This window comes from Triturus cristatus, unplaced genomic scaffold, assembly GCF_964204655.1.
Source record: "Triturus cristatus unplaced genomic scaffold, aTriCri1.1 SCAFFOLD_231, whole genome shotgun sequence".
NCBI lineage: Eukaryota > Metazoa > Chordata > Amphibia > Caudata > Salamandridae > Triturus > Triturus cristatus.
The window spans coordinates 48,004-120,092 of NW_028187364.1; the positions used below are offsets into that span (position 1 = coordinate 48,004).

Genomic DNA, 72,089 nt, shown 5'->3' on the forward strand with positions numbered 1-72,089 from the left:
ATATATATATATATATATATATATATATATATATATATTATCTACTGGCGGTCGCCAGTAGATAGTTATAGTTAGGATCGTGTTTCCATAGGAAATCCGCAACATTCTATTTTGAATAACTTTGGCGCCGATTGACAAATCCACGCGAAATTTTCAAAATAGGTGGGGCGCTCCGCTCCACTCCTTCCCTGAAAGTCTCGAGGGGATTCGTCAAGCGGGGGCTGAGAAAAAGGGGGGGTCCCAAAATGCGTTTTCCCCATGCATTTTTCCATAGGACCTTTAGTTCAAGCTACAGCCCGAACGGCTGAACAGAATTACTTGAAATTGTGCAGAGAGGTAGTCCTCAGGTCAGGGATGTGCCTTTTGCAGGTCTGGTGTAAATCTGTTCAGTATTTCCTGAGAAAATAGCAGTTAAATCAATATATATATCTGTAAGCGCGCACCGTGCGCGTACGGTAAGCATACCGTACGCGCACGGTGACGTGCGCGAGCGCAATTCTGATTGCTTGTTAGATGTCAGTAAACATTCGAATCGGCCGAAATCAGGAAGTGTCGGCCGCCATTTTGTCTCTCGCAGTCTGAGGCAATGAAAAACAAAGGGGAAAACGTGAGAAGGGGGCAGGATGGACAGGTCCTGACCCCCTAGCCTTTGTCAGGGGGTCACTGAAGGTCCCCCAAGGGCGAAAAAAAGAATATTTTTTTTGCGAAAAATCGCGGGGTGCGTGCACCGTACTCGCACGGCACGAACAGCGCGAAGCGCACCGTGCGCGTACGGTGCGCGCACGGTGAAAAACCTGAAAAAAAAAATATATATTAATAAATACATAACTTAGCATTTAAAAAACCAAACCGTACAAAGTCACTTAAAAAACCATAGGTTTCACACACGTTATAGTTAGGAATTAGCATTTAAAAAACCTTGCAAATTCACTTAAAAAACCATAGGTTTCAGACATGTTATAGTTAGCTGGACATTTCACTTGTGAAAAACCATTGAAATTCCCCCGTTATAGTTAGTTCAGATAACTATAACTCGCGCGACCGCCACTCTATCACAAGGATGATGTCATCAGTGATGTCATCAGTGATGCCACTGACCATGTCATGAGTGATGTAATATGTGACGTCATGAGCAGTGGATTGCGGGCGTGCGAGTTATAGTTATCTGAACTAACTATAACGGGGGAATTTCAATGGTTTTTCACGAGTGAAATGTCCAGCTAACTATAACATGTGTGAAACCTATGGTTTTTTAAGTGAATTTGCAAGGTTTTTTAAATGCTAATTCCTAACTATAACGTGTGTGAAACCTATGGTTTTTTAAGTGAATATATATATATATATATATATATATATATATATATATATATATATATATATATATATATATATAAGAAATATATGTGCCAATACCTTCTTTGATAATATCAAATAATCTAAAAATATAGTATACACATGAATGCTTCCTTTTTCACAAAAAGAAGGTATTGGCACATATATTTCTTGTATGTGTTTATATATATATATGTGTATACATATTGAATATGCTACTTACCAGTATGCATCTGTTCTTGGCATGTAGGGCTGCTGACATTCATATCTGTGCATAGATCGCCGCCTAGTGTTGGGTCCGGATGTTTGCACGTTGTTGTCCTGGAAGAGTCTTCGAAGTATCCTGGGATAGGTGACTCCTCCCCTGGACTACAGTGCGCATGGGCATCCTCTCCATCCTCAGATTGTTTTTCGCCATTGTGGCAGTGATGGAGTAGATACAGAAAGTGATGACCATGCTTTACAGTAATTCTGAGAGCTGCAGCTGCTACAGGCGCCGGGGAGGAGGGAGGGCGATATGAATGTCAGCAGCCCTACATGCCAAGAACAGATGCATACTGGTAAGTAGCATATTCAGTTCGAGGCATGTGGGCTGCTGAATTCATATCTGTGCATAGAATACATAGCAGTGCCCTCTAGTAGCGGCGGCTACCAGTGCCAGCTGCAGCGGTCTGAAAAAGAGTTTTGAGAACAGCCTGTCCTACAGCTGCCTGCTGTTTTGATTGTACATCTACACAATAGTGTTTGGTAAATGTATGTGTAGTGGACCAGGTGGCTGCTCTACATATATCATGCAAAGGAATGTTTCCTAGGAAAGCCATGGAGGCCCCTAACTTACGTGTTGAGTGGGCTCGTGGGGGAATCGTTAAAGTGCATTTAGCCTTTTGATAGCAAATTTGAATACATTTAACGATCCATCTGGCTATACCTGCTTTGGAGATAGCGTTACCTTTGTGGTGTGGGGCAAAGGCAACGAAAAGTTGTTGTGTTTTCCTAAAGGGTTTGGTCCTGTCGATATAATACATGAGGGCCCTCTTTACATCTAGGGTATGGAGTGCCCTTTCAGCGACAGTCTGTGGGTTTTGAAAGAAAACCGGCAGTTCAATAGTTTGATTCATGTGGAACTGCGATACCACCTTGGGCATGAATTTGGGGTTGGTACGTAGTACGACCCTGTTGGCGTGAACCTGTATAAATGGCTCTTGGACGGTCAGTGCCTGGAGTTCACTAACTCGTCGTAAAGAAGTTATCGCTACTAGGAAAGCTACTTTCCAGGTAAGGAATTGAATCTCGCATGAGTGTAGAGGCCCATCAGGCGTGTGAGGACCAAGTTGAGGTTCCACATTGGGGCTGGTGGGTGGCTAGGAGGAATGACTCGTTTGAGTCCTTCCAAGAATGCTTTGATGGCCGGCACTCTGAATAGAGAGAGGTACTGCCTGGTCTGTAGATAGGCTGATATTGCGGTCAAATGGACACGTATAGAGGTGTACGCCAGATTGCATCGGTAGAGGTGTAATAGGTAACAAATAATGTTTTGGATGGATGCGTCTAGCGGGTTGATGTCATTATTATTGCAATAAATGACGAACCTCTTCCATTTGGCTGCATAGCAAGCTCTGGTAGTGGGTCTCCTGGCCTCCTTAATGATGTCCATACAGTCAGGTGGCAGGTTGAGGTAGCCAAACTCTAGGACTTCAGGAGCCAGATTGCCAGGTTCAGCTGTTGCGGATCTGGGTGCTGAACCTCTCCATGGTTCTGCGTCAAATGCTCGGGTTTGACCCGCAGCCATTGATGCGGCACCACGGAAAGTTCGAGAAAGGTGGTGTACCACGGCTGGCGTGCCCACGTTGGAGCAACCAGGATGAGTGTCAGTGAGTGTTGTCTGAGTTTGCGTGCCACCAGCGGTATCAGTGGTGCTGGGGGAAAAGCGTACGCAAATCTGCCGGACCAGTTCATCCATATCGCATTGCCCTGCAACTGCGGATGTGGGAACCTGGCGGCAAAGCTTTGGCATTTTGCGTTTTCGCTTGTGGCGAATAGGTCTATCTCTGGATGACCCCACTGCTGGAAGTACGGTTGGAGTACTGATGGGTGTAACTCCCACTCGTGCATCTGGTGGCTGTGTCTGCTGAGCAGATCCGCCACCTGGTTGTCCTTGCCGGGGAGGTGTTCCGCCATGAGGAACATGTTCCTCTGAATGGCCCACTTCCACATGTCCTGAGCCAGATGAGACAACTGTGGAGAGTGTGTTCCTCCCTGCTTCTGTATGTAGTACATGGCAGTCATGTTGTCCGTCCGGATCAACACGACTTTGTTGCACAAGTGTACTTTGAACGCTTTCATTGCGAGGAAGATCGCCATCAATTCCAGAATGTTGATGTGCATCTTCCTTTGTTGTGTTGTCCATAGTCCCTGCACTGTGTAGTTGAGTACATGAGCTCCCCATCCCTGGGGAGACGCGTCCGCTGTCAGTATTATTTGTGGAACAGGTTCTTGGAACGGTCGGCCCTTGCAAAGGTTTTGTGGATTCCACCAATGCAGAGAGTTGTATGCCCGACCGCTCACCAACACTAGGTCTTTCAACTGTCCTTGAGCCTGATTCCACTGACGTGCTAAGCACTCCTGAAGCGGACGCATATGTAGTCTCGCGTGTGGGACTATGAAAATGCAGGAGGCCATCATGCCTATCAACTGCATAAACACTCGCGCGGGCAGGGAGTGTTGTGGTTTGAACTTGGAAATCAGCATTTGTATGCTGTTGATTCTCACTAAATTTGGCTGAGCTGAGGCCGCCAGAGTGTCTATGGTCGCACCTAGGTACTGTTGTACGTGTGCGGGCTGGAGATGGGACTTTGGGTAATTTAGTGAGAACCCCAAACTGTGAAGGAGGTGAATGGTGCGGGACATGTGGCTGGCACATTGTTGGGCTGACTTTGCTTGAATGAGCCAGTCGTCCAGGTAAGGGTAGACGTGTATGTGCTGCCTCCGTAGATGTGCCGCCACAGTAGCTAGGCACTTTGTGAAAACCCTGGGTGCTGTTGTCACACCGAAGGGAAGGACTTTGAACTGGTAGTGCTGCCCCAGAACAGTGAACCTGAGGTATTTTTTGTGTGAGGGGTGAATGGGTATGTGGAAATACGCATCTTTGAGGTCCAGTGTGGCCAGGAAGTCTCCCTGCTTGAGCAGCGGGAGGACTTGCTGTAAAGTGAGCATGTGAAAATGCTCGGAAAGAATGTACCGGTTCAGAGGCCTCAGGTCTAATATAGGTCTGAGCGACCCGTCCTTTTTTGGTATTAAAAAGTACAGGGAGTACACCCCCGTACCTTGCTCGTGGACGGGTACGACCTCTATTGCGCCTTTTAGTAGCATACTTTGCACCTCCTGCTGTAAGAGCGTTAAGTGCTCTGAGGACATAGGACGGTTTTTTGGAGGTATTGTGGGTGGAGTTGAGGTTAATTCTAGGCAGTAACCGTATTTGACAATATCTTTGACCCACCTGTCCGTGGTGATGGAGTTCCACGTGGACAGGAACCTTTGTAGCCTTCCCCCGACAGGTGTTATGTGGTCGGGAGGAAGGGAGAGGGCGTCACTGCTTGTTCTTGGGGGAGGACCTGGTGTTGCCGTAGCCGCGTCCTCTGCCCTTTGTGCTGGAGCCACGATATCCACCCCGGGTGTTTTTGTCGTAGGTGCTTTGTGTGTTGCCCTTGTTGTATGTTTGCTGTGACCCCTGTCCTCTACCTGCTCCTCTATTTCCGGGGCGACGAAAGGAGCCGCTCCGAAAGGACTGCGTTTGTAGAGCCCCCATGGACTTTGCAGTGTCCGTGTCTTTTTTTATTTTCTCTAGGGTGGTGTCAACCTTCGGCCCGAATAAGTAGTCGGGGTTGACAGGTTGGTTGAGGATGTTATTTTGTACCTCAGGTTTGAATCCGGAGATTCGCAACCAGGCATGTCGTCGTAACATGACGCTAGTGTTTATGGCTCTGGCAGCTGTATCCGCGGCATCCAGTGCACACTTAATGGATGCATTTGTGAGGAGCTGTCCCTCCCTGATGAGGATCTCTGCACCTTCTTTGTATTGGTCAGGGAGATGTTGGAGTAGTTGTTCTAATGTGTCGTAGTGTGCTCGATCGTAGCGAGCGAGGAGCGCCTGAGTATTGGCGATACGCCATATGTTAGCTGCCTGTGCGGCCACCCGTTTGCCGGAGGTCTCTAGCACCTTGGACTCTTTGTCCGGGGGAGGAGCATCACCTGTTGTTTGCGAGTGTGCCCTCTTGCGAGCATTCGCAACTACAATTGAATCCAGAGGTAACTGGCCTCTAATGTAGGTAGGGTCCCCAGGCGCCGATCTGTATTTTTTGTCGATCCTGGGGTTTATTACTCTTGCCCTGGTGGGTTCCTTGAAGATGTCCTTTGCTGGTTTGAGGACACCCTTCAACATGGGTAGAGTTTTTATGTTCCTTTCTGAGGATGCGAAAGTGTCCATGAGAAAGTCGTCCTCTACGGTGTCAGAGTGAAGTTGCACCCCATGATTGGCCGCAGCACGTTCAATTAGTGCGTTGAACGCGGCAGTGTCCTCTGTGGGAGATGTTTTTGCTCCATAGAGTTGCGGGTCCTGTGCATCTATAGGTGCACCGGAGTCGACAGGGTCATCCCAAGCTTGATCAGGGTCCTGTTGGCCTTCAGGGTCCATCTCTCCGGGGTAGGGGACGTGTTCACCCATGTAGTCCTCCAAAACATCTGTGTCGGAGTGTGTGGGAGAGAAGGACTGTGGATCCTGGTAGGGGGAATGGAGAGGTTCGTAAAGAACTGGTTCCGAAGCCACTGGCAGCTTTCTCTTAAGTGGGATCCGGAAGGAGTCCAAAGCTGGCTCTGAAGTTATTCTCCTTTTGTGGAGCAGCATCCTGCCGGTGTCGGCGTCGATGATATGTGATGGAGACGTCTCCGCAGGAGAACGTTCGGCAGGCGTGATCGTGGTGTGGGTGACCCGTGTCCTGATTTGGAACAGTTTCGGGGCCGTGGATGGCGGCAGGCCAAAAGTAATGTTGGCCGGTGCCGAAGAGGCTGTTGGAGCTTTTATTGGCTCGGAGCCCGATGTGTCCTGGAGGACTGTTTTGTGTTTGGTGCGTTGCGCAGCAACGGGCCGCACCTGGAGCGCCATCGATTCCTTTGCGCCGACCGGTTCCGTAGAAGCGGGCGTGGACTTTTTCGGCACCGGTGAGCCATCGAGTCGAGGGGCGGTAATGGCCGTCGACGTCTTCGATGAGTGTGCCTTTGGTGGTGCTGTCGAAGCGGTGTGAGACGCAGCAGGCAGTTTGACCTTTGGGGTCGGAGTCGATTGCGTCGGTGCCGGGAGCCGAGTAGGTTTGGTGGCACCGAAGGTCTTCTTCCGTATGTGGACGCCGACGTCGGCCGTTGCAAGCTCGGCACCGAAGTCTCGTTTGGTGCGCTCGGTGCCGATGGGTTTTGCTGGCGTCGAAGGTGTGGTGGGCCTCGATCCGACCAGCGTCACTTTCGGTTTCGGTTTCAGTTGAACCAATACAGCTTTTGGTTTCGGTTTCGAAGAAGGGAAACCAGCCGTTTTGGGTATTAATGGCTGCCGCTAAATGTCCGAGGCCGGGCCAGATGGCGGGGCCGAAGAACTGCGGGATAGGTCTTGGGTAAGGCCCGAAGGCGATCCCTGGACCGGAGCCATAGACTGGCGCACTGAGATGTCCTCAGTCTGTACGGGTAGGCCTTGCTCGTCACCGGAGCTACTCTCTTCGGCCCCTAAGGCCTCATTGTAGTCTCCTACCTCGGTGTCGTCTTCATCTCTGCGAAAGAGGCTTTCTTCGACGTCTTCCGAGCCGGAGTCGTGTTCGGAAACGGGGCTGGAGGCTAGGTTCTCCACGTCTTCGACATCTTCGGTCTCAGCGCTGAAGATGTCGGCCGGGGCCGGTGCCGCTTGCTGCGCTTCGAGTCTCGCTGCTCGTCGATTCCGGAGAGTCTTCTTGGATCGGAATCGGGCACGGGCCATACATGTAGATTCGTCGTGATCCGGTGAAAGGCATTTGTTGCACACCGGATGGACGTCGATGTGGGGATATTTTGCATTACATACCGGACACCGCTTGAATGGTGTCCTCGATTCCATCGTCGATGACGGGTCGATGGTCGGGTAGGAAGCGAAAAAGTTGGTTCTGGAAGTTAGTAAACTAACAAGATACTATCGATACCGATCGGGAACAGTACCGACGCGAACTAAAGGCCTTTTGGCCTAGAAAAAGTTTTTCCTAACTTGAGTCAAGATAAGCACATCCGAACCCAATGGCGGAAAAAAACCATCTGAGGATGGAGAGGATGCCCATGCGCACTGTAGTCCAGGGGAGGAGTCACCTATCCCAGGATACTTCGAAGACTCTTCCAGGACAACAACGTGCAAACATCCGGACCCAACACTAGGCGGCGATCTATGCACAGATATGAATTCAGCAGCCCACATGCCTCGAACACATATATCTCCATGCTGCAAATTCCTCAAGGAATTCATGAATTTTTTGATAAGCAACTACAGGTAGATAATTTGAAAGATTTTCCTGACTGTGATTCATGATAGGTGATGAATCAGGGAAATTGTAAGTAAGTGCCAGTGTGATTCAGGAGAGCAGATAAATATCCAATGGACTTTCTCAAAATGGCTCCCCTTTATTCCTTATCACCATATATTGCCCCTGGTAGATGAGCCAATGCAGTTAACGAAATAGAGGTCTTTTTAAATTCAGGAACAGGAGAAATAAGGGGGAACAAAGGTGGAGAATAGTTGGAGAATATGAGGTGTGCCAGTAGAACAGGGAACCAGGAAGGGAAGAAAATAATAAAGTGTGGAGACAAGGCCAGATGATGAACTGGTTTAGAAGCGTAGAAAGCTGAAATTGCTGGTGAATGTTGCCAGGCAGCTATACAATCTTGGGGAATCTAATATAGCACTTCTGTCCTCACTGCCCCGGAAGTACTGCCCCTAACCCAGAATTGAGGATCATGTAAGGTGATATACATAACGAATTACATAATAAATTATTCTCAACAATTATCCAAAATATGGAAAGCAATTTTCAAACATTGTAAACTAAAAAAAAACAGAAGTGAAACACATTTAAAGAAAAATACTTGTATTTTATCAATGAGAAAATAGTTTAGAGCTTTACTTAATTAAATCAGATCAGGAATCTTTACATAAACAAAAGATCACAGAACCAAAAAACTCAAATGTACTGTTGAATGAATGGTGGTAATTGAGATTACAAAGAGAAATATTGCAGATCACCAATATGGGCAGAAAAACTAAAGTAAATGATCATGCAAGATGTTGGCTAGTGCACACAGGGATAACAGAGCATTCTGGGAAGTTATGTTTGAAGCATCATCATTGCAATATAAGCGTGAAGAACGTTAAATCAACAATTGGCATACATTTCAATCAATATAAGCACAATCTAACACAAACAGATGAATCAAATATTAAGAGGTTTTAAAATCAATAGAGGAGCAGGAGATGCAAGACTGAATGCATTAAAACAAGAGATATTCTGGCTATAAACATTGAGAACCGTACATCCAAGAGGCATCAATGATGCAGATGAGCTGCCATCTTTTTTGAGACTGCAAGAAAAAAATTAATAAAGAATAAAAACAATTGAATACATTAAAGGAATTGTTTTGAGGAAAGATTTGATTAAGGAGACTGGGCACGAGGTAAACGAAATAGTGAAAATTCCAAAAGCAGGAGGACACCGAATGGATGTACATCACACCATCAGCAGATGGAAAATGCTACTTACCAGTATGTTATTGGCATATAGAGCTGTAGAGTTGTATACTTTACCATATATCGCCATCTGGTGTTCGGCTCAGATGTTTGCAGTTTGTTTTTGTCAAAGAAGTCTTTGTAGTCACCGGAGAGGTGACTCCTCCTTATGGTGATAGTGCGCATGGGCATCAACTCTATCTTCAGACTGCTTTTCGCCATAAAGGGTGATGATGGAGTTAGGAAGAAAATAGAAAAGGATGTCCATGTGATGTATCTAAGTAAGATAAGATAATACTGCAAAAGATAAAAGGTACCCAGGGAGCTGGCTGGGCCTATACAACTCTACAGCTCTACATGCCAAGAACAGATGCATACTGGTAAGTAGCATTTTCCGTTCGAGGCATATGAGCTGTCGATTGTATACTTTAGCATAGACTATAAAGCAGTTTTCTCCCTAGCGGTGGCAACCTGTATCCATTGCAGTAGTGTGAAAAAGTGTTCTTAATACAGCCTGGCCCACGGTAGCTTGTTGCTTTGCTTGCACATCTACACAATAGTGTTTAAAGAAAGTATGTGGTGAAGACCAAGTTGCTGCTTTGCAGATGTCATCTAGGGGAATGTTCCCTAAGAATGCCATAGAAGCCCCTAGTTTGCTTGTGGAATGAGCTCTAGGGGGAATAGTTAATGTGCGTTTAGCCTTGAGATAGCATATTGGGATGCATTTAACAATACACCTTGCAATTCCTGTTTTTGAAATGGGATGGTTGAGGGAAAAATCCTGGAAGTTCAACCGACTGATTAAGGCGAAAGGCAGATACCACTTTAGGTAGAAATTTTGGATTAGGCCTAAGAACCACTTTTCTATGGTGTATTTGTAGAAATGGTCCTTGTATGGTTAATGCTTGGAGTTCAATAACTCTTCTAAGTGATGTGATGGCTACCAGGAAGGCTACTTTCCAAGTGAGGAATTGTAACTCGATTTTGTGCAGAGGTTCAAATGGGGGACCCATAAGTCTGGTGAGGACTATGTTGAGATTCCATATCGGAGAAGGTGGAACTCTAGGTGGAATTATTCTTTTAAGTCCTTCCATAAACGCTTTGATAGCGGGTACATCAAAAAAATGACAAATATTGACTTGTTTTGGAGGTAAGCAGCAAGATGTAACCATACAGATGTAAAAGATAACAGATAATATTTTGGATGGAAGCATCTAGCGGATCGATTGTTATTTGTACAATAAATGGCAAATCGCTTCCGCTTTGCTGCATAGCATGCTCTAGTAGTAGGACGTCTAGCCTCCTTAATGATGTTCATGCAGTCTGGCGAGAGATTAAGGTAGCCAAACTCTAGGACTTCAGGAGCCAGATCGCAATATTGAGTTGATTGGGATCTGGGAGCCTTATCTCTCCATGGTTCTGAGTGAGGAATTTGGGAGAGAGGTGCAGCTTTTGATGAGGCACTACTGAAAGTTTCAACAGAGTTGTGAACCATGGTTGGCGTGCCCATGTTGGAGCAACTAGGATCATTGTGAGGGAGTGTTGTTTGAGCTTACGAACCAGTAACGGAATAAGGTGGAAAAGCGTATGCAATTCTGCCTGACCAGTTCATCCATAGTGCATCGTCTTTGGACAATGGGTGTGGATATCTGGAGGCGAAGCTTGGGCATTTTGCGTTTTGGCGTGTGCCGAACAGATTAATGTCTGGATGACCCCACATGTGAAAGAATGGAAGAAGAACTTGAGGATAAAGTTCCTATTCGTGGATCTGATGTGTTTGATGACTGAGTAGATTGGCAATCTGATTGTGCACTGCGAGGAGGTAAGTGTTTTGAGGAATGGCCCATCTCCATATGCTTTGCGCTAGTTGTGAGAAATGAAGAGAGCGTTATCCCCCCTGCTTTTGTATGTAATACATTGCTGTCATGTTGTCTGACGGATCAAGACAGCTTTGCCCAGCAGCAAAAGTTGAAAAGACTTTATTACTAGAAAGATTGCCAGTAACTCCAGGTGATTTATGTGGAGTTGTTTTTGTTGATGGGTCCATATAACCTAAATGGTTTAGTTTTGGAGATGAGCTCCCCATCCAGTGAGCAATGCGTCTGTGGTTAGCACTATTTGTGGAACCGGGTCGAGGAACGCCCACCCTTTGGATAGGTTTTGTGTGTTCCACCACTGCAGAGAGCAATGTGTGCGGCTGTCCACCAACATCAGATCTGTTAACTGGCCTTGAGCTTGGTTCAACTTGTAGGGGACGCATTTGAAGTCTTGCATAAGGAACGAGGAGGATGCAAGAGGCCATCATCGCTATTAGCTGCATGAACACTCGAGCTGGAAGGGAGTGCTGAGGTTGAAATCTTGATATGAGAGCTTGCATGCTGGCTATCCTGACTGGATTGGGGTATGCAAGGGCTTTTGAGGTATCTATTGTGGCACCTAGATGCTGAATAATGTGAGACAGTTGAAGGTGTGACTCAGGTAGATTTATTGTGAATCCCAAGTCGTGGAGAAGCTGGATTGTTCTGTGTGTATTGTTTACACATTGTGTGTGTGGCTTGGCTTTTATGAGCCAGACAACGAGATATGGAAACACGTGAATGTGTTATCGGTCCACTACAAACCGTAAAAAATTTCTGTGAACGGGGAGAATGGGAATATAAAATTGGCCGTCCTTGAGGTCTAGAGTGGCAAGGAAATCGCCCTGTTGGAGCAGTGGGAGCACCTGTTGGAGAGTGACCATGTGGAAGTGGTCTGACTGTATGCAGAGATTTAACGGTCGAAGGTCTAGTATTGGTCTGAGAGCACCGTCTTTCTTTGAGATTAGAAAGTAAAGGGAGTGAATCCCTGTTACTTGATGAGGTAAGGGAACTGGTTCTATTGTCTGTTTTTGTAATAAGGAGAGAATCTCTTGTTTTAACAGTGTCAGATGTTCTGGGGACATCGGGCGTTGTTTGGGGGTATCAATGGGGGAGTTGAAGTGAGTTCCAGGCAGTAACCATACTGGATAATTTGTCTTACCTACTTGTCTGTGGTTATGGCGTTCCAGACAGGTAGGAACTGTGATAGTTTTCCCCCGACTGGAGTGGAATGGTTGGGGGGAAGTCACTGTTTTGTAGTAGGAGAGGTGCAGGTGTTATTACCGCAGCCTCTACCCTTGTTGTTGTTGCCTCTATAACCTCCTCTGAAATAGCCTCTGCTAGGAGAGGTTTGAGCAGTGTTTTTGTAGGTGGATGTAGTGTTGTCCATCCCAATAGATTTAGAGGTGCCCCTATAAAAGACGCGACGCAAGGAACCTCTACTGGTTGTTGCCTGTAGGGCTCCCATGGACTTAGCAGTTTCTGAGTCCTTCTCCATTTTCTCCAAAGATGTGTCTAAAGTGGGTCCAAATAAGTGTTCTTGATCAAAGGGTTGATTAAGAATTGTGGACTGCACATCTTGTTTAAACCCAGAACTTGAACTGTATACCTCTGGACCTGCGGGTGGATTAAAAGAAAGAAAACACTTTTCTAAGTTTAGGGGAGGAGGAGCATTGAAGGAGCTGCACACCTCTGATGGCAATGTGAAAATGGAGGGAACCTCACAGATGTGGCCCAGGTCGTGTGGATAATCGATGGAGTGTTGCGCTCCTCTGACCAGGCATGGGGGATGGGAGTAGCTGTTCCTCAGAGGCCTAGGACTGAAGGTGGATTGAATGAGGTGTACAATCCAGCCCACAGGTTCTGACCTGTAAGGGAGGATGAAACAGCAGCATAACTTGAAGGGCAGCTCAAAGACGAAAGGACGGAGCTGCATGTCGTTGTCACGCAGCTCGTGATATAATGTGCGGAGACTTCATATATTTAGAGAAGGGATAAGGGATGGTAGAAAGATTTGTGCACCTGTTGCCAGGTCTGGTTGATGACACAGAAATTGCATAGAGGCAGCTCTTGGATGGAGCAAGCTAGCCAGACACCACTAGCCTACAGCTGGCACAGGATTGAGAAAGTTGCAACCCTGTGTTGTAGGGCTGGGGGAAAGTCATGCCTCTGCTCCTGGCTGGGGAAGATAGACTCATTTATACACCTCTCGTTCAGGACTGATGAAAGCTCACAGTGGATTTCATTCTCAGGGCCGGACTGGGAACTGAAAGCAGCCCTGGCAAAATTTGCCAGACCAGCCCCCATCCGGCGCGTAGTGCGCGAGCGCGGTGAGCGTGCACGACCGCTACTAGGGGGTTTTGGGGGGGTTCTTCCCCCAAGAAAATTTTGGAAAACAGACCAAAATGGTGAATTTTAAAGCACATTTTTCATTACATATTCAATTGTATCAACTTTCAAAGCACAGTAAATAGTAGATGATGACCTTAAAGAGCACCAGGTTACCCATTGTGGTCCCCGGACCCATGAAAACTTCTGGCATGCCTGAGAATCTGTGCATTTTTGAAGGCCTCTACATGTTGGTGCATACAGATAGAAACAATGCAGAGCTGCTGTGCAGTTGCGGTTGACATGCATGATTCGCTAATATTTAAATAAAAATATTACGAGGACTGCATGTCAGAGATTGTGAAATACCTTGCTGTGCGTGCCAGAAGTTGTGCTCAAGTTGTAAATACGAGGCGCACGTTCCGAAAATTTCAATTGGACACAACGGCAAATAAAAATGTGCAAGTATGTGTACAAAAAAGCAACCATAGCAGAAAAAACACCAATGCCACATGCTTTTGGGCTGCATATTGCTTTCAGTGGCATCAGTGAACACAAAAACAAAACCTTTAGATTAATTGTTCAGACAGTCCCTTTATAGCAGGCCGGGGAGCCTTGGGTTCATTAGCTCTCAATACTTCTTCACTCTCTGACCACACTTCCACCCAGGAGGAATCGCGTTAGCACTCAGAGGCTGCAGAACATTGATCCCCTCTAGAGATCTGAAGGATCCGCCAGTCATCTTGAAAAAGGAGGACGGTCTCCCACATGAGGGAAGCTTATGTCTGGAGAAACTTTAAAGGGTGGTTTGTCATTCTCTTTCCTTGGAGAGATACTATGAAACACAGTACCATCAAATTCCTCATAAGAGGAATTATTTATTTTCACTGGGATTATATGCGAAGGCGATATGTGTAGAACCACAGCACCCACCTTTAGAAAGGTTTTCACCTTTTTCTTCTATTTTTTGCCCGAAGGGAATATGTTCTGATGTCAATCGTGAAGACTATTTTGATTTAGAAGCTTTCCTCTTTAATTTCATCAGGGGTGTGGCGGAGAAGTTTCATGTGTCCTGCGGTAGCAAAGCACCTCTGCTGCGTACCCCAATACTGATTGCCTAATACTGTAAACAAGGGCACAAGCTTGCACACCATTGTACAGTATTTGCCAAAGACTTGGGCTCTAGGTGCAGGGTCATTTTCAGGACAGTTGGAGCACAGTTTTGAGAAAGGAGCAATCGTCTATAGTATTGCTCAGGTTCAGTTAGACATGAATAGGCCATCCGATAACATTAAACCAGAACTTGGGGTGGGGAGGGGTTGTACGATATTTACTAACAAGAGGATGCTCCCAGAGGTTTCGCTCCAAATCATGAAGTAGAAAGCCCTGGAACATGTGGAAGCTACCATCTTAAAGAGCCAGACGTGTTTATGGCTATGTGACTGTCCCTAGTATAGTCTTCTTACATTGCAAGTTCTTGGAAGATGCAAATCAACAACAGAAATACCATTTAAAGAGTACTCTTTTGAAGCCTGAAGAATAACAAAAGAAAAAATTTGTTCCACTCAAAGCAAGGGATCACTGGAGAAGCCAATCACTATGTACTGATCGATCGATGGAGAAAGTGGTGAAGTGGCGGGTGACATGACTAGGACGCAAAGCTCAATTGTCAAAGGGGATTTGGACTTTGAGGGCACATTTTTTTTTTCAAGTTAACAGTGTTCATTATGGGGACTCTTTACTAGTCCAGTTCTTTACATTACTCTTCTAATTAAAGCACCACACAGCCCTTTTACCACACAGCCCTTTTACAATGTTACTATCATCCACACTGTGCACATGCACATAGGTATGTATACAGACCTATTTCCAATCACAGAATGTCCCAAATACGCTTAAAAGTGGAAGCACAATACATTTGTCTGTGATCCATGGAGATTTTGTTATCAGCACTTCTCCCTTTTTCCACAAGAGCAGTTCAAACATGAATGGGAAAAATATCCTAGTTTGCAAAAGTTTTCTATATAACTATGACTGCCATATTTGCCACATAATACAACATCTGCTACATTATCTGACAATTTTAACTAATAAATTGTTTTTAGCTCAAACGGATCAAAAGTTACTAAAAAATGTGACTTGTGCTGCTGCGAAGTGGACGGCCCTTTGCAAAGGTTGACTGATCACCTTTCTCACTGCTGTATTTGTATGTTACCCTGGTACTAATAAGGCAAAATCTTTCCAGAGATTGATAGCATGTGTAAAAATGTCAAAATAATAAAGTGTTAGAAAATATACTGCATTACGTTGCAGCCTTTTTTTGCTGTATAATGTAGTCAACACTGCGGTGTAATTTTGTCTTCTTTTGCTGCATAATTCCAGTGGCCCCAAAGCAGGCAGCACATCTTAAAACTGCTTGTGCATGAAGCAGAGAGAATGTGAAGTTTGTGAACTTAGTTTAGCGTGCGTGCCAATCACTGGTGAGTTCCAGCTACTACTGCTGAAACAAGGCCAATAGCGATACCAATGGGTGAGGCAGACTGGCCTCAAGAGCAGGGCCGGCTTTAGCGCTGGTGGTGCCCTGTGCAACAGTGTTTGTTGGTGCCCCCCAATGACCAACTCCACCACAGAGTCCCTCAATTCCAGCCTTTAACAGTGCCCCTCAAGTCTCCATAACCACTCTCTTTCTCAGATGCATTTAATTTGATTTACAGCGCCACTCAATCCAGTGTAGGGTTTCAGAGCACTTTACATCACACAGTCTACACAGAGACCATCAATTATATATGTGTAAATCACTGTATAGGAAATGTTACATAAGACAAAGGACTAAAAGGTGTAGAAGTCGTCACATGCCAACCATACTAGTGGGCAGTATAGTTTAATAGTGGTTGGTCTGGACAAACACAAACTCAGAATTTAAAATGTAATACCATGGTTAGGGGCTCTCTTTAATAATCAGAATTGATTTCTATCCAAATGAACACTTTTTGCAACATTAGGATAATCAAAGACTGGGGGAAAAAGATAATGCTCTAATTTGTACCTTGCAGTTTGCATGCAGCTCTTAGATGACAATAGCTCACTATTCTATATTAGGATTTTAACTTCTACACTACAAGCAACCAAAGGTCTGTCTTTAAAAATCAGTAACCCACTGACCTATTTACATGATTTGCACTTTGTGATCTACATAGTACATGTTCTTTGCAGCAGGCACATTAACTTTCTGCGCAACCTTTCAATGAATCAAAACTTCCACTAGACAAAACTCTGATCTCTCTCTAGGAAGAACATTAATCAACGTAGTTATCATAACATTTCTATTGTTGCCAAAAATGGCTGGAGGCCAGGAGGTAGGCAGCAAGCACTTTTAAAACCATAATATACTTGCCACCCAAAGTCAGCACCCGGTGCAAAACACTGGTCGCACCACCCTAGAGCTGGCACTTCTCAAGGGTCCTGTGACCTCAGTGACAGAGTCACTGTTGCTCTAGGGTCTGCTACTTTATAATCCTGTCTGCATGTCCAGAGGTGAACTTCAGTACGGATTGTGGTGGACAGGCCTCCAAAGTTAATCCACACTTGCCCCCACTAGGGTAAACCTGCTGGTGCTAAGACACCGGGGCTTCTATGGCCTTGTGGGGCCTTCTTAGGCCTAGCATGGGAATGTGCTCCCTCAGGAGAGTTGTCTGGGAGACTGGTCATGAAGGCTGAACCTGGTTCCTCAGTTCTAAATCCACAAGCTCTGACCATAGTGCCACATCCTCTCCCCCACTGAGAGAAACTCGCAATGCCTTCAGCTACAACCTAATTGTGCCCTGCTATAAATACCTGGATGTGACTCAGTTCAAATTACGCACTAGACAAGAGCAATATCTGCTGCCTAAAAAAAGTAACACCATCCAGAAAAAAGCAAACACCCATAGGGAATGCAAGATTAAGTAAAGCATGTAAAATGTAAGCAGGAACAACATGGATAACTTAAAGCATTTACACTCACTATTCAGAAATCAGTGTGTGCTTGTGCCTGAAAAGTTAAGGCCATGACTACAGGGCCCGGAAGGGACCTGCTTCAATGTCCATTGTTTATAGCCTAACAAAACGCAAGCAGTATGGTAAAAAGACCACATCTATGACCACCGAGCCGCAGTACACATTTTGTTTTCCAATCCACCCATCAATCCGGCATTGCAGTATCTCCAGGAGTCTTGCACATCCTCATTCAGGGAAAACAATGCTGTTTAAAGAAAAGATAAAACAAAAGCAGCACTTCACTGGCAAACTCTGTACAGTGGCGCTAATGTGTTTGGGTGTGAATAAAATCAATCTGGCTGCTTTGTGAATACTGTCTCGCTTTATTTAGTTATTTATTTATGTTTCATAGTTGAACCTTTTATTTCTCTCACTCCTGAGTCTGTACTTTGGAATAGAATAAAGTCAGAAAAAGACAACATTTGCAGCAAAAGTATTTTTGGATCCATTTCACAGTGAAACAAATAAACGAAAGCATGAAAGAGGGGGTGAGAAGTAGGCCAGCCCAGCCACCACCTCGCTCCCTGCTACTACTGACACACAACAAACAAAAGTCACTGCTCTGCTGAACCGGCCGGGGCCTAGGCCCTTCTTGCCCCTTCCTTAGGCCCCGGCCCTTTTGCTTTTGATTCTGGCCCCGGCCCAGTTGCGACGCCCCCCGTCCCCCGGCCCCAGACAGCGCCACCACTGCCACCAGTCACCCATAAATAAGATCTGGCCAGGAACAAATAGCAATCAGTCACCTGCAGACTGGGGGAATTAAATCACGGGGTGCCGTTCTCTTTCCCTGTTGCTGACTGTCTCCCTCTGGCCTCTGAATGCCTGCCTCGACCTCGCCTCAGAGCCACGTCACGTCACTTCACGTCACGTCACCGGACCATGATGATGCTGTAGACGTGCGCAGCGTGACAGGGGGGGGAATGGGGGTTTAATAAAATTATAATGAGTAGGGCGGCGGGTGGCACTGGCGGCTGATCATAATAGCCTAGTAGCCTGCCTGCACACGGGCGGAGCACCGCAGCAGAGAATCCTTGTCCTGCTCACACCAGGCCTTAGTCAGACAGGCAACTGTAAGCACTGTGTTCTGTTGTTGGGGCCGATTTGGACCGACCGTGACTCCGTCGGTCCAACTCGGCCCCAACAACAGAACCGGCCCCCTGTCACAAAACCGGCCCCCACCCCATCCAGCCTACCGGGGGATTGCCCGGTGCCTGGAATCACCAGTCCGGGCCTGTTCATTCTGTGTCCATGGGTTGCACCACCTCTTCCACTACTTCAAGCTCCAGGGGCGTGATGGTTTTCGTCAGTACTGCGGTGGTCCCCTTCCGGTAACGGTAAGACCCAAGCCTGGAAAAACAACAGGTTCAGAGGGATTGAGTTAAGACACTTGTGATAACTTGACATTGATCCATGGACCACAGAAACACATTGTTATGATGGTGGAGACAGGATTCCTTAAAATGGAGCAATTGTAGGGGTCACAGGTACAAATACCATCTAAAAAGATCCAACAAACCACATATCCAGACACATTAATTTCTCCTGTGGTCTCAATCAAAGTTCTACTGTTTTGCTCTGCCAGACAAGGGGGAAGCACAGCTTCACACTGGAGACACATTGCACTGCTAACTACATACTGGGGTAACATTTCCCGCAGCAGAATTCACAGGAAGAATTCACAATTATAACCCTTTAAGAAAAGACCAGTTACACGTTGCCAAGAGTCTATTAGGGATATGCATGAGTAAAGATGCTCAGGAGCAGAACTGTTTCAGGCTCACCTGTGTCCGCTCTGGCCTGGGCTGTCATACCCACGCAGAGACTCCGTGCCCTCCTTGGTGATGATGCACAAGTCCACATTGCTCCCGGATCCCAAGTCACATGTGATTCCAGCAGTAATGGCCTCCCGCACCAGCTGTTTGGCATCCTCACGCTGTGAGCGATGAGGTGGACCGAAAAATGGCAAAAGGGAAGAAAAGGCAATAGAAGTAGTCAAATTGGATGTCACTTCTATGTGATCCTGTGTACCCGTGGGGAGTCTGAAGGCAAAGCAATAAGCAAGAGAAGTACAACTCCAGGAACACACATTAGGAAAAGAGATGCAGAGTTGTACGGCGGAGAGGCGCGTTCAAGGAATAATCTACTATCACACACATGCTGGAGGGACAGCTTCGTATTCCAGACAATAGTATTGTAGATCAACATTCACTCACTTACCTTCTGCTGGGACAGCCCGGCTTATACTCAAAGAAATCACATGTTGTGGAGGGACAAGAAGCCAAACATCCTACACATAGGCACTAGGCCTCTCATTGTCCCATCAATCCCAGCCCGCAGCAGACATAGCAACACGGATTCCCACAACCACATCTGGCAATCTGCAATCATCAGGCATTCACCTTGGCTATTTACAAGAGCTCTGCTGGGGACTGGTTCATCAGATAGTGCTGGGAGTGAGTGACACATGCTTCTGGTTTTTGGGTGGTTTGAGAAGGGAGTGACATCTGCCCATTTCATGATCTTACTTAGCAGTGATGAGTACAGTTGTTCTTCGCTTCTAAATTCTACACCACAGACTTTACCCAGCAATCACCCTGGCCCTTAGCCTCCCACTCCATTCCAACTTTGTGCCGCATGGCCTGTCTACGAGGGGACAGCATGCACAGTGTCACTTCTGCTGCACTTGCTAGTCCTGCCGGCACATGACTTCCACTTGATAAACACAATATACAATTATACAGCGCGCTATTACCACTAAAAGTGTCCTGAAGCTAATGGAGGAAGCAGTGCACAGAATCAGGAATGCAAAAAAACTTAGGATCATTATCAGGAGACCTGATGATGAGATCCTGGCTTTAAGATACCCGCAGCCAGTGGCTAGAAAGTCAATATTTCTGCATTCAGAATGGAGTTTATGGACTTTTGGAACACAGTTGAGCCGGAGAGCATCGGGTGTGGAATGGTTGATACATGACCAGTTTTTGTTTGTTTTTTTCAAAATATGTTTGGGATCTAAACCATGACAAGCCCCATAACAGAGGCAGAGGACCACAGACGCCGACCACTTCCGAAGGAAACCGGGGCAAAGAGCGGGCACCAGAAGAGACAGCGGCAGGGCAGAGGAGGCTGAGGAGAGATGCACGTTCAAGCTCAGACATAAAAATGGACTGTACCATGGCACTGTGGGGGTCCTTTGGAAGAAAAAGAATAATACTTTGGATGACCTGAAGATGAAAGAATCTGCTGGGTGCAAAACGGCAGAGTGGGATCAAAGCAAACTCCCATGTTTTTGGCAGAGTGAGTATGGGAGGGTAGAGTACTCCGCCTCAGGTGGTCATAAAGCAGCTGACCATGCACTGGGGGTGGCAATAATTATAAGTCTTATCAATGTTGAGTATGAGCCACAATATGCAAGACAAAGCAGAAGAATAATATGGGACACAATAGCTGCCGAGATATCCAGGAGGATGTAGGGAGCCAGGACTCCCCGATCCACTGCAAGTTTAAGATTATCAGTGACATACATGAAAGCAGATTCAGTGAAATACATGAAAGCAGATTCAGTGACATATAGGAAAGTAGATTCAGTGACATACAGGAAAGTAGAATCAGTGACTTACAGTAAAGCAGGTTCAGTGACATACACAAAAGGAAAGTAGATTCAGTGACGTACAGGAAATCAGATTCCGTGACGTACAGGAAATCAGATTCAGTGACATACAGGAAAGCTTATTCAGTGACATACAGGAAAGCTTGTTCAGTGACATACAGGAAAGCTAGTTCAGTGACATACATGAAAGCAGATTCAGTGACATATAGGAAAGTAGATTCAGTGACATACAGGAAAGTAGAATCAGTGAATTACAGTAAAGCAGGTTCAGTGACATACACGAAAGGAAAGTAGATTCAGTGACGTACAGGAAATCAGATTCAGTGACATACAGGAAAGCTTATTCAGTGACATACAGGAAAGCTTGTTCAGTGACATACAGGAAAGCTAGTTCAGTGACATACAGGAAAGTAGATTCAGTGACACAGGAAAGCAGATTCAGTGACAAACAGTAAAGCAGGTTCAGTGACAAACAGTAAAGCAGGTTCAGTGCTATGAAATGATCTTAAACCAGACTAATTAGAGTCCAGGAAAGATTTGAATTCAACAAAGAAGAACCCTGAGCATGAATATGCTTTTCTAGTGCTTTGGGTGGCAAAAGGAGCAAAGATATGGGTGAAAATTGCTCACGACAACCGGGTTGGAAGAAAGTTTTTTGAACAACAACACGATGACGTGTCTTTTCAAATTGCAAGTCCGTAGTCGGAATTCAAATCATGGCTATACAACTAATACAAAGTTGTTAGAAGTGACATAATATTGGTATTACAGGTGATTTCTGACTTCAGCATGCATCTGATATTGCAAATAATCTCAAAGTGAGATTGGCATATATAATATAGCGTCACATTGTATTATATTATAATAAATATTTATACACTGCACGTCTCAAAGTGAATTTTGTAAATAAAAAGTGTTATTAGTAACTTAATAGTGTCCATTTTGTTAGCTTCTGAAAGATCTAAAGCTTAGTTAACCTTCCAGGACTGAAAACTGGTGACCTGTAGGCTTTACAAGGATCTCTACACCAGAGGCCATATTACCACAGGCGTGTGCCACCGCTTTGTGTGTCCCTGGGGCACTTTGGCATTACAGAAGGGCCCGCAGCCCCCTCTGTTATACTGATAGCGCTGGTGAATTACCACATATGTGCAGCACAATCATCACCCCTCCTTCTGTGCACTGGGTGATAAAGCGACATTAGTGAAAACCATTGCTACATGGGGAGAAACTCTCACCTCCATGTTGGGTTTGAAACGATCTTCCAATACAGCGATGGCAGCATCTGATCCGGAACCTGTGGCCGCAAGATGAGAACGGATTAGAACCAGCATCTAGTGACAAGTCACCCCTCATCATCTAGCGACAGCTCCAGAGGTAGAGTATGTATGTCTGATCTGTCTACATTTATGAATTTGTGGTCTATCAAACGGTGTATCTGCCAGTCTCTGTGTCTGCTCATCTCTCCATCCTTGGCCGTGTGTGTTTGTCTGCCTCTCGGTCGGTCATTCGCTCTCTTATACACGTCCATCCATTAGTGAGCATTAATCTATCTATAAGTCTCTACAGCTACTATGTCTACTTGTGTCATTGTCATAATGGCATTCTCTCCACCATGGTGCACTGTCCATTACTCAAACACCTCAGTCATGCTTACAGTACAGGAAAGAAAGTCTTACCCATGGCAACGAAGGGAAGCGTGTCGGTGGATCCATGGGGGTAGATGGTGTACAGGTGGGATCCCTTGCAATCCACGCCGCCCACAATTATAGATGCGCCAATATGGCCCTGGTACCTGTGGCAGAGGAGGGCAGTCATAAGCACAGAAGTGAGAACATGCATGACCTTAATCGCTTCTCGACCTGTGTTAAAGCACCATTGCACACGGAATACGCAGCCACTTGGATCTAAACGGAGGACGCGGTGACCAAGAGCATGCCTGCCTCAGCTCCCAGTGCTGGGTTGTACAGCGCCAACATACAACGACTAGACAAACAACTTCAGGGGGTGGGGGTAAATGAGAAGACGGTCTGGTCATTACCAGGCATTCCTTAAATCTCAGAACAGGGACGTGTGAGGTCTGTGCTCCATATCAGTCAGTAGTTACTGGCAGTATCTACTTTGGCGTCTGTCATTTACTACTAGCACCCGGACTGCTGTTTTTAACCGTTGTACACTTGACTCTCCATGGGCAGTAAGGGCAAGCAGTCAAAGCTGTCTCTAGGAGGCAACAGCAACACAAGCAATTTCAAAGAAATAAATTCAAAGTCTAGTCTGGTCATTTTTAAGAGGAATGCCCAGAATACTTCTAGGTGGGCCCAACACATGCCACATTTTCAAAAAAACGTAAAACTATGGGCGGAGATTTACATCACCAAACCTACTTTATCTGTTTTTTTGGGGTTTTTTTCGTCCTCATTGCTACCATGGTTTCAATGCCAGACCAGATTAACATACAAACAGCTGTCTCAGTTCATAGAAAAACTGGCAGGGGTAGAAAAACGATTTAATGGGTACCCGATATCCCTCAGCTATTGCAGTCTCAATCTTAGAAGGCAAAGAACCAACCGGTTACCATCTTATAGGCAACCTTGGTAGGGGTGGCAGCCAAGTCAACCCGGGCTAGGACCAGGTACCGGCTAATCTCATGGTGCAAAGGCAGGGAGGGCACCATAGTAGAGTAATCATCAGACCCGGGGGCGGGGGGGGGGGGGCTAACCCGGATATTTCAGTGTACCCATGATAACAAGTACCAGAAAGCTCTTTTGCTCTGATTACCAGACCTAGCAAGGTCCATGCGTGATGTGTACAAAACGGAAGCCTGCCATTCACTAAAGTTGGGGGGTGACGAATCCTTCCACTTCCTGCAGATCTCCCTTCTTGCCAACAGCACCGCATAGAACACCAAATTTTTGGCTGCACTTTGAACTCCTTCCAAAATCCCGAAGATCACAAGAGGCACGTCTGTGTTAACCTGGACACCCAGTGATGTGGTTAGAGTATTACTGATAGCTGCCCAATATGACTCTAGTCTAGGGCAATCAAAGAACATGTGAGTGTCTGATGCGGCTAGGAGGCCACACCTTAAGCATGCCACTGAATTGCCCTCAGAAAATTTAGATAATCTGAGGGGAGAATAGTAAGGTAAAAAGGTGGTAAATATGTAAGGTAAAAAGGTGGTTTCTGCGTAGCCATGAAGGCTTCACTATGCTACACAAGAGGCCGAATGACGCTGACCAGAGTTTTTGTAAGTTTTGACCAGAAATTGAAGGACTCCACAGCAAGTCCGGCAGACTGAAAACTCCATCCGTTTTTTATAGTAGATATTCCCAATCATGTGACTGGACAGATCAGCCATATGCAGGGATCTAGTGAGAATGTCTTGCGGCATTTCCCTCAGGCTACTAATCTCTGTGCGGAACCTATATAGCACAGAACTCCTACAGAGGGAATGGAGCCCCCAGTGCAAAATCACTTTTTGAAAAACTTATTTTCACTGCAAAAAGCCCTTTATCTTCACCCCATCAAATGTGGGAGTAATACGTCCCCCTTCCCATCCTGGAAGGGGAATTACTTCAGCCTTTCCAGCCACTTTACCTACACAATAAACCTATGATTCATAAGTTCATATAGCCAGGGTGGCGAAATAAACTCTTTTCTTTTGAATACCATAATGTTCTCGGAGGCGCGATCAACATATACTATGGCCAAGACCAAAGAACATTTTTCAAAGTATCAGAATCTATTGGACAAACATATTAAAAATGTACGTAAAAATCCCTAACACGACTGAAACACGTCACCGTTCCACACAGATCAAAAAAAGTAATTTTGAGGTAATTTAGTCAATTCTTAAAGTAGCCCTGTGGTACTGTTTAGGAAAAGAAACATTATCTCATTTTCATAACGGCCACAGAAGAGAAGATTAGCTTCTGATTTTTTGGCTATGCTATAACTTTTTGAAGTCTTCATCAGGGGGAAGGAGTGTTCTTTGTCTGCAATCCTTCTATCCTAGTCTGCAGATAATTCTATATGCAAATATCAATGAAAGGGATAACTGCTGATAGCAATTAATGGAAGAATTAACATTATTGTACACCATCTATTTTTTTATCAATTGCAGTATATAAGGTAATGACCTCATAGATGTTTAAGAATACCTGTTTGCAGGAATCATGTCAGACAGCATTCATAGCTGAAAGGATCTTAAATCGATGAAGACAGCTATAAATACTCTTTCCAGAATCAATTTCACACGTTAGTAGTTTGGGCTTTTTCAGTTTGAATAACCGTTAAAGGCGTCCTGTAATTTGGCACCAGTGACTGACACCAGTCAGATGTCGCGCAAGCCATGGTTTGGTATAAACATCAAGAAAGTTCTCCGTGGTTTTCACAAGTACCTTACTTGGCTTTGCATCAAGCCGACACTTAACTTTTAACTTCTCACCCCCCCGCCTCCCTCTCATGGACCCTTCTTGCCCCTTAATTCCAACCTTTTTCCTCTCAATCCCTTGCTTTGCCCCTCAGTTCCTCCTACTCTAATCTAGGCCATTCCTTCCATCCCTCTCATATTTAGTCCTTTTCTCCGCGTCTCTCTTCTCCCTCCGTAATTCCACGTGTTCCCTCTCTGTAAGAGGGTGTCCCGGTGAACTGAAGAAACTGAGACTTCAAGTAAGTATTCAAGTTATTACTGTTACAGAGACCCACGGCAGCTCCAGGTGAAGACAGGCAAAGAATGACACAAACTCAACAGGAGTTCTAGATCTAAGAGCGCAGTGACCTAATACATTCTTATTACATCACACTTGATATACAAATAACTTTATTGATACAAGAAAATACCGCATACCATAAGCATAAGAAATACAGCTCTCCGCACTCTCTGATGTTCCTTCCCTCCTCGTTCACTTCTTTTCTATTTGCTATCCTATCTTTCCCTCGTATCTATTCCCCCACTCCTTACATTTCCTCACACTCTCCCTCTGAACCCTTGCTTCGCTCTTCAATTCCCCCAGGGCGCCTCGAAGCAGCTGTGAAGCTAGAAAAGCGACATAACTTGTAATAGCAGATTAGACTGCGAAAGACTGTAGAGTCTGTATGATTTCGCTGAATAAAAATATTTTCCTGGGCTCGGGGGCCCGGGCCTGCACTGGCACCCACCTGAACAGCATCTGTTTCAGCATCCTGTTGACGGCCACCACGCGGGGGGTGCGGCCGGTGGAGAGGGTGTGCAGCTGCATGTTGGAGGATATGAGCTGTGTGGTCACCTCCGCGTCCGCCGCCACGCCGGCTCCGCAGCAGCTGTGCGAGGGGGGGAAGAAAACAGGAGTCAGTGCACAGTGTCGGGTATCAGAAACTCACCCCAAAGCACCCTCCCTGGATGCGGATCCTCTGCTGCACTGACATGTCCCAGTATGGGTCCACACTGCTTGAGAGGTCATATTTGTTGCATAAAATAGCCGGAAGGTGGCGGTGTTGCACAAGAAATCAAATTTTACAATTTAATATTTTGTACACTTGGTGCGCCTTTTACATTCTAGGCCCCGCAGTCCTGTTAGAATATTAGAAAAGAGCGGGAAGAACTGGACTGGATGAACTAGCTATGCAAGGAAATGAGAAACGTAGGAGCTAAGGATGCACCCCTCCCATGTCAGTTCTAGTGTTTCTTCCGGTGCATATTCTTATAGCCAACAATTTCCTTGCATGGGAAGATTCCCAGACCCAGGCTTCGCTCGTATTGTCTATTTGACGTCACTCACAACCCCTCAGTGAAAAACATACAGAAAATTCCCTGTTACCCATCTATAAATCTATATTTCATCAGGTGAGTTAGCCTAGTTGGTTCAACTGAAGGAAACAGAGGCTACAAATGTCCGAATGCACTGAAATAATAAAGTAAAGCTCAACATTAAATGGTAGCTTGATATGGAGAGATACAGCAGCCAGTGGTGGGTGGGAGGAGATGCGACTTCCTAGATACGGCAGTGTATAAAGTGCGTCTTTGGCTTGGATACTCCCTAAACATTAGAAGTTATGCCGGCTCTTGTGGAATGGTGAGGGATTCAGTACACACTAGATGTTAGTGGGTAGAAACTGTGCCCTGTGCCATCACCCGCACAGATTTCCTGGTGCTGAGCAGGTGTGTGTGCCCAACGCTGCCTATGCTATGTTGGTGAATTGAAAAGCCAGATTTCAGCTTCTTGCAGAATTCAAGAAGAGCGGAGGAGGCTCTAGTGGGAGTGGGAGGCCGTTCCACACTTTAGGAGCTATGTAAGAGAACTCCCATCCACCTTAGCTGGGTCTGTGTACGCGTGGGATGTTGCAGAAGTCCGCCGGAGCAGACGTGTCTGGATGGTTGGTGGAAGGAGATGCGACTGTTCAGGTAGGTGGGGCCTGAGTTGGGGATTGCCTTGAATGTGTGTGAAAAGTCTGAATTGAGCGTGTGTCTGTATTGGACGCCAGAGGAGGTCTCTGAGGTGTGGTGTAATGTGAGGTCGAGGATGAGTTCGGGGTGGTCTGTAGTCTTGTAGTGAGTTGCTTGGTGGTCTGGGCATAGGGCCTGCTCTCATAGTCCAGCCTCCTGGTGACCAGGGTGTGAGCGGCAATTCTTCTTGTGTTGCGTGGGAGCCATTTGAAGATCTTCCTCAGTATTTTCAGGGTGTGGAAACGGGACGCCCGGACGGCGTTGACTTGTGCAGTCCTGTCTAGTTTGCTGTTGATGATTGTTCTGAGGTTCTTTGTGTGGGTTCTTGCAAAGTGGTGGAGAGGCTATCAAGAGCGTCTTGTGTAAGGGTGAAGGGTTCAATACTCACTAGAGGATGGAGGCTATGAAGTACATCTGGCGATGGCTCCTCTACTCACAAGATTTTACAGAGTATGAAGTGTCTTGTGTAATGCTGATGGCCTCAATGCCCGCTAGATGTTGGAGGCTATGAACAGTGTCTTGTGTAATGGTGATGGCCTCAATGCCCGCTAGATGTTGGAGGTTATGAACAGTGTCTTGTGTAATGGTGATGGCCTCAATGCCCGCTAGATGTTGGAGGTTATGAACAGTGTCTGTGTAATGGTGATGGCCTCAATGCCCGCTAGATGTTGGAGGCTATGAACAGTGTCTTGTGTAATGGTGATGGCCTCAATGCCCGCTAGATGTTGGAGGTTATGAACAGTGTCTTGTGTAATGGTGATGGCCTCAGTGCCCGCTAGATGTTGGAGGTTATGAACAGTGTCTTGTGTAATGGCGATGGCCTCAATGCCCGCTAGATGTTGGAGGTTATGAACAGTGTCTTGTGTAATGGTGATGGCCTCAATGCCCGCTAGATGTTGGAGGTTATGAACAGTGTCTTGTGTAATGGTGATGGCCTCAATGCCCGCTAGATGTTGGAGGTAATGAACAGTGTCTTGTGTAATGGTGATGGCCTCAGTGCCCGCTAGATGTTGGAGGTGATGAACAGTGTCTTGTGTAATGGTGATGGCCTCAGTGCCCGCTAGATGTTGGAGGTGATGAACAGTGTCTTGTGTAATGCTGATGGCCTCAATGCCCGCTAGATGTTGGAGGTTATGAACAGTGTCTTGTGTAATGCTGATGGCCTCAATGCCCGCTAGATGTTGGAGGTGATGAACAGTGTCTTGTGTAATGGTGATGGCCTCAGTGCCCGCTAGATGTTGGAGGCTATGAACAGTGTCTTGTGTAATGGTGATGGCCTCAATGCCCGCTAGATGTTGGAGGCTATGAACAGTGTCTTGTGTAATGGTGATGGCCTCAATGCCCGCTAGATGTTGGAGGTGATGAACAGTGTCTTGTGTAATGGTGATGGCCTCAATGCCCGCTAGATGTTGGAGGCTATGAACAGTGTCTTGTGTAATGGTGATGGCCTCAATGCCCGCTAGATGTTGGAGGCTATGAACAGTGTCTTGTGTAATGGTGATGGCCTCAATGCCCGCTAGATGTTGGAGGTAATGAACAGTGTCTTGTGTAATGGTGATGGCCTCAATGCCCGCTAGATGTTGGAGGTAATGAACAGTGTCTTGTGTAATGGTGATGGCGTCAATGCCCGCTAGATGTTGGAGGTTATGAACAGTGTCTTGTGTAATGGTGATGGCCTCAATGGCCGCTAGATGTTGGAGGTGATGAACAGTGTCTTGTGTAATGGCGATGGCCTCAATGCCCGCTAGATGTTGGAGGTTATGAACAGTGTCTTGTGTAATGGTGATGGCCTCAGTGCCCGCTAGATGTTGGAGGTTATGAACAGTGTCTTGTGTAATGGCGATGGCCTCAATGCCCGCTAGATGTTGGAGGTTATGAACAGTGTCTTGTGTAATGGCGATGGCCTCAATGCCCGCTAGATGTTGGAGGTTATGAACAGTGTCTTGTGTAATGGCGATGGCCTCAATGCCCGCTAGATGTTGGAGGTTATGAACAGTGTCTTGTGTAATGGCGATGGCCTCAATGCCCGCTAGATGTTGGAGGTTATGAACAGTGTCTTGTGTAATGGCGATGGCCTCAATGCCCGCTAGATGTTGGAGGTTATGAACAGTGTCTTGTGTAATGGCGATGGCCTCAATGCCCGCTAGATGTTGGAGGTTATGAACAGTGTCTTGTGTAATGGTGAAGGCTTCAATACTCACTAGAGGATGGCGGTTATGTAGTGCGTCTTAAGGGTGAGGGCTTTAATACTCACTAGAGTTTTAAAGTGTCTTGTGTAAGGGTGATGGCTTCACTATTCACTGGAGGTTGGAGGTTAATAAGGGGATCGTTTCTAAGGGTCATTTCTGGATACCTGAACATGTTTGACGTTACGAAGTGGGCAGGAGCAAAGCTTATTTGCCCAATAGCGTTCCACCCTGCCCACCTCTATATACACATTTTAACACACAGCTACCAGGAGGAAGAGGGGAGCACATAGTTTGGAGTAACAAACCACCAATGACAGCAGAGGGTGCCTGTGATTGGCTGGCAGCCGTTGGTGATGTCACACAGGAGAGAAGCAAGCACGCGAGACTGGCTGGTCAGTGTTGGTTGCACACAGGTGGAATTCACTCCTACCTTGAAGATGAGACCCGCTATGGTGGTTCCCGTCTTCCGTGGTTTGGGGGCCTTCGCCCCAGTTTCCAAGAGGTGCTTCTCGAGTGATGCATTCCTGTAAGGAGAAAGAAAAATACCGAGATCAGTAAATCTCACCCAAACCACTCCCACCAACACCACACTGAGCACTCAGGACTGAAGCCTAATGGGCCTGACACGCACTACAGACTCACGGTCCCCACATTCACTGACTCCAGACTGAGCTCTGTCAGTACACATTCGCCTGCATCTTAATATATAGGCTTTGTACACATATTACCGTTGTCTATTGTATATTTTAAACTTTTGTGAATAAGTTCTGTAACTTTTGAACAACCTGATGGTCTGCCTGTATAACATTGCTGTGTTCACCGGGCAAGTTTGAGTTTTCATATTTGTGAATGATTTAGCAATTTCCCTATAAACACTTTGTGGTAGCAGGAGTGTCGTCTTGGCATCCCCAGTCCTAACTGGACCATATTTCAAGACTGGACAAATTCATTTGCTGAGTGTGTGGGTATTTTATGTCCAGCGCCACCATTGTGAGAGTCGATACTTGAGTTTTACCTGCTGTGAAATTGGGAAACATACGGTATTTTCACTTGTGTTGTTTACATTTTTGTGAGTGACTGAACCGTATGCTTTTCATACCTATTAATTGTGTGAGGGAAGCTTGCACATCTGCCTCTATTGCTATAAAGCAATTGTGTTTTAGAGAAACTCGGTATAAACCTTATCATTACACAAAATTACAAATTATGGTAACAAGTACTGCCACATTTTTAGAAATGGACTAATACATTATGTGAAAGCTAAAAAAATAGCTGTCCACATCCTGTGTGACATCTTCATCCAGTCCTAACTTTTCCAATAACATCACTTTGCATGCTAGGATTTATTAGACCATAATGACCTGCTGTTTGTTGAGAAGCCCGGTCTATATCATGCTATCACACATGACACGGAACCACTTGGCAGTGGAATCAAGAACAAGACGAAATGTACTCACATTCCTTTGTTGCATTTTGTAACGGAAAACTAGCATTGTTCATGAATTAGGCCCTTGTTTACCCACCTTTACATCTGGTCCTGCCCCTCAGCATACCTGGTGCACTAGACATGCATCTAGGCACTAACCGTACTAGTCCTAAACAGGAAGGCGTCAAATGTTTAGGAGTCTGCTTTCCACCTAGAACAATATCAAACTGGACGAGAGAGATATTTAGGGGCTCTTTATAGTAAGACTCAAAACAACCGCTACTTATGGCCTATGTCACAAACTGTGGCCATTTGGCATAAAGCTACCAAACACCGGGGCTGGGCAGATACATTCACAAAAGCCACACCATTGTGGTCATCGCAGAAGCTGGGACTACTTTGCTTCCTCGCTGGGTTTGACAAGTGGGACACTATTGGTATCACTAACATAGGGGACTTGGTCAAAAAAAGGAAACTTCTCACCTTTAAAGAATTACAAACCAAACATGCTCTCGCATAAGGAGAGGTTTTCCGATATTTACAGATCCGACACGCTATTCTCACTAACGTTCCTGACCTCCCTTCCTTACCAGACGCTTCCCCCTTAGAGGTCCGCTTGCTCTCTGAACCACTCTTGGCTAAAGCTATCTCCTACACTTACCGCAAACTCTGCAATAACATGCCTGATACATTTCAAACCCTTTGAGACCGTTGGCAGACAGACTTGGGGGTACTGGATGATGAGGATTGGCAAACGGCGTAAATGTCCCCCAGAGAAACGGCTATAAATCACCGTTTCCGCCTCATACAATTGAGAATACTCCATAGGTCCTACCTTTCAGGAGTACTCCTGGCCAAAATAGGTAGCCGTGGTGACGCATTGTGCCTTAGAGGCTGCGGTCAAGATGGTACTTTTTATCATATCCTATGGGACTGCCCCTAAAGACGCCCTCTATGGGACAGGGTAACCGAGAAAATGAAAAATACACTAGGAAAACATATTACTATCACCGCGATTGCGGATTTTAAACATATGGGAAGTCACCAACCTGACAGAAGTGGAGCAACAGTGGGTAGCACTGGGATACCTATTGGTGAAACAAGCTATAGCAATGTTTTGGGGATCCAACGAACAGCCACTGACGACTGGTGGGGTGGCAGAGATGGACAGATGCATGATCGCGGAAAAAGAGGTTTATAAACGGAGAGGTTGCCCTAGGAAATGGGATAAAAATGGGGAGGTTGGAACGCCTTTAGGGGGGAAATGTGCACCTCTCCATCAGAAGATATGGCGATGAAAAGAACTGGACTTGGTGACCCCCTAATTCCTTAATGTTGGTACAATTCACTTATTAACATACTGCATCATATGAATCACAAACCACGATGTAATATTGTTATAGTGACTCTGTGCTTTATCTTTAATAAAAAATTGTTATTAAAAAAAAAACATGTTTAGGAGTCACGTGGGGTCAGAGGGCGCGCGCGCGCCGAGGATGCCTCTGAAGCTCAGATGCTCGCGGACACGACTACCGCACACGCACAACACCCCTTTGAATGAAAGGGTGGTGCTAAACCCACTTCTCCTCCAGAACAATGGGGCCTGCACCTGCCCTCTGATAAAAACCCAGCCATTGTCTAACACCAGGTACGGTGTGTCTGAGGCAGGAAAATGAAACCAATGGCTCTCGCGGATCTGTCGCCCACCCTCTCTACCTTATCATAGCTCTCTTCTTCTCCCTCCCCCCACACGCGCCTTCACCTTCTTCAATTTCCCACTCCTAGACTTCCATTCCTCCTCTGTCCCTCCCCGCTAGCCCTTGCTGCAATCGTCAGAGACGGCACGTGGCCCACGTCAGGGGAACGCCTGAAGCAGCCCTGCTAAGTGCCAGATATCACCGTGTTCCATCTCACAGTGCCGTGCAGTGATTGGAACGCTAAGCTGAAATGTCTACACTGATGAGTTTTAGCCTCTGCCATGGTCTATTTAAAGTCATTTGTCCTGGTAACTGTTCAAATAGCGACGATCCTGACCTCATTGGCAGGACAGAGGACAGTGGTACCTGACCCCTGTCTGCTACGCCATGATTCAGGTTTTGGAGTAAGAACCATAAGTATTAATAAGTAAGCGTTATGCACTATAGGCAGCCCTGTAGCAGGATGCGGCACACCAAGCCTGTATGAAAGCACTTATGCTGACGGTCTCAAACCGCTGAGGCTGAGGTTCCAGGCTCCCATGCCAAGGCAGGGCACGCTCTGTCTGAGTACTGCAAAGAACCCACCCTTCAAGCCTAAATAGCAAAAGTGTTGTCCAAAATGGGCATTACTGAAATTATCCAGACTTATAGAAATGGTCAATTATAAAACAGACGGCAGCTTAAAGTGATTAATGTACCAGTCGGAGAGGGACATGTTTACTGGAGAGTCGTGGTGTGTGCAGCTACGAGTCGCACCTATCAAAATCTCAAAAACATTCCCTATGTTTCGATCTTTGGTAGCATAACAAAAATCATCCCACATCGAGTACCCTCACCCTCTCCCCCATATTAAAGCGTGTCTGTTAAATTACTGCCACTCCAATATACCAATCATGTCCGTGTCCTGCCAAAGCTTTAATCGAGTCAACTTGACGTAAAGCCCCTAATACCCTATTCCGTTTTAAGTAGGCCCCCAACTCCATCTTAGGTAATGGGAGTTGTCATTTTTCCCCAATTTATGTTGAATGATTGTCATTGTCATGTCTGCCATTGATGTGAAATAGATATGTCACCCGATGCAACGTCAGTCTGGGACCAGTGTCTAGCTTTCACAGTGGCAAGGTCAAATAAGAGCAAACACAGACATACATCAAAACAGTGTCGTCTGAATTGACGTCCATTTACCTTTATCTGATCACCAGGTTATGTCTGGAACATACACCTTGATGCAAATAATCTATGTCAGAAATTCCTGAATTTAAGTCAGAAATTCCAATCCTTGATAAGAGGTAGTGTAATGGATTGCCACTCGTCAGGAGAGGTCCTTCTCCCAGATTATCGCACAAAAAAACTGCCAGAGATGATCCGAACTGCTGCCAGCGTCCCATGAAGATCCTACATCACACCTGATATGGATAACGAGTTAAGTCCGGGAGAAAGGACGCTGCCGCAGCGTGTTTTTCTTTCACAGGGAACACCGCCTGCACGCCTCTCTGATATCCGCAGCTTTTGCTGTCAACAAGGTATGCAGCGCGTTGCTTCTCCTCAAAGTCTAGATTGCAAGTTCTACTTCAAAAGCTCTCACAACGTAGTGCATAGAAGCATGTTTTAGAGTGTTAGTTTTAAAATGGCATTTTAATTATGTTAAAAATTTTCAAATTATTCTTGTTGTTTGCAACATCCTTATTTGTTGTTTTTGTGAGATTCTGTGTGGTTATTCTAGATATGCTGAAAAACAGGTTCGTCCTGTTGAAATAAATGCTTTGTTGAAATAAATGCTTTTAGTTAAAAATGTCTATTCTTCTTAGTGCCAATTGTGGGTGTGGTATTGCAAAGAGTCAAACAGGTTTGTTTCCGGTACCACGGTGCCCCAGATCCCGGCTTAGGGATTGTTAGTAACCTGAAAGCAATGATGCCACTACAACAATGTATTGGGTGGGGTTCTGAAGATATACAATAACCTGTCTTTCACATTCAGCGTTGGTGCATTGAACCAATTTTACCTGTGTCACCCGTGGGTGGGAAAGCAAACCTTGTAGAACTATGCCAGAGTCGTAGTTTACTCAACAAACTTCTGCCAGAAACCAATTTGCGAGCCCAATATCTAGGGATTGAAGTCTCACCACACACAGCCCATACCATTTATGACATCCACCCTAGCTGGCACTCCACTGGAGACTACGCCCACTTTTAGAGGGCACGGATTCCCCACCGCCTAACTCCAACTATGTCTCCCCCAAAATAACACACACAGAGGAAAGTCACAGGCTTCTTTGGAGTGAGCTTTCCATGCAGTCGGGATGCGTTTGAAGGACCCGGTAGGCAAGGCCTGGCAGGGAGGAGACAGGTGGCCCTGACAAAGGAAGATCTGCTTGCCAGCTCTAAGGTGGAATTGCGGGAGGAGCTCAAGGCATATATTACAACAGAGAGATGTCAACGCCCTAAGATCTGATCTCGGTGACAAAATCGCCACGCTAAGGTCAGACGTGGATGCAGTTCGAGCCAGAATTGTTGAAGCAGAAAGCAACTTAGAGGCTCAGAAGGGCAAGAGCCACACACTGATGGACACTTGCACAGCTCTTCATGCCATAAATGATGCACCTATGAAAAAGGTCGAAGCCCTGGAAAATCTATCCTGGAGAGACAGCATTCGAATCAGGGGTCCAATAGAGGGAGTGGAGGTTTCAGATCTGAAGCGCTTTGTCTGGGGACTCTTTTAATCATTAATTGGTACTGACTCCGCCTCGATTGAGCTAGACAGAGTTCACCGCATGGGCCCCTACCAAATGGCGAGATCGGCCAGACTCCAGGATGTGTTGGCCAAGTTTCATGAGTTCTAGATAAAAGCACAGGTCCTGCAGGCGCCAGATCCAAAGACAACATCCAACACGAGGGCTACTCCGGCACATTGTTCCAGAACATTGTCCCGGCAATGCTCCTCAGACAACAGCAGTTCATGCCAATCACGGAACACTTTTGCCAAAATAAAATCAGGTATAGATGGCTCTATCCATTTGGAATTGCGTTTGATCATGGCAACAAGTCACACCAGACCTTAGACCTGGCGGTGGTGGCACAACTGCGGGGAATTACATTTGCGGCGCGGAGGGTTGGGGATCCCCCCCCCCACGACCATTACCCCTTGGCAGGTACAAGAGTTGCAGTGCCAGGGGCTCAGGAGGAACAGAAATGCAACTCTGAAAGAAAACTTATGACTTGTGAAACTTGTCCCCTCTTGGTGTCCTGTTGCAGGGGAGTGGCAATAGCTCCTTCTGGACCTTTAGATGCCATAACCACCATACACATTGATGGGCAACGATGATGGAATATGAGAGATGTTGCATAAAACCCCTTGGTTCCACCTCCAAGCCCTCCCTTATATTGACGGAGCTCAAGTATCCTACTTGGGAAAGAGGGGGATCCCTGCAGCTCAGACAGGGTGTATTTTGGCACAGTGACATTGATTGGTGTTATGTTTATATTCTGGTTTATTAGTTTCACACTGTTTGGGGTTATGAGGGGAAGGCGGGGCAGGATGAACAAAAAGGGCGGGGAAACAGAGAGCCTTCACTCCTCACGAGGAGAACACTTTCAGTGGTCCACATAGTGGCCTGGATAATCGAAAGGCGCAAACACTGCAAGACTCGTTATGTTGCGATTCGGATTCCCTTGTGAAAACGGGGAGGGCGGCTTTTGATAATCAAGATCCATGGTATGCGGTTTGGTTAAGGTCCTCTTACTCAATGTTAAGGGGTTGAACGTCCCCAATAAATGGACCAAGATTTGGCAATTCATAAAGAGGAGCAGGTACGGTCTCACTGCATTTCAGGAAACACACCTGAAACAGGGAGAAGACACTAGAGTCAGACACAAACTATATCTTCAGGCATACTGCTCACTCTCTTCATACATAATGGATTCCCCCTCCATGTTGCTGAGTGCAAGAAAGACAGGGAGGGCAGATACCTCATGGTTAAGGGTCTCTGTTTTTCAGTTTTTACTGATTTTTACAGACAAATACAGACAGAAAACCATTTATTTTCCTGTCTGTATGTATTTTTAAATGTGAATAAAAACGTAAATTGGATTCTTTTTTGAGTGCTTCTGAATGCTGTCATTCATGACTGCCAGGCCAATAGCTGTGCGGACTGACAGGTAAGGGGTTAAACAAAGAAAGGAATTTTAGTAAAGAGGCTTAAACAGCAGTAGTTATGTACAACCTTGATACCAAAATGTTCATGTTTTTAGAGAAGTGCATTGATTTATCATCTTTGGGCATTCATATCATGGAAACCTATCAGGTGTAAAAGCATGAATGCACATTTATCGGTTACATAAATGTGGAAATATACTAGTTTCGATTTCACAAACCCCAAAATAAATATGGATAATAATAGAAAAAAAGAAATATGAATAAATACAAAGGGAAATGTCCCAAAAATAAATACTATAAAACCGGCTGCCCTACTCATGATTAAGGACTCGATCGATGGCTGGACACTGACAGTGATGGTGCTCTAAGCCCAAACACTGGCCAAGATGCCTTCCTGTGTAAAAGTATTGATCTAGTGGCGGAATTTACTGTGGGTGACATCATCTTTATGGGAGACTCCATATTAATCTGGAATCTCTGAGATAATAGGACAGGATCGTGCACCCCACACTCAGGGGGATTCTCCGCCACACTGAAAGGAAAGCTGTAGTACTTAGGGATTCATTATTGGCGGGGATGACACCCCTCTGACAAAGACTACACTTTCTTCTCCCTTGTACGCCAGACGCTCTTGAGAATACAAAAATATATTCAGTAGCTCTTACCTCTAGCTGCTCTAATAGGGGACTTAGAGATTGGTATAGCTGATCATGCACCGGTGACAGTGACACTAGATCAGGGGGACCTACCTCAGAGATTCCCCAGGTGGATTATTAATCCTGGCCTGATTAGGCACCCAGTCCTTCGGACCGAATTGATGGAGTCCATAAAGGACTATTTCCAACTTAATGACACCCTTGATATGTTGATGGAGAAGTTATGGGATGCCTTTAAGGTGGTACTTCGGGGGACTTGCATAAGTAAACTATCCTATCTTAGAAGACTCAGACAGCAACAATGAGAGTCTCTTGAGAGGGAGCTGAAAGATCTAGAAAAAGACTATAAATTAGCCACCACACTCCCTAAGCAACAGCAGCTTATGGCACTCCGAGGCCAGATACTCACTATGGACACTAACAGGGCCAAACTTACTCTCCTTAATCTGAAGCAGACACATTACCAACACAGCAGTAAGATAGGCCCCCACTTGGCTCGCCTACTTCGCATACAACGTGTTTGCCACTATGTTAACGATATTGTCTTAGAGTAGACAATGGTACCAGGCTCACTAAGGAGGGGCACATGTTGGCGGCTTTCCGCTCCTACTATATCCAACTATACAAGAAGGAGTGAGTGCAGCCGCATAAAAGCTCAAACTGAATATCTACAAAGGGACAACCTTCCCAAACTTACTGAGCTGAGCGCTGCCAGCTAGAAGACCTAATTACAGAACAGGAGGTCAAACAGGCTATTACCACCCATAATGTCAACAAGTCTCCAGGACGTTACAGCTGTATGGGGATTTTTTATAAAACGTTGGGACCCTGCTGAGCCCTTAACTGGCGAGAGTCTACAACTCTTCTGACTACAAAATTGGCTACCTCTACAAGGGAATCCCTCAAATTTTTGATACACACACCAGGGAGGGACCCCAAGACATGTGCTTCCTATCGGCCTTTAGCCTTGTTGAATGTTGTCATATTTACTAAGATACTGTCAACTCGCTTGAAGAATATCCTCCCCCCAAAGCTAATTCGCATCTGGATCAGTCGGGCTTTAATAAACATCGCCAAACAAAAGATAACCTAAGAAGGCTAACCCACCTAGTTGAAAAGGGAACCAAGAAAGAGATCCCACCTGTGTTGGTAACTTCAGATGTGGAAAAAGCCAAGAGAATACATATCTAAGGTTTGAATAACTGATTACAGCAAGAACACCGCGCAGTCGCACCGATTGCAACAATATAACTAAAACCAAGGAGTCACTGAGAAAATGATTGAGTGAGGGTTGTTAGTGACATTCTGAGGTGCACGGGCCACTTATGCATAAATATAATTATTTCTGTCTTTTTTAAATATAAGACTCTAGCAAACGTAAGACGAAAGTAACATTATAAAACATTATAAAAGTTGCTTTCCTCATAAAACAACGGAAAATCGATGCTCGCATTTATCAAAGGTACGGATGCAGTGCAAATATTTTTGAATGTTCGTCTCATCGTGTGAGCTTCAGCCTTCCGAAAATCAATCAATCAATCAATACATTTATTAACATTCCAGCGGCAAAATAAAGGCTGACAGAGCGCCAACGTGCCCGAGTGTGGGAGTCAGTAAAAGAAACACCAGACTTTACTCACACAAAGACATTTGCAACAAAAGTATTTTAAATGCTCGGTCTGGCTTTACAATCTATATCCACAGTATGAGATCTACAGTTATTTAAAAAACATGTTAAATGAAATTACTCTCTCAGCCGATTGCTGGCTTAGTAGGGTCGTTCTTGAGAACGTATCTATGTTTATTTTTTTGGCGGGGAGCATAAAAGGCTGATAAAACCTGGCGCTTGGTTGGAAATTACTTTTTGTGCTGGGATACAAACGTCTGCTTGTTCTATGACACCTGCATCGTCGACCCCCCATTTTTTTTTTCACAGAGCTGCTCGGTGTTTAATGCCTCGGTCCGTGGACTGTCCCTAATTGATTACAGTCACGAGGTCACGTTGCGGGCCCAACAAGCCCAAATGTAATTCTGTCCCCTCTGCAGCCCCCCAGACTTCGGCAGAGAGCAAGCAGTGTTTGTGAGCCTCCCCCCCTGGGGTGGGCATCAGCCTCATCGATTATCCCGAACTGTCAAGCGGCTCTGTCAATAACCCTTCAAATCATAGCGGCTTCTCCGGTAGGTGTTTTTACGCCTCATGCGCTCTGCGTGTGACCTCTGTGGTAATGCTCCTGTACGTATGTACTACACAGAGGCCTCTCTGATGTGCCTTCTCTGGATATTAAATACAGGCTTCTCTGTCAGGCAGCCACACCTATTAAGTGCAGGCACATCCGATAGGCTTCTTCTTACATTTAATGCAGGCATCTGTGATGAGGCTTCTCATGATGTAAAATGGCGGCCTATGAGATGAAGCTTCTCAGTGCAATAAACCACAGGCCGCTGTGATGAGGCGTCTCACTGCATCAAATTTAGGCTGCTGGGACGAGCCTGGGATGAGCGCGGTCTCCCTGAAGTGGACACCGCAAAAATATAAATAAATGAAGTGAGCGCGGTGTCCCTAGCAGGTGCCACGCTCATTTAAAAAATAACAAAAACATACAATTTCAAGGGCATAGTGTTGCAGCATCGCGTTTCGTGAACGAATGACAAAAAGATAGTGCCTACCAACTAATTGAAGGAGACAGTCTAACCGCAAGTAAAAGATCCAGTCCGGGTGGGTGGGGCCAAAAGGAGACAGGGCGGTAACAAGGAGGGACTAAAAAGCCCCACTGACAATGGAAAGCCAGGGTTTAGCATGCACGATGACACAAGCCAATGGAAAGAAGGGGCGGAGCCTAGAGTCCACTTCTGAAATTGGCTTGATTACAAGAAGGCTCGCAGAGCGAGCACTGCATGCGCGCTGCAACGCTAGGTGAGACCTAAAAATATCAAGTTGTATTTTTTTCGTAGTCTGTTAGCTCACTTTGTTTTACCAATCTAAGTGTCATTTCTAATCTTAGATTGGTCAAAGACAAACAGAAAATGGCGCAGGATTGCTGCTTTCTTCAACTAGTTCCAGCCAGTGTAATGCAATTACCTATTATAATGGGTGATATTACAAGGCGATGCAGGCACTACTGGGATTTTGGTCCTATTCTATCTGCTATATCTGCATTTGGGCAATTTATACTACCACTGTTTCCCCGGATTAAAATCAGAATTATTGTGCCGCACATAAATGATTAAATGGCAAAGCTGGCCTTTGCTCAGAGAGTGCACCATGTGACACCAAATTTGGTGACTCTCCCATTCGTTCTCTTTAACTGTCTGTTTGTTGAAGAAAAGGAGAGAGGTGAGGGGGTATAATATTAGTCTGCGGAGTTCCACGTGAAAAACTCTGCGGAGTTCCGCAAGCGTTCGCGCTGATCTTCCTGCCACTAGGGTAGAAATTCTACCCGAGTGGCAGCTTGCGCACGTCAACTGACAGTGGCGAGCACGAGTGGGGGAAAAACTCCACCTCGCTACAGTTTTCTGCACACCGTGAGCTCCACTGAGTGCAGAAAACTCTGAATGGAGTGGAGATCACCGCCCAGACCTATAAAATATGGGGGTTTTGGGAGCAAGAGAAAGGAGTCAAAATGCAGAAATGTGCACATGAACCCGCCTTTGGAACCAGGGCTGAAGATGACTGCTTTAGGCTGCTCCTACGCCCCTCTAAAGGTCTACTGCCTACGCCCTAGGCGTGGGCCCATCTCACACATGCTACTGACTGGCCCTATTGCAAGGAATGTTCTTTTGACTGTGGCCATTGAGAAGGAGAAGAAACAGGAATACTCTTATCAAGATCACTTTTCGCCCAACCCCCACCTCCTGCTCTCTATTGGGCTGTCAAACATTTGGCGATTTTCACCTGCATGCAAATAACATTTACTACCAAGGGCTAGATGTATTTAAATTTTCTTTTGCTCACTTTTAGGAATGAATGTGAGGCAGCTTTTATTTGACTGTTTTGTGTCTATCTATTTTACCATTTTGTGCTCTTGAAAATCCCCCCGTTTGGCATTTTTTTAATGTGGCAGGCAGTTATTACTGATGGTTAATAATAAATCCGGAGCGGTGCAGTCTGATTCGGGGTCTATAGGCGAAACACGGCTTTGTGAGGAAAAGATCGAAGGAGAATGGTTTGTTGCAACTGTCTGGTAGCTGGAATGGGCATTGCTTTTAATTGCAGCATGAAAGTTATTTTGGCCTGGTAAGGTGCCCCTCTCTCAGCACAAATAGCACTTTGTTCTGCTTTGCATCGCGCCACAGGAGCATTTCTTGGGGAAAATGTGGGCAGATTTGTGCAAGTACCCATACTTTTTGAGCTAATAAGCTAGCAAGACCGGGCTTTGTGTCAAAACCCCTCTTTGAAGCAGGTACTAATATGAAGACCTGGGGGCATATGACATAAAGTGCTCTGGCGGCGCAAAAGGCGTTTGCTCCTGATTTGTGCATACAGGGCACTTTGGTATTACAGAAGGGGGCGAAGACGCTTGTGCAGCCCCTTCAGTAATACCAATAGCGCTGGCGCACATAAAGTGCCAGCGCTATCTTCAAGGGGACGTTCCCAAATTTGTATGAGGGCATGCCCCATGCAACCGAGGGAATCCCTTTGCTTCTGCGCCCGCGTTGTATTACTGATATGGGCGCAGAGGCAGTGAAGCCGTCAGGAGGCGCACTGATAGTGCGCCAACTAAAAGGTTGTGTTCTGTCAGTGCACCCCATGATTACAGGCCTCTGGAGTGGATGAAGGGGGCAGCGCAGCCCCATAATGCTGCGCAGTTTCCTTCATTGTGCCGGGAGCACTTTTTTAAAGGTGCACCCGGCGCAATGAAGGAAAATGCCCAAGATGTTTAATGCGGCCCATGTTTTGTTTTCGTCAAATATTCCACACATTGTAGGTGTGCTGCATATAGTACAATGGCTGAATTGTTTATAAATGTGTCTAGGCACACGATTTTGCACTGGAAGAGAAGTGTCTCTCTCTGCACCATGGTGCAAAGGTTGTGCATGGTGAGCGGCTGCAGTCTGTGCACCAGCATAGGAGCAGTGAGCAGCAGCCGAAGCTTTAATAAATAGAGCTCTGTGGTGCCTTCTAGCGCTTGCGCAACTCAGCGCTGTAATGTGTTGTGCTTTTAAATAAATCTGCACCTTAGTGTCTCTTCCTGCGCAAAAACAATCCTGCCTGTAACGCAGACACCCGTGCAGTATGGTGCAGGGGTGCCTGTGTTGGCGCTATGCAACACAGAGTGCGCCAGCGCTAGGAGATAGCAGAAATCTCTTAGTTGGTAGGGTGCATTTCTGTTGTACCCCTTTCATGCAATGCTGCCCTGCATTGCAACAACAATGAGTAAATATGCCCCAGAACCTTTACATAGCACTGCGATTGATGTACCAAGACCCCTGCAATAAGGTTGCCATGGCGTGTTTCATGCCAGTGAGCTGTAAATCCTTTTTTCTGGAACATCTAGGCGCCTCTTTACCGCTTCCCGGACCATGGAGGTGATTTGGACCATGGATGCTGTTTCATTACATAGTTTTGGTATTGATGTAATGCAGGCCAAGCGCCGAGAAGAAGCAGACTTTCCAACAGGGAGATATGCAACAATCAAGCCGTTCCTTGGCACGGGCAGCACAGATGACTGACGCAGACGCCACTGGCTGGGGTGGAGGAGGAACACTGTCCTGCCTCTCTGGGCCTCCTGATGACCCCTAAATCAATTCATCTTCACAGACATCAGTTCATCAAAATGCCCCTGATGGCGGAAGTGACATCACACACTCTTTCACTTCCTATAGCATCACAGGGCAGGCCCCTTATCCCCATAACAGGACTCCTGGAGCTTTGCTTGCTTTCTTGTCCTTCTTCTGTCTTTGTGGCCCTGACACCAGGGATAGAAACGGACAAGCTATGGCCAACCACTGCTATCCGCATGGAAGGCGACATTTCACTATTTCAGGCGCAGTTCAGGCGCTGCATAGTTAAACTGGCCAGCTGGAAGAACAACAACTATCTCTGCCTTCATTCTGATCAGGCAGAAGTTCTCACTTTTGGGAATCCCTCCATCTGGTCCCAGGAGTGGTGGCCTCATTCTTTGGGTGAATGCTCAGCAACCGCAACTTCAACCAGGAACTTACGAATTCTATTTGACAACAGGCTGAACACAGCCATAACATATACAATACATTAAAACAATATCAAATTCATTAAAAAAGCATTTTTCATTCTGTGAAACAACTCTAAAGTGGCAGCTGCATATGAACAAATTCATTTCAACTTGTTTCCTACTCTTGAGACAACTTAGGAAGGTGATCCGCAGTATTCCAGACAAGTGCTGGGGCAAACCTTGGCCCTTAATAGACTGGATTACTTAAATGCCCTATATATCGGGCTCACTGAGTACCTCACCAGGAGGTTACAACCTATACAGAATGCAGCAGCCAGACAGATCTCTGTTAGGAGAAAATATGACAGTGTTTCCTCCTATTAGACAGCTTCATTGGCTGCCTATGAAGGGGAGACGCCCACAAAGCTCTATATCATGCAACGCGGGGCTCAGATACGTTAAAAATATACTGTCCCTCCAGACTTCCATGGTGGTCTTCTGCCCGCCAGACTTCCATGGTGGTCTTCTGCCCTCCAGACTTCCATGGTGGTCTTCTGCCCTCCAGACTTCCATGGTGGTCTTCTGCCCTCCAGACTTCCATGGTGGTCTTCTGCCCCCCAGACTTCTATGGTGGTCTTCTGCCCTCCAGACTTCCATGGTGGTCTTCTGCCCTCCAGACTTCCATGGTGGTCTTCTGCCCGCCAGACTTCCATGGTGGTCTTCTGCCCTCCAGACTTCCATGGTGGTCTTCTGCCCTCCAGACTTCCATGGTGGTCTTCTGCCCTCCAGACTTCCATGGTGGTTTTCTGCCTTCCACACTTCCATGGTGGTCTTCTGCCTTCCACACTTCCATGGGGGTCTTCTGCCCTCCAGACTTCTTCTGCCCTCCAGACTTTCATGGTGGTCTTCTGTTCTCCAGACTTACATGGTGGTCTTCTGCCCTCCAGACTTCCATGGTGGTCTTCTGACCTCCAGACTTCCATGGTGGTCTTCTGCCCTCCAGACTTCCATGGTGGTCGTCTGTTCTCCAGACTTCCATGGTGGTCTTCTGCTGGCCAAATTACCATTCCAAAGTTTTGTGAATTATGCCTAGGGGGCAAGGCTGTGTCTGTGTTTACTGCCCAGGCCTGGAAAAAGCTGCCTTTGGCTTGAGCCGGGCTGACAGAAATTTCGTAAACCCAAATTATTGTCATTAACATTAATACTATTAATATCAAAATAAAATATGACAACTTCATTCCTGAAATTAAAATTGTCATTACTGACTTTAAATTACTTTATTTTTAGAACGTCAAGTTATCCTTTTTGCAGAAGTCATCTTTTTAGATTTTTCCAAAACCAGAGAACAATTAGGGAGCAGTCAGTTTTCAGAAGGTAGGAGCCTGCTTCTTTTCCATTTGTAATACTGAGAACTCCTTATTTCGGAAGGACAGAAATGTAATACTTAGTGTACATTAGGCATAGGCGGTGAACTTCGCTCCGTTCGCGGAGTTTTCTGCACTTCGCGGAGCTTGCGGAGTGCAGAAAATTCTGCTTCGCGATGTATAGCGGCGTTTTTTCCCCGCGCACGATCGCAAATAGGAAGTTCACGATCCCGAACGGTAAGTTCACGAGCGCGAGCTGCCGCTCGGGTAGAATTTCTACCCGAGCAGCAGGAATACCAGCACAAACTGCAGTTCGCACTGCACTCCGCCACTCGCAGAACTTCGCAGAGTTTTTTTGTAACTTCGCGGAGTTCCGCGTAGCAAAACTCCACAAATTACGCCCAGGTATAGTGTACATATGGTGAGGGCCCGCCAAGTTCGTACATTTTAGACTGTGATAAGAGAAAAGCTGAGCTGAAATTCCAGCTTGCCCTCCCCCCAGCCCTGACTTTTTGAGTCTGTGCCTCATTTTCAGTAACTAATAAGCCAGTATGTTTTATAATATATCCGTATATATTGCAGCAATGGCCATGATGGACTATCATTTACTGCAGCCATTTGCACAATATTTAGAACTTCTTCAGCGTTTTGGGGAGTCCTGTTTTACAGCGGCGGCTCCTCCGCAATGGCGGAGGAGCGTTGCCCCACTGCCTGGCTCAGAGCCAGCAAATGAAAAATAAAAGGGACGGAGTCGAGGCATGGGAGGAGGAGTGCTATGTGCCTCAAGCCGGCCAAACACAAATGCGTACTTAGGCTTCTCCAGCCCGGCTGCATTGAAGAGCTGGGCTGGAGAAACCCCATAAACTCCCTGGTCTGAGCGGAGCGTCTTTCCAGCCTGCTCAGGCCAATCCCTGCACTGCCCTGCAGCATGGGGATTGGATGGGAGTCTGTCCCAGGAGCTACTGGGACCACGAAGAGGACAGGAGTCACGACACGGGAGGTAGCCGGTGGCTTTAGGTAAGTTCTTTTTTTAATATATTATTACTAACCCCCGCCTGTGTGATACACCCCACGCGCTCCCCCTCCCGCGTTCCATTCACCCATCCCACCACCCTTTGTTTGCGGTGGCCGCCAACAACAAGACACCAGCGTTAGGCTGCCAAAAAACATGAGTCATTTACACTTGTACGGAATGACCAGTACAGTTGATGGTAATTTAAGAAAATATAGAAAATAATAAAGCACGGAAATTTGACAGTAACCATCTTACAAACTACCTCCCCCTCTCTAAAGAATTCCTGCAAGCTCTACACAGAGGCAAAATTGGGAGCAGAAGAGAGTCCATACACAGAATGCGCATTGCAGATAAAAGACACTGTCTAGATCACAACACAAACTAAACGGCCTCTGGACTCACTCAATGGCACCGCTAACGGACTGGGGTCAGATGTAAATACTTATTAGTTAACTGTGTAAGCCCACCACCCCTGCTGGGATGTGGAAGTGTGTATAAAGGAAAGGTGTTGACTGCAGCACGTGCCCTAGCGGCTGAGCACGAGGCAAGCCATGTATTTTTAGGCTTTACAGAAACTGACATTGTACCGGAAGGAATGATGCAAAATGAAGTGCTGGATGATTGACATTGAATGGCCGGCGTCTGATTGGCTGTTGGAATGTACATTGGCCGGAGGGAGTTAGAGAGAAAGAGAGAGAGGGAGAGAAAGAGAAAGAGAAAGAGAGAAAGAGAGAGAGAGAGAGAGGGATAGAGAGAGATTTTTTTCCAGACTGTTGAGGGGGTTGAGAGATAATCTGCCAGAGGTAGTAGCGTATGTGGGCCAGCAGTAGGCCCAGCTCTAGAGGAGAGACAGGTGGGCCAGGCCCACCCAAGGGAACCCAGTGGACTTCCTAAGGCCCATGCAGAAGAGTGTCCGTTTGTGTTTCTTTTTCAGTGTTTGACATGTGCCTGCAGCCTGTCCTCTGTGCCTAGCATCTCACTCACATGAGAGCTGAGGGAACAGTGGCGGCTGGTCTATTAGGGGCGTTGGGGCAGCGCCACACAAAAGAATCGGGCAACAGGTGAACAGGAATGTAAACATATGAATTGACAGCTTACAATTCGTCTGTTTACATTTCCGGGCCCGCCTGTGCGCTTCATTGGTGAAAGTGCGCATGTCACGCACAGCACACGCAGGCAGAGACGAGTAGGAGTTCAGAAGATGGTCTGCGCATGTGAGAGAGGAGCAATGCCCCTCACTCACATTCACAAACCATTAGGTTTGCTGCGCATGCCCTGTGTAGAGCAGGAGTTTGAAGATAGGCTCCTGCTCGGGCGGTGATGCGTTTTGCGCAAAGTCGCCCCATGCTCTATCAAATACCAGGACAGAGTAAACAAGGTTCAGCCGCCCGGCCCCCCAGTCTCCTAATTGCAAAAGAAAAGAACGGGGAGAAGATACTTCCACCACGTTGCAGAGCAGACGTGATGCGACGCGGGACCGGAGAAGATGCCTGGTAAGTTCTTTTATTAATTAAATTAACCCCCCGTACCCTCTCCAGTCATACCGGCCGCGCCTGAAATCATTGTGCCCAACAGTGACAGGCCCCCCTAGAAAATGCTAGCAAAAGCATTAAAGAAAGGAGTACAGCTGCGACATGCATGGCATAAATGTGTATAATTTTACAATAGTGACCTGAGTGAAAGTGTGTGTGACAGTAATCGACATGAGAGCAATGTGTGAACCAGCAAAAGGAACGGAATAAGCCTTTGACGTGCTGACAGGCCTGGCAAGACTGTGTGCACTAAAAAGCAAATATGACAGACGTGTGTCCAAAAGCGCCAAACATAATAGGAATGTGTCCAATAGCGACAGAAATATGTATAGTATGTTCAAGCATAACCGAAAGCCATGTATTAGAGAGGCGCTGCACACATACGTGCAGTAACAGGCATAGTTGAAACGTAATGGTGGCGCCTGGTATATCCGAAATGACTGTAGTAGGGACAGACATGAAAAGTACATGTTCAGGTCTGACAGGCATTCACGGAATGTTCTCACTAATTGCTGCGTGTTCTTTTAACATGGAGATTGGGGATTACTCTCTCGCACTGCAAAGTGAACTGCATGACCATCTTGCTGGGGTCCTGGGAGTGTGAGAGGAAAGGATGCAGGATGTCATTTTTTATAAGACACAACAAAATGTACATACTTGTAAATAAACGGTACAAATATTTCAGCAGATCAGCAATTACGAAGTATATTTGTATATAATTCGGAAGTGTGAGGGACACAAACATTTTAATAGCATCAAAAGAAACCAAGACGCCTTCCTCGCCGATACATAAATGATAAATATTCACTGAAACTCGATTTCCACACATTTTCCTTTTTTGGCTAAATCTTTTTCTCAGCAAAACTATACATGTGTTCTGATGTCGTGGCTATTTCAATAGAAAGTATGCTGTCTGTAAATGTATGTGTGAGAGGGTGATCCAAAATGCACACCCAGCTACATCAGCACCCTCATCACACCCTCGCTGAATCCATTTGCTATACTTGTTCTTTGTGTGATGCTTGGATTTTCATAATCCCTATGACGTAACACTGCTGGCGGCACCCCCAGTCTGAGGACCCAACCTGTACCCCAATCTTGCTCGCTTCGCTCGCGGCTTAAAAGTCATGCCCAACTTTTACGCCCCACTGCTTTCAAATGTCACCAGCCGCCACTGTGAGGGAAAAGCACTTTTTTGCTGCAACATATTCAAGGTTTTCTTCATTTGCCCACGAGGACGGGACACTCAATATCCGCCAGGGAAACTTTTTCCCGGGTCAAGACCTTGACCGGTCAACTACCAATTGAAAAGGTTGCTTGTTGTCTGAGAAAAATGGCAATTTCCTTCTTTAAGGAGATTCTTGAAAGGCCCTAAGCTGGTGCCTGCATATAATGTGTAAAGTTCTCTGTATTCTTTTTTACACTCAAAACCTTGAAACAGCAAGCCGGACAAACACACAACTGTGTGATTGTGACGCACCTCCAGACCACTGATTGCCCCAAAAGAGTCCCAAAATTGTGAGTGTTATAGCTCACACGGTGTGCATCTCCCACATCGTTATCTCAGTATGTGTCACCCGTTCCCAGCCCCGCCCCTTGCTCCCTCCGCCCAGATGTACCCTCTGTCCCTCCCTCCCCGTGCTTGCCATGCCATGCCTGTCGCCTCATTCTTTGCTGTCCTTTCTGCTGCACTCCACCCACCTCCACTCCTCGGAGATGGCACATAGCCCAAGTCAGGTGCACACCTTCAGTCACTCCTGGCACTGTTCCAACAGCACTTTCCCTGCAGGATAGTTTTAGTCCATACTTGCAAAGCTACACTGCCCAGAATGCAAACTGTTTTGACTAAAACTTTAGAAATAGCAATATGTATCACACAAGACATGAGGCCACTGTAAGTCCTCTCCCAGTGCCTGAACCCTCACCCACACCCCCTTCTTTCTACTAACCTGCTGACAGCACCTCACCAACAGAGATGGGATCAGTCTGTGTTGCGCATGAGCAGCTTAAAGATGTGTACGCAGAATGAAAAAGAAAAAACTAGATCCTTAAATGTGAGCAGTGGAAGGATACAAATCAGTGCATCAAAGGGATTGTGAAGAGTATATGCTTCAGGGGAGGGACAAACACAAAACGTTGACGGTAAACCATTGAGTATGAAGCAAGTAAATGAGAGTGGCAATAAAGCCAACCAATGGTAAACAAGGGGCGGGCTGTAAAGCCCACTTGAAGCTCTCAATAAGTCTTTCGCAACCAGACGCTCGACCTATAAAGGATACTAAGAATGTGACAGAAATTATTTTTCGCTTACTAGACTTTTCCTTCCAGAGCAGAAAAACGTTACAAAACGGCCTGTATATTTTTCTAAAAAACCCTGGGGGGGTGCCTAGCCATTGTAACATAGGTCATGCCGGGCAGTTCGTAAAGTTAAAGGACAGCTAGGTATATTGGGGACCCCGAGAAGAGCAGCCATAGGGGAATGCTTAGGTATACTCTGACCAGTCCCTGTGCCTGGCTTTCCAGAGGGTTCCTCGCTTCCTTCATGTGCCCTGCTTCACCCGGCTAGCATTGTGTGGAAGAATACAGCATGGAGGGTTTGTGAGGTCAGTTATCCCTGTGGTCATTTGTAGGAGGATTTGTGTATCCCTGTTGTACATTAACACGCTGACTAGAAAAGGCAGATTTACAACAAACTATAGCACACAGTAACAATAATACATTCATCATAACGAGTCCTGTGCACTTTGACGCACATAAACTGGGTGTTGTGTTTAAAAACATGCTTGGTGCATGGCGCCAAAACAGTTTGAGAAATCCCTGGCTGCGAAGAATTTGTTTTTATGATGCTAAAGGGGCAGAACTTTTGGGGTGGTCGGTGGGCAGCGTCATAAACTATGGGTCCTAACAGGGAGGCCTCTACTCAACCAGGGGCCCTCCTGTTAACAACAAGGGGCAAAGTGCAGCCCACTGCCCACCTCCGCCCTGCCTTCTGGGGGTCCTTTAGGACTCTCCCTTGAGGGGCTCCGACCCCTACAGCAGAGGGTCTTGTTTCTGAGGTGAAGCCCCTCCCTCACGACATTTGTGGAGCCGCAAGTAGCCATCATTTTAAGAAGCAAAACTACTCCGTTCTGTCCAGCTCGGTACTAGGGGGTCTCACCTGAGGCAGTTCTCGAAGCTGAAGCCACCTGCGGGGGGCGTGAGTGAGACCCCTCTGGCGAGCATGGTGGGCGCACAAGCCTCCGGTCTCTCTCGCTCGTTCTCTCGCCCTCTGTCTCTCCCTCTGCTCTGTCTCTTTTCCGTGTCTCTGCTTCTCCCTTGCACGCAGTCTGCTGCCTCTCCGGTCTCCCCCCTCACCCCGTTGTCTCTTTCACTTTCGGTTTGCGGGCACACGTCTGTTTGGCTCGGCTCCGGTGCTTACCCCGCCCAAAGGGGATTTTTATTCTCCCTCGTGAGGCTTGCAGGGCAGGCCGCCATGTGCCCGCTAGAGCTGCCAGTGCCACCCTCCCTCCCAAGAGGGTAAGAAGACTTTTCTGCCTTTGTTTACTTTAATTATTAGTCAGAGATCATCAACGCAGCACTGGGGCACGTTTACAAGTGCTTTCTATTTATATTTGCGGTGTGTGTGTGTGAGAGCAGGTACGTTTAAAAAAATATATATATTGCAGAAAAAAACTTAGGTCAAGGCGGATATGAAAGTATAACATTCCGTTACAATGAGCTGGAGTTTATCCAACTTGCATCCAGCATTCAGAAGGAGATCTTTAACAGCGAGCCAACGTATCCAACGACACAGCACATCTGGCTTTGTGCAGCAAACAGTTTATACACCTGAAGCACAGAAAAGAAAGACTAAGCAGCAGCGGAGGAACCAAAACAAGGAGGGGAGGGGCCCCGAGGCGGAAGGAGGGGAGGGGCCCGAGGCGGAAGGAGGGGAGGGGCCCCGAGGCGGAAGGAGGGGAGGGGCCCCGAGGTGGAAGGAGGGGAGGGGCCCCGAGGTGGAAGGAGGGGTAGACGGAAGCGAGAGGAGCACAAAGCAAAAGGCGCCCACCACGCCTCCCGCAGAGGGAGCATGTATGTTGGCATGTAGCATTGGAATGTATGACGTTACAACGCAACAATTTACAATGCATGTTTTTACAACGCATGCCATTACAATGCATACCATTACAACTCATACCATTACATCGCATAATTTTGGGGGGTAACAGTAGGGTAAGTGTTGGATAGTGTAGGGGTCAAAATTACTATTTCCACTCCAGTGAGTGCAACAGTAGGGTAAGTGTTGGATAGTGTAGGGATTAAAATTACTATTCCCATTTCAGAGAGTGCAACAGTAGGGTAAGTGTTGGATAGGGTAGGGGTAAAGACTATGCGTTGTAATGGTGTGCGTTGTAATGGCATGCGTTGTAGTGAAATGCGTTGTAATGACATTCGATGTAAAGGATGTTTGAGTGCAAGTGAGTGCATATCAGTGAGCAAGAGTGAGTGGTGAGAATGAGTATGTGTAGGAAGCTGGCTTAGTATATGGTGCACACTTATCTAAGTAAAGCACCCGGCACTAATCCAGACAACACTTATGGTGATTTCAGTGGTTTTAGACAACCATAGAGAGCTCTCTAAGTGGTAGATGTGGAGAGCAGCCTTCAGGCTTAGTCCAGAAGGAGTGTGAAGCCGCTTGTTTTACCAGATCTAGTCATATAGTGTAGGTTAAACTAAAAGAACCACACGGTGTAGTTATAAAAATAGTTATATTTACTATATAAACTCACTAACATATTGGTATATATCCTACCCGGAGATATCAACACAATACTCACAATATTTCAAATGTAAACAGGTAAGTAGCACAAATACACAGTGGCCTCTAGGGGGAGACCAAACCATACAATATAGAAGTGGAATGCGAACTGTAATCAAACTTGGGACCTGGACCAGAAGACTCAGAAGAGCTGGGGACACAAGGAACCACCCAAGGTAAGTACCCAGGAGCCCCACAGAGGCTGTGTGCAGAGTGGAAACACAGCTGCGTTCTCAATGCAAGTCGATAGGGAAGTCGCGTTTGCAGTTTTTAAGAAGAAGGACCCTTACCAGTTGACCCTGAAGAAACCCTGTGGAAGACAGAAGGTTGGTGAGTCACCCCACCGTGGGTACCCCAGGCAGCAGGTTACATACGCCAGGGCAGCTTGGTGCATAGGTGCGAAGTGACATCGGAAACTGCCATGGACCACAATGTAGGACTTCAGTAAGCTGCAGCTGGCGAAGAAGGTGAAAAGAGTCCGGTGGAATCCACGGATGGCTTCATGAAGCAGAGGGGACAGAGTCTATGCCACTCGGAAGTGACCAGGAGGAACGGAAGACCAATGACCACCGATGACGCAAGATGCAGGAGCGATGCTGCTGTGAGGACCAGCAGACTGTGGAAGACCAGTAGCCGTTCACGAGCTGTCCCATGTCGGATGTCAAGAACAAGAGTCTCGGTGTCCAGTGGGAACACCAACAAGCCTTGGCTGCAGCAACTAAGGTGGTATACAAAAAAGTGCAGCGTTGGGACCTGCAAGGTCCAAGGGACTCACCCAGGGCAGGAGAGTCAGAGCCAGCCCCAAGCAAGCAGGAGAGCCCAACAAAGCCAAACAAAGACACTCAAGAGGACCCACCGGCCAAAGGCACAGGAGTTGCAAGAGGACCGTGAGCAGCTCACCAAAGATGCAGGCCCACACTGCAGAGGATGCAGAGAAGACAAGGATCTTGGCAGGACGAGATGCTGGAGACTGGAGCTTCTTGTAGCCCGAAGATCTCTGGAGGACAGAGTCAACAAGCCTAGGCAATGGTAAGTCAAAGTGGTGCACAGGGGTTCTGTTCCAGCAGTTATGATGGGGATACTGGCCTCAAAATTGCTTTGAAGACATTGGGAGTCCATAGGGCGTTAGGAGCAGTAGACCGGTCAGCTTGGTTGTGGTGCCTGCAGATGCAGGGAAGTGACTCCTTCACTCCAAGGAAGATTACTTCAGTGTTTTTGATGCCCACAGGCCTGGAGAAGAACCTGGATGAAGCACAGGTACAGATAAGACAGAAGACTGGCAGACCAGGAGCAGCAGGAGTCTTGGATTTGAATCTTGTCCCATGACGAATCTGAAGAGTCACCCACAGGTAAGCCCATAAGTACGCTAGGGAAAGGGTTGGGACAATTCAAGGCTTCCTCCCAGAGGAGGGGCTGGACAGAGGGAGGATACTCCCATGTCCTTTGTCTAGTTTTGCACCAGAGCGGGAGCCAAGGGCTCCCTGAGCTGGCTCAAACTGGAGCATGCAAGGAGGGCACCAGTGGGCCCTTCAAAGCAGTCTGGTGGCGCTGGCAAGCGCCCCCACCCCAGCCCAATACACTAAGTCCTGTCTGGGAGGTGGTCACACCTCCCAGTGACAGGAAACCTATTGTTCTACCTTCCCCTGCTAAAGCTCAGCTCAACAGCAGGAGGACATAATCCAGTCTGTGGTCGGCGGCAGCACTAGCTTGCTATCAGACCCTAATAGGCTGGTACCGGGAATAAAGTGGGACACCCTAGGGGGAGCCCCCCAGTACATGTGATCCTACATCCTACACTGGAATCGGTGTTGGGGTAGGATTCCAACATGTTTGATACCAAACATGACTGGTTTCAGTGCAGCCAATATATAGATAGACATCTCATATTTGACTTGATGTCCGCTATATGTATTAAATGGCTGACCGCACTTACAAAGCTTGGATACTCGACTCCAGGGTTTGTAGAGGAGCCTGGCTCATGCAGGGGTATGCTCACACTTGTAACCAAGCACCCTGCTCTCAGGACTGAAGAGCCTGCCATAGGGGTGACTTATATGGTTTAAGTGCAGTGACCTCAGATATAAGTGGTGCTAGCACCAACTTACACAGGCTGCAATGGCAGGCCTGTAGTCACAGTTTAAGTGGTCTCTCAAGGGTGGCATAATAGATGCTGCAGCCCCTGGAAGACCCATGGTGTACCTATGACGTGGGTGCCTCAATACATTATACTAGGGACTTACTAGGGTACACCAGTAGCCAATTGTGAAGGAACCAAAGTACTTACCATAACAAATTTAGGGAGGAAGCACAGTGACTGGAGTCCTGATTAGCAGGATCCCAGTCAGACTAGTCAGAAAACAGAATAACACCAGCAAAAAGTGGGGGTAACCATGAAAGCAGATCCTACTTTCCTACAGTGTCAATAAGTCAATATAAGTGAGCATGAGTGAGAATGCGTTGTTATGCTTGTAAATATGTTGTTGGACCTGACATACTTCTTGGCTAATAGAGGGAGCCATGCAGGGGCGGCTCCTCCGTTGGAGAGGAGAAGCGTCGCCCCACTAAAATTACCCCCAGAGATGAAAAATAAAATGGTAATTCATTACCATTTCATTTTCCATCCCTGTCTCAAACAGAGCCTCAGGACGGGGTGGGGCCTGCTGAGTGACAACAACAGGGAGGGCTGTGAATGCACTGTCTTTTTGTTCAGCCGTCTTGCGACAGCCACCCGCATATGCGCATTTTAAACATCTCTAAACCAGATGTTTGAAGACAGCTGGGTTTGAGCAAGTGCAGGCCTCCAGAGCGCTGTGAGCACCGAGTGAGGCCGCTCCCTCCAATCAGGGCTGTGCTCTCATGCTGCATGAGAGCAGCGCCAGGATTGGTCAAGGGAGTTTCCTGTTGGCCCTGCTGCAATCAGAGAAAGAAGACGTGCAGAGGACGTCATGCTCGTCTTCAGGTAAGATTTTTTTTGAAAATATTATTTTTGCGCATGCCTGCTCTCCTCTCCCCATAGATGCCAGCCGCCACTGCTCCCATGGCTGGCAACATGCTGGTGTGGCACACTGGAGGCAATACTTGCATATCTTCAACATCAACATGGCCCCCCTCGCAGCCATCGTCCGACAACACGGCCTCAACATCGTATCCTACGCCGACAAAACCCAGCTCATCCTCTCCCTCGCCAAAGACCCCGCCACTGCCAAACTCAACTTCCAGAAAGGATGCAAGACGTCGCAGTCTGGATGACCAACAGCTGCCTGCAGCTCAACACGAGAGAAGACAGAAGTCCTCATCCTCGGTACCACCCCTTCTGCATGGTACAGCAACTGGTGGCCGACTGCCCTCGGAAGCCCACCTACAACCTCAGACCACGCTAAGAACCTCGGCATCGTACTCGACTCATCACTCACCATGAACCGACAAGACAACGCCGTCAACTCCAGCTGCTTCAACACCCTCCGCATCCTCCGCAAGACCTTCAAATGGATCCCCCCTGAGTCAAGGAAGACAGTCACCCACGCACTCATCACCAGCAGACTAGACTATGGAAATGCACTCTACGCCGGCATCAACAAGTCCCTACTCCGCAAACTCCAGACAATACAGAACATCGCCACCAGACTTGTCCTCGGCATCCCCCAACACGAACACATCAGCCAACACCTACAAACTCTCCACTGGCTCCCCATGGAGAAAAGAGTAACTTTCAAAATCCTCACTCACGCCTACAAATGCCTACACAACACCGGACCCAAATACCTCAAAGACAGAATCAACTTCCACGTACCCAAAAGAAACCTCCGATCTTCCAACCTCGCACTGGCCAAAACCCCGCTCATCCACAGTGCCAGATCAGGCAGAAGATCCTTCTCTCACATTGCAGCCAAGACCTGGAACGAGCTACTGGCAGACATCAGACAAGCCCCTCCCTGAATACCTTCAGAAAGACCCTGAAGACCTGGCACCTCGGCTAAGCAGATGTGCGGACCACCCCGGCCCCAGCGCCTTGAGACCTTCACGGGTGAGTAGCGTGCTACAATTCCCTGATTGATTGCTGCAACAGTGACCCTCAATGGTACACGGGCTATACTGCCACAGATACTATAAGGTCTTGCTCTGCCAGGCGCCCGCTACTATGAACAACTCCTCACGTGGTCGGGTGAATGGGGACTGATGACAACCCTACGGTCCCTGAAGAATAATAACCATCGTCCATCACGTCCAAAATAAGTCAACAACATCACTGGTTATAGTGAGTGGAATGAGTGGTGAAGCGCTCTGTTCAGAATTCAATCCAGACCTTTACACTAGCAACACCATTTTACTTACTGGTCTGCAAAATGGAGGTTCATTAATAATGCGAGGTTAGCACCCCATGTAACACGCTCTTTAAATCCATCCGTTCATCGAACAAACCCTCTATTGCAGCAAACCTTTCAATTTTGCCTGCTGGTCGCGACATTAACCACAACCAAGCATCGTCACAGTGGCAATAAGTGTTGCATATGATTTGAGCAACCATCAAAGATCTTGTGTGCATACTGTGACTTCAAATGTTTATGTGCAAACACACTTGCGCCAAATAGCGCTTTGAAGAGACTACGACACACTAAGACCTCTAATAAAATTGCAGGCTCGGCGGTGCCAGAAGGGCATGCGGACTATTTTGACCACCCCAAGAGCAAAGACTAAACTGAATGTGCAAATAACCTCCACAGAATGGAGGTCTGAGCACATAGAGGCATACCACAAAGCAGACCATGAGCAGAATACAAATCTGCCCCTTAGAGCACACCCCATAGAATAGAATATGTGTACTGGCAATGCACAACATAGGATTCAGGGCTTAATTTGAGTCAGTGTTTTCCGGTGCTGGGCACCGACACCTAATTGCCAGCACCGGGGCTTATGACAATCTGCCACATGGTGGCGCTGTCTGGCTAATTTTTGTATGAGCACAACAACAGCTCTTTATTAGTTCAGTTTACATTTACAATGACTAATACATGCCTCTCACGTCATTCTTATAGCTTTGGGGGCCTGGAATAATATAAATTGTCACACTTGTAAGAGAGTGATGGTTAGTAGTTGTGTTGTTACTGTCATTGGCAGCTGGCAGGGGCAATGTGTGGTGCAAGCAGCAGTGGCCTCCCGACAAGAGCCCCAGCACTTATTCTGTGACAAATTAAGCACTGATAGGAATACTCTGTGCACTGCACGGTAGGGTCAGTAACCCTTGGTGGGATTCTCCCAAATGCAGTCCCCAGAACACCAACATTTGTTTAAATGTCCTGACCCTTCTTGGGCAGCTCCTAACAAAAGACCGTGGGACTCAGAATTGACAAAGCCCTGAGGTATAGGCAGAGTAACCTATTATAGTTCTGAAGCACCCTAATTGACAATCTCAAGAATGTAAACAATAGTGAATCAAAGAACCACAACTTATAAAACGCACATCAGCAAGTGTGGTGTTCACCAACGGAACTCTAGCAAGCAACCAAAGCTGATGTTATCAAAACAGCTTATCGGGAACACATAAAACACCCATCAATGATGGGAAAAAGAGAATAAAATGAGCTTGAAAGGAGTCAAAGCAGACCCTTCAAACCCGGACTCACCAGTCAAAAACAAACAAGACATTAATGCTAATAGATGATCACAACAAAAAAAACTTGCAGATGTCTACGGCCTGGGCACATCCACTAAAATTAACACAGCATGCAAAGTGAGATCTGCACAATTCACTAAGACGTCAGAGAAACTACTACCAGGATTGCAGCGTCAGAGAGTAGAATAAGCAACCTGGAGCACTCCGAGACCAAAACAAGGAAAACCATCAAACTGCTCAACATCACCACTTGAACACTTTCCAAAGATGCTTCAGAGCTGGAAGACAGGAATAGGCGTGGACATGTGCGTATCTTAGGTATATCAGAAGGAGAAGAAGAGGCTGCAGGTTCCTGTATTCTTTTTTTATGGTTTAAATCTTTTATTGAGATTTTGTCAACAAACAACATGTCCGATGTCCCTAGATATACAAAATAACGAGGAAGATAAAAGTCCTGAGTGGCTAGTATACAAAGGCAGAGGAATCGGAACGAACCAACAAAGTGCAAGAACATGAAAATAAAACGTATTCTAATCCCCCCCACCCCTCTCCCCTTCCCTCGTCCACCAGGGTAGTGAAAGTTATAAAGGCTGTCAGGAGCCCAGTATGTGGGTATGGGTATTATGTCGCTGATGGCTGCTGATCAGAGAGACGTAGGAGGCGTAAATACCTGGGGCAGGTTAATTCTCGAAATTCTGAGGCGAGAAGGGACAAGAATGTTTGCCAGAGCTCCGCAAAAGCGGAGCCTTTCCCGGCTAGCGTGAGGGTCATCTTTTCGATCCCTAGGACATGCCACAGTTATTGTAACCAACCTGTGAATGTGGGGATCTGAGAGGTGCGCCAATGGACCAGTATATTTTGAACTGCTGAGCCTAGAGCAATTGCAATTAAGTGGCCTCTTCAGGACTTAAGAGGCTATGTCAAGGGGTTCGGAAGACCTAATAAGATGTAAGCGGGAAACCTCAGTATTTGTGTGTCCAGGTGTATGTCCACCTCATCGAGGACCTGAGTCCAGTATGATTGTAGGTGTTCACAATCCCAGTGGAGGTGCACCAGGGTGCCCAGGTTCCCGCAACCCCGCCAGCAGTCAGCGCTCTGTCGTGGGTCCACTAGGTAGATGCACGCAGGGGTATAATACCAATAAGTGGCTATTTTTGTCATTGTTTTGGTCAGTCCCGTGTGAAAAGCTGAATGGCGTGCCCTGTAATACACACCCTCCCATTCCTTGTGACTGAGTGACCTACCAAGGTCTCGCTCCCAACGTGCACGACTGGCGTTATGCATATGTGCGTTCCTGGCCAGTAGCATTTTGTACAAGTCGGACATGAGTTTTTTGTCCATTGCGCATGTGAGAAGCCATTTTTCGTATGCGGAGAGGTGTCGGTGAGCATGTGGCCTCTTTTGTGGGTGTAGTGCCCAGTGACTGATCTGGAGATATCGTAATCGCTTGGTTTCGGGTAGTCCGTACTCCGATTTGACCTGTTGGAACGGTATGATCCCGTCAACATCAAAGAGATGGCCCAGAGATCGGCATTCCGTAGAGCGCCAGCGTACAAAGGCTACCTCGCCCATGCCCGGCTGAAAGTCGGGGATATCGAATAGTGGGGTAAGCGGAGAGGTGGTCAATTTATGTTTAATGTTAGTATGATCCCAGGCCTCCAAGGACACCCGAGTAATATGGGACGCCTAGCGATTAGGCGGTCTGTGTGCCTTTCGAAGGAAAGGAACTTTCTGCAGGGACATAGTGGCCACAGCACGATCTTGAAATAACCAACGTTTCTTTGATTCTAGACGATTCCATTCAACCAAATGACGCATTTGTGTCGCTTGAAAATAGTACTGTAGGTCGGGAACTCCAAGGCCACCTTCCTCGGGCGGGAGGGCCACTATAGCGCGCCTCATCCGGGGTTTTGCGGCCTTGCCATATAAATTGAGCAAGTTCGGACTGGGTCTGTTGGATCCAACCAGGGGGGGACGGATGGGCAGGGTCTGGAACAAGTATAAAATCTGGGGTAATATGGTCATTTTGGTGGCCGCCACCCTGCCGACCCAGGAAAGCGGGTAGTGTTTCCATTGGCCCAGTTCTTTGCGAATTCGTGATCGCAGTTGAGCGTAGTTGTTTGCGGCTATAGCCGGCATGTAGTGGTCAACTGGATCCCTAAGTAGGGGACTGCGTCTACTGACCATTGGATAGGGTGCTGCTCCTGAAGACATGCCCGAGTGGAAGGTGACAGGAAGAGGTCAAGCGCCACAGACTTTTCCATATTAACTTTAAACCCTGAGGCATGCGCAAAGCAATACAGTTCCAAGAAGCAGGGCCTTAGTGCAGGAACCAGGTTTGATACTGAGATCAAGAGGTCGTCCGCATATAAACTAATAGTGTGGAAATCACTCCCGAATTTGAACCCTGTTGATACTCTCGGCTATGGGGATGGAAGCCGCGCCAGAGATCTTTTAGGCCCAAGTCTTGTAGTCGAGCTAGACCTGCCGCAGAGAGTGCGCCCGTCTGACCTGTGCGCTGGCATGATCTGTCCATTATGTTATCGAAGACCAGATTCAGGTCACCCCCCACCAGAATCCTGTGCTCAGCTGTCGCTGTAGCTACAGTGAGCGCATTGTGCAGGAACTTCTCTTGTCCCTCATTGGGGGCATAAACCAACCCGATAGTGAATGTCAGGCCCTCCAGGATAAATTGAGGAATCTCTTTAAATTCAGGCTCTTTCTGAAGGACTTTACCCTGAAATGTGTGGAAGACCAGGATGGTCACGCCATCAGATTTATCGGGCCGGAGGAAAACATCTGGATCGGGAACATGCGGGATATTAAGCGGTAGCAGTCTTTCTACAAGAGATGGGTCTCCTGTAGGAGGCAAATATCAGCTTTGGCATTTTCAAGATATGAGAGGACCGCTCTGCGTTTGACAGGATTATTAAGACCTCACACGTTCAAGGTGAAGATGTTAAGAGTGGTGGGGGGCATCTACGTGGTTGTAGGCCAGAGAAAAGCAATAGCAAGGGGGTGGAAACCACCTCTGAAGCTGTAGTGGCTGAGCACATATACCGGAGGGTAGACCCCAGCTGGCATCTAAGCGATTAAAGGAAAGGGTGGACGAGGGACCCAAAATCCAAAAAGAAATCACCCCAAACAAACAATCAGAAACAAAACGATAGGAACAAAATGGTGTTGAGAGAGATAGTCCGTCAACCCAGGAATGAGTTAGTGTGGGGTCTATGTTGTGGCCAAGTGTTGAAGCTCCCGTCCCGCCCGCCGCCCACCCCAGAAGCCGTGAGAGAGAGCAAGGTCATCGGACCCACTCAGGGGACTTCAGGAGTGTGTTTTTCAAAAGCCTCTGTCATGGAATCAAGGACCGCCTGTTGGCCTTTGGTGATCTCAGACTGGTCATGCCGCTGGGTTTGATGCCTGCGATCCTGCCGCCGCCAGCTCGATGGGGAAACCTCAGGACCGGAGGTTGTGCTGCGGCGTTCATCGTCTGGGGATATCGGGATTCCCAGCAACCGGCAAGCTTCTGTAAGGGAGCGCAGCTGTGTCAGTTTGCCATTGTGTCTGAAGATGAGGCGAAAGGGGTGGACCCAAGAGTACGAAACACCTTGCTGACGGAGATGCTCCGTGACAGATCGGAACTGCCGTCGCCGTTGGAGGGTAAGGAGAGCCAGGTCCTGAAAAAGCACTGGGAACTGATCCTCGAACGAGATTGGGTGCATAGCTCTGGCCTTGTTAAGAATCGCCTCCTTGGTCCTGAAGTCGTGTACGCAGACGAGGATGTCAGCGGGTGGAGCATTGCTCGCTTGCGGGAAACCAACTTTATGGACGTGGTCTAGTTTGATGTTGGCCTTGGGTGGGTCACCGAGGAAGCGATTGAAAAGCTCCTTGGTGAAAGTGAAGAGGTCGTCGGTATCTGCTGAGACTTTCACTCCCCGGATGCGAATGTTGTGTCTCTGGGAGCGGTTTTCTAAGTCCTCCAGGTGGAGCTGCAGGTCAATGTGTTGGTCCTGAAGTTGTATCACGTCCTGCTCGAGAGTGGACAGTTCAGTGTCTCTAGTGTCCCCTCCATCCTCCAGGGCAGCAACCCTTTCCCAGATTCCATCCACGTCTCTGCGGATATCCTTTATTTCGGAGGTAAGATCCTTCTTCACCGTCTGGAGATCTTCCCATAAGGTCAAGAAGAGGGACTCCAGGAATGACCGGGTTATAGGCTCCTCACCCGCGCTCCCAGATTTCACAGGGGTCGGGTACCCCAAGGCAGAGTGCGCCATGGTGGAGATATTCTGTTGGCGAGCGAAGATGTCTTTTAACGACTTATCCTTCTTCGCCCTCGTGGAATACATAATCTTAGGCCTCGTCACTCCCCAAAGGTCTGGGAGGCAAGATGAGGAGGTGGTGTGGGTATAGCTGACCCGGTAGGTGGTAAATAGTGTGTGTGATCTCCAGGATGCAAGTTCAGGTAGTGAGGGAATAGCGCAGCTGATTTAGTTCGAGATCTATGGGCACGTGAGGAGTGGTCTCTGCCGCAGGGCACGTCGAAGTGCCATGATCAAGCCAGACCCTGGGTCACCGGTCAGATGTCGCCCACTACGTGGTGTTTCAGCGTGGGAAGACGTGGATAGGCCCCCCCGGGTGAGGACATGAAGCGGGGCGTCTCGGGATGTCGAGCTGTGTGGCAGGCTTGCGAATGGTGAAAGTGCAAAGTGTCCAGCCTGGGTCTCGGAATAGGCCGCAATCGAGACACCTACCGTTTAGAGGTGGGAAATCCTGGGTGGAAAGCGGGCCACGCCGGGGTTGACAGTGGTGTCCAAAGGAAGCGCACTCTGAAGTTGCTAGAGTGCGTGTCCCCCGTGTCGGGTCCCCACACCTCCGTACCTGCCAAAGTCGGAAACTGCCACGTGTCTTGTGTAGGTGTCCACCTTCCGTCAATCAGGGCTGTCTGGTTGCTGCTTGTTTACTGGACGGGCCCAGGTGCTGCTTCGAGGAGGAGAGGGCAAGCTGGGGCAGTGGGAGGCCCCCAAACCGCATCCAGTCCTAGCTGGGCCGTCTTCGCGAGTCGCCACAACCTCCTCTCGGCATCCGCCCCTAATGGCGGCCACACTCGCCCCTTCCCTGCTGCTTTTCCGGAGGAGAAGTAGTGGGCCAGAGGTGTAGTGGGGCCCTGTGGCTAGACACGTGGGTCTGGTGGTGAGGGGGGTCCCAGTCGTGGTGGGGGTCCCAAGGTCTAGACCACGCGTTGCTGGGTTGCCTCACAGCTGCCACGGGTGCCGCTGCCTTGTTACATTGTGTGGTGTGATCAGCAGCCCCCGGTTGCGTAGGGGCACGAGATTGAGAGGCCGCACCCTTCCAGACCACTGTGTGCCCCGGAGCCTCTGAATCCAAGGATTATCCTGTTACATGTCCGGAGATGCCACTGTATGGGGAGTGCCAGGTGTGCCAAAAGGCTTGCTGCTGCTTCGGCGTGGAAGTGCTGCGGCTGGATGGGTGTGAACGGGAGGCAGGCCGCAACTTCAGCCTGAGGACCTGCGTGGCCACCAGGCATGCTGGGAGCTGGAGGCCGGAGATCGGGCCTGCCCCGCCAGAAAGAGTCGCAGCCCCAGTACCTACTTACTCTGGGATGGGGCGAGGTCCTCCTAAGCAGCGAGTGGTGGGGGCTGATTTCACAAGCTGCGTGCCTCGGGGAAGCCGCTCGCCAGGTCCCCCGCTCCCCGCAGCCCGCCGCCCGGGCTAGGCGTGATCTGTAGACCTCGGCCGTGGAGTATCCACTATTCGGGAAAGTGTTGCAGGTCTCCGACCCCGCTGTGCGTCGTTCTTGTGCCGCTTGTGCTCCGGAGAGCGGTGCTCTGTTCCGGCAGTCCTTTACACGGGAAGAACCCTGAAAAAACACATTTTAGGGCAGGCGGCGAGAAGGAGCTCTGAGCCAACGCGTCCTACCGCGCCGCCATCTTGGCCACGCCCCCCTGTATTCTTTTTTAGAAAAACCGTTCACACAAGCCACAAACGTAACCTTCGACAAAGCTCTATAATTTAGCAGGGCTCAAGGAGTCCCATCGAGGAAAATTCAGAATCAAAGATACCCACGCCCAATTGTTTTCAAGCTTATTCTTGCATTTATGTGGAAACACAATCATATTCTATGGAAGGGAAATAAGATCTTTATTTCACAAGACTATTCTAAAGCAATAGTCAAATCAAGAAAAGGCTTCCTGGAGCTATGACCTAGACAAAAAGCGATAATCTATCAGTTCTGCTTTGCAGGATCTGCAAAGTGCCATGTAGTAATACAGGGAACCCCACACATCTTCACAGACCATATGGACCTCAAAAAGTTCCTGGACGACAAAGAAGAATTGAACACGGACACTTCAAGTATTAAAGAACGTGGCATGAGTCTCAAGCATGAAACCTCCTATTACACCTACCACAAACTTGTTCCAAGTTTAATATGCATTCTGCCATACTGATTTTCAGTTGAGACGTAAGTCCCTTAACCAGCCGATACTCCTACAAATGTTTTATTCACAGGTCTGGTGGTAACCTCTTTTTGTAGACCTCGACTGAAATACCAACGGTTACAAATAAGGTATGAGGGGTCCCTGCTTAAAGGGGTCATTCGGTTTACCCAGCTTAAGAATTCTACACAAATGTTGAAATTTCTCAAGGCCACTAGACAAATGGCATGGTAATTAACCCTACCTAAAATATGATGTCCTGCTGATTTGCAGTGGGATACAAATCTCTCTTAGTCTTAGAACATTTTAATTTAACTTAATCTGCTCAGTTTGTGTTGATATAAGCAATAGTTTACAGAGTTTCTAATTACAAACATACTGCAGGGGCTAACGCCCTATTGTTCAATATGTCTAACTACAGCGACATGTTGATTCCGTGAATGATCTGAAGGATGTATTGTTTCTTCACCAAATCATTAAGAATCGCTCACTCTTTGCAGAGGCGTGCATTACTTTGTTTCATTGCTCCGTTTCCTTGGAGGAGCGTTTCTTCCTCTTATCGCCATGCCTGACGGTTATTTATGGGGAGGGAGATGGTAGAGGGGAGCACTAGGGAGAGGGTTTTGTGTGGTTCAATATTGAAATTTTTTTTTTACTCTCATTTTCAGCTGTCCTTTTGATTTTACTCTTGATTTTACTTTATGTATATAATTTATCAGTACTCCTATGAGACAGTACTCCCAGGAAAATATTGATTCAACTCACAGAAGAGATGATGACACCTATACTACAAATTATCAACTCATGATCCAGATTACACAGACTCTTGAGCCATTATATCCGGAATGCACACCTAACGGGTGTGCATTCCGGATCCGAATCTACTACTGAGTATTCCGGATACTCAGTAGTAGATTGTCATACTGACTTATTCAGATGACTAACCTACCACAAAACATTGAAATAATCTCCCTGAATGTAAAAGGAATCAAAAACCCAATAAAAAAAAGGAAAATCCTTGATTATTTCTGTAAAAAGAAAGGAGACATAATTCTTCTGCAAGAAATGAGGGTTGATTCCACGCAAATTAGCAATTCTCAGACGTAGAATGCTTTGCGGCGATTGCTAAGAAAAATGGGGTTCAAACACTGATCACAGAGAAATAAGGAATGCAGTTAGAATCAACTCTTTCAGACACAAAGGGAGATGGATTATAACAAAAAATTACACTGTGTTTATTGTAATCAACATATCTGCTCCCACCAAATATGATTCCTCGTTTTGGGATGAGCCCTCCGCACAAATCGAACTGGCACCAGACTCGGCTACACTCATAATGGCAGGGGATTTTATCTTACCCCTTGATCATGTACTAGAAAGGAACTCACAGTGCTCATTCCAATCTAATGAATCCCATAAAGCACTGAAAAATCTATGCACTAAGTTTAATTTGATTGATGCATGGAGAACACAGAACTGTACCAAAAGGGACTACATGTTCTACTCTTTCCCCCACAACTCGTACTCATGCATCGACTATATACTAATATCTAGAAATTCTCTAAGTAAGGTTGAACAAACTACCATCGAACCAAGAGTGATCTTTGATCACTGCTGTGTTTCCTTATCTTTTACCCTGCTCTGAGTCTAAAACAACCGTTAAGGAGATTTAACAATGAAATCTTATCATGTCCAGCCAACAAACATCTGATTGAAAACACTATCAGGAACTTCCTTATAGATAACAAAGAAAATGACTCATCAGATCTTGCAAGGTGCGATCCTCAAACAAGCTGCTAAATCTGGAAAAATAAATCATAGAACTAGAAAGGCAACACATCACTAACAGATACTACCTTACTCAAAATAAAATAGTGAATAATAAGTAAGAATATAATAAAATGATAAGCACCGGAGCAGGCATTTGGGTTAACAAACAAAAAAGATTATGCAAATCCAACAATGCTGGCAAATCCTTTGTGTCTTATCTAAAATGTATACTTCAAAAGTACTCCATAGATACAATTAAAGATGTGAACAGCACCACACATACCAACCAGAGTAAAATTGTGGATATATTCAAAGATTTCTATCTAAAACAATATGAAAATAATACTACATTAGATATTTAGAAGAAAGTATATTGCCTATCCTAGTAGAGCAAGAGAAAAAACTGATTAATGGTCCAATCACCCCAGAGGAAATTGAAGCTATTAAAAAGTTAAAAACCAGCAAAGCACCAGGCCCTGAAGGCCATAACACAATATTCTTTAAGATGTTCTTCTCATCCTTAAACCCACCTCTCTTAAAACTCTACACACACTTTGCAATATGGAGTCAAGTCACAGGCACCTCCGCTGAAGCTATCATAACTGTAATACCAAAGAAGGTAAAGACCCCCTTCTTCCACAAAATTATAGGCCAATTTCACTAATCAACTTGGACTGTAAAATGTATGCCATTATACTATCTACTCATATACAAAATATATATCCAATATGATTCACCCCTCCCAAGTGGGACACTGTTGTAATCCTGTACTTGGTACGTTCCTTCTCCCCCCCTCCCTTTCCCCTCCCAGTGGTTCCTGCCTTCCCTGTCACCAACATTCCACTTCACCCTTCATGGTTATGCTGGATCCTGTGGTGGTGTAAAGACCATTAAAGAAGAGTTACCTCCTTACCTGCGTTGGTCTTTATTATAACACTGGTGACGATTCGCTGTGTGAGGACGGCTCACCACCACCCCCATTTTCTTCTTCAAATCCAGCTTTCCTGTGGTTGGCGGTTAGGAGTACTTCGCTGTCCAGTACCGGTGGTGGCTCTGCTGTGGCAAATTCAAGTAAGACTGTGCCTGGTTGCTTTATTATGCTGCTGCCTGCCTTGGGCTGTTGAGAGAAGCGCTTTTTCCACTTTTGTTTCAACTTCGAGCGCTTCAAATGGACTACTGACATTCTGCCTGCATGTGGCCTCTCAGCGTTGCCTCTGCCGAGGTAGCGGGGTATTCCGGTTCCTACCGCGGTTTCCCTGCTCTGCCTGTGGTACGAGGGTGATTGCTTTCAGCGTTATTTAATTCTCCGCCTCGTTTCATTGAGTGTGCTTCAGTGTCCTTGGCATATTCCTTGCCTGTGCCCCTCAGCGCTGCCTCTGCGAAGGATATCAGCTTTCTCTGTCTCAGCGCTGTGTTGGCTGGGTACTGCTGTCTGAGGTGCTGTTGCGAAGACGCCTTCTTCTGTGGTGTCCCCAGGGTGGCGTGTGCAGTCATTCTTGCTTGGGAGACAGCCGTCTGGGGCAGCCCCGGTAATAATTCCTCAAGTCTGCGGCCACTTCTTCAACATTTCTGACACGATCGTGGCGGGAGCCGGGCATTCCATCTCGCACGCTCGTAGCTGTTCAGTCAGAATTGACACTTCACAGCTGAGGCGAGGTAGTGCGCTTCTGATTTCATCCACCAGGTGGCAGTGTGTCTTCATATTACAGTCCGGTTGTGGGAGATTTAAGGAAAACAGCAATTTCTTAACCTCTGGGGCTCCAGTGTAATTTGCCATACATCCATGTGGAATATCTCAGTCGTGATTTATTTTCTTCTATTTCGCTGATAGGCACAGCTATGGGAGTTTTTCTGCCTGTCATTTCACGCTGACGGGCACAGCTGCACATAGTTGTGTCACTGATGGGCACAGTTATCATCACTGTTATCGCGCTTGTCTGCTCACGCTGACAAGCACAGCTTCCTATTGATTATCATTGCTCAGTCACACGTTCAAGTGAGCTTTCATGCGTGGTGATCTTCGCCACAGTATTGATGTGTATTTTGGGTGATATTCATTGTTTTTATGACTGTCCGGAACCTTCGCTAATTTGCTGTACTGCTCCATCCCACATTGAAATGTACATGGGGTTTTGCATTGGGTGGGGTGTAAAACAATTATATTGTTTTTTCTCTCCTCATACATACCTAGTTTTCATTGTCTTGCATTGCTGTATTTTACCTCCTTCCTCCCAGTTATTGTCAAACTATGGCAGCTGCTAATATGTCGCAGCCCCCACCTTTCCTTAACGAGGCAGGAGAACCGGTTCTACCTTGGAAACAATGGTTTGGGTTACTGGAGTCCTATCTGATTGCTATAGGGGGGAGAAATTTTCCTATTTACGTAAGTTACACACCCTGTTACACAATTTGGGCATTGAGGGACGTAAAGTCTATGATGATATTTCAACTAATGCAGAAGGTGGAAGTGATAGTGATGAAGATGAAAATGTGTATATGGTGGCAGTAAACAAACTACAAAAACATTTCAGTAAGAAAATAAATGTAGTGTTAGAGAGACACAAGTTCTTTTCAAGAACACAGGGTAAGAGTGAGAAGGTTAAGCCATTTATCGCAGCTTTAAAGGGTTTGGCGAACACATGTGAGTTTGAGTCCCTTCAGGATTCACTAATTAGGGACCAGTTGGTCAGGTGCACCAACAATCATAAGATTCAGGAGAGGCTTCTGGTGGCGAATCCTGACCTCAAGGAAGCCATAGATATAGCGGTAGGGATTGAGCACACAGCTGATTGTATGGTGGAAATGAAAGGAGAAGGGGGCAAAACCACGGAGGTCAATGCCATATGTAAAGATCACAAAAATAAGATGGCTAACACCTTACCTCAGAGCAATAAACTCAAGTGTTATAGGTGTGGGAGCCCAACACACATAGCCAACAACCCGATATGCCAAGCACGTGCGGTGGTCTGCCACAAATGTGGGAAAAAAGGACATTTGTCAAGGGTTTGTCACGATCAGCGATCGAAATCTGTGTTGGAGATCGAGCCCCAATCATTTCCTGATCCTAAGTTGATTTTTCAACTAAAAGACCCGGACAACACGGACAAATTTCCTTCTTGCAACATCACGCTTGATAACAAAACCCTAACGGTCTTTGCTGATTCGTGTTCCCCATACACCCTTGTTGATGCTAAAGTGTTTTCACAACTGTTTCCCTCTTGGGAAGAAACGGTACAGCCCCCTGACATTCAACCAGGAGGCTACAATGGGGACCCCATACCTCTTTTGGGTATGACCACTAAGGAAATAGGGTTTAAAGGGAGGAACACGGTGGGCAAGATTTACATTACCCAGAAGGGGTCCAACTTGTTGGGATGGAAACACCAGAGGGAACTCGGGATTAAGTTAGATCCCAACAGTCCCGGTCAGGTCCTCTTAGTCGATCCCTCAGTGGGAGTGATGGATGTTTGCAATGATTTCCCCAAGGTGTTTTCGGATGACCTAGGCTTACTCAAGAACTAACAGCATTCCATCAAATTAAAATCCAATGCCAAGCCGGTAGCACACAAAGCCAGACCCATACCACATTTAATGCACGTTCCCCTCAGTAATGAGTTAAACAGATTGCTGTCTTTGGGGGTGATTGAACCCATAGAGTGTTCACAATGGTTGGCCCCATTGTTCTTACCACCAAGGCTACCAGTAAGGACATCAGGCTATGTGTAGACCTCAGGGACCTTAACCAGAACATATGGGTAGACAAGCACCCTCTTCCCCGTATTCATGAGGTGCTTACCCTCATTAACGGTGCGAGTTGTTTCAGCGTTCTCGACCTATCCTCTGCCTATCACCAGGTGGAGCTTCATCCTAACTCACGGCATCTCACTTCCTTTGTGACACCCCTGGGAGCATTCCAATTCCTTCGCATGCCTTTCGGGTTGGCATCTGCTGCGGCTGCCTTCCAGAGGATCATGCAGCACGTCTTGAAAGACCTTCCCAGAACTCTCGGTTTCCAAGACGATATACTAATCTACGGGAAGGACTTGGCCGAGCATAATGCCACTCTCAGGATGGTCTTGACCAACTTGGAAAAATCTGGCCTCACTCTAAAACAAGAGAAATGTTGCATTGGAGTGGGATCGGTTGAGTACCTGGGGCACACCATCTCTCAAGATGGTATCAAACCTAAAGTGGACCTAGTTAAGGCGATTCGGGACACTGTGGCCCCCAAAGGTGTTCAAGACCTCAAATCATTTTTAGGCCTTTCCGAATATTATTCCAAATTTGTGCGGAACTATTCCTCCATTGTGGAACCTTTACGCAATCTACTCAAATCCAGAACTTCATTTGAGTGGTCTGAGGCCTGTCAGAAGGCCTTTGATTTGGTCAAAGAAAGCATAATTTCTGCCCCATCGCTGGGCAGGTTTGACCCCAACAAAACCACAGTCCTTTGCACAGATGCAAGCAACAAAGGGTTGGGCGCCAGTCTCACCCAAATGGGAGAGGGTAAGGAACACATTGTGGCTTTTGCATCTCGAGCTCTAAAGGGTGCTGAAATCAACTACTCGGTGGTGGAGAAAGAAGCATTAGCTTGTTTCTGGGCGATCAAACACTTCCGCTTCTTTCTGTGGGGTATTCCTTTCATAGTGAAGACGGACCACAAACCGCTGATGTTTGCTTTCACCACCAAAGGAGCCAACAAAACCACCCCCAGAATTGCTAGATGGATTTTGGGACTGGAAGGCTACAATTTCTGTGTGAAATACATGCCAGGTCATCAAAACACGGTTGCTGACTTTTTGTCACGGTCTCCATTAGAGGGAGAGAGTGCTCCTGTTAGTTGTGAATGTGATGATGTGATACTGCAACTTACCTGCTTGAACAAGGAAAAATGGAATGAAGGTATGCAAACTGATGCGGAAATGTGTTCGATCAAAGAGTTCATCAAGAATGGTTGGCCTGAAAACAAGAATGACATTCCTACCAATTTAGGTAAATTCTGGGATGTCAGAGTAGAACTTAATATACAAGGAAATGTGATTTGCAGAGGGGAGAAAGTTATTCCACCAGAGAACTTGAGAGAGAAGATTGTGGGACTGGCACACGTAGGACACTTAGGGCGGAGTCTAACCAAGAACAAAATCAGACTGGAGTATTGGTGGCCAGGTATGGACGCCATGACGGAACAAGTGGTGAGAAATTGTGTAGACTGTAGCCGTAGTGACAAAACTCACCACACCCGCAAGCCCCCTCTTTCTCCCGTCGAAATGCCTGATCGTCCATGGTCAAAGTTAGCCTTGGACATCATTGGTCCTCTCAACTTAAAAACATTGAAGGAACGCTTCATCTTGGTGCTGATGGACTATCACTCACGGTGGTTGGTCTACAAATGCGTCCATCAAATCGACACAAGAGTCCTCATACAATTCTTAGAAAATGTGTTCTTTGAGGAGGGGTTACCTGACACCCTCATAACAGACAACGGAGTACAGTTCACTTCGGACAATATGAAAGAGTTTCTGAATCACAGAGGCATCACTCACCACAAATCTGCATTGTATTGTCCCCATGCTAATGGTTTAGTGGAAAGGATCAACCGGTTGTTCAAAGAGTGTTTGCAGAGGGCAGACGTAATGGGGACACCAGCTAATTCAGCGTTAGTGGAAATGGTATGGGCCTATCGCACTTCTCCAAATAGTGTCACTGGGGTTTCCCCATTCACCTCTCTCAAAGGAAGGATCCCGAAGACGAAACTTACTCCACCTGTAGGGTCAAGAAAGGACACTTGTGTGGTAAACAGAGGTGAAATCTCAAGAAAAGTGGAAGAACACCAAGCTAAATACAAAGTCAGATACGACCAGACAAAACATGTAAAAGAACAAATGTTCAAAGAGGGAGATTGGGTCCGGGTGGATTTACCTAAAGCA

At 46.8% G+C, this 72,089-nt stretch overlaps 1 protein-coding gene across 1 annotated transcript; it reads right to left on the reverse strand.

Moving 5' to 3' along the window:
- Positions 1–17,639: 17,639 nt before the first annotated feature.
- LOC146771196 (proteasome subunit beta type-7-like) lies at positions 17,640–50,884 on the reverse strand. Its single transcript, XM_085640307.1, has 7 exons — positions 50,686–50,884; positions 29,985–30,078; positions 26,102–26,242; positions 22,621–22,736; positions 22,180–22,238; positions 19,113–19,264; positions 17,640–18,678 (listed from the first exon to the last, which is right to left on the reverse strand). Exons 3-7 carry the CDS (start codon positions 26,179–26,181, stop codon positions 18,567–18,569), a joined length of 519 nt encoding a protein of 172 aa, XP_085496433.1. The 5' UTR covers positions 26,182–26,242; positions 29,985–30,078; positions 50,686–50,884; the 3' UTR covers positions 17,640–18,566.
- Positions 50,885–72,089: the final 21,205 nt, after the last annotated feature.

Bases quoted from the DNA above. Each gene is read 5' to 3' on its own strand.
- LOC146771196 (XM_085640307.1), bottom strand. From the start codon at position 26,181: ATGCAGCTGCACACCCTCTCCACCGGCCGCACCCCCCGCGTGGTGGCC. The intron at 22,737-26,101 runs GTGGGTGCCAGT...CCTCTGCCACAG, and splicing joins CTGAAACAGATGCTGTTCAG to GTACCAGGGCCATATTGGCG. The intron at 22,239-22,620 runs GTAAGACTTTCT...TTGCGGCCACAG, and splicing joins GCTTCCCTTCGTTGCCATGG to GTTCCGGATCAGATGCTGCC.